Source organism: Anolis carolinensis, chromosome 1, assembly GCF_035594765.1.
Source record: "Anolis carolinensis isolate JA03-04 chromosome 1, rAnoCar3.1.pri, whole genome shotgun sequence".
Taxonomy (NCBI): domain Eukaryota; kingdom Metazoa; phylum Chordata; class Lepidosauria; order Squamata; family Dactyloidae; genus Anolis; species Anolis carolinensis.
The window spans coordinates 224,639,962-224,712,050 of record NC_085841.1 but is presented as its reverse complement, the minus strand read 5'-3'; the positions used below and the strand labels follow the sequence as shown (position 1 = coordinate 224,712,050).

At 40.5% G+C, this 72,089-nt stretch overlaps 1 protein-coding gene across 1 annotated transcript; it reads right to left on the bottom strand.

Annotated features, from left to right (window-relative positions):
- Nucleotides 1-27,420: 27,420 nt before the first annotated feature.
- Nucleotides 27,421-60,784, bottom strand: rnd3 (Rho family GTPase 3). Its single transcript, XM_062966224.1, has 5 exons — nucleotides 60,425-60,784; nucleotides 57,789-57,876; nucleotides 40,311-40,420; nucleotides 35,505-35,639; nucleotides 27,421-29,413 (listed from the first exon to the last, which is right to left on the bottom strand). The coding sequence occupies exons 1-5, from the start codon at nucleotides 60,716-60,718 to the stop codon at nucleotides 29,162-29,164; spliced, it is 879 nt and encodes a 292-aa protein (XP_062822294.1). The 5' UTR covers nucleotides 60,719-60,784; the 3' UTR covers nucleotides 27,421-29,161.
- Between the last annotated feature and the right edge of the window lie 11,305 nt (nucleotides 60,785-72,089).

The window sequence follows — 72,089 nt, the reverse complement described above, 5'->3', positions numbered from 1 at the left end:
GTAACTGTCATATCTTTCTTCGGTTATTCCCCTTGATATCTATCCTTTAGACTGTTCCACTATTTTATGTCCCTGTTCCCCGTGGTTTTATTCATATACCTTTCTCACCCGAGTTTTAACTTAGTGTTCATGTGGCCCGCCCTGGTTTTTATTGCTTTTTCTGAATTTTGGGTTGTAATGTATGTTATTATTTATTGTATTGTTAAATTGTGTTATGATGTGTTGTTTTATATTTTGTTATATTGTATGGTTCTGGGCATGGCCCCATGTAAGCCGCCCTGAGTCCCCGTTGGGGAGATGGTGGTGGGGTAAAAATAAAGTTTTATTATTATTATTATTATTTTCATCTCAAAAACAGATAAGCATCTCAAGCTTTGAGGATTACCTGGGAAGGAATCCCACTGGAGCATAGCAGCACACCAAAATACCATGGACCATGCTCTGACTTATAAGAAGCACTGCTTGAATATCAAGCAAAAAGTGGATGCTATAAATAACATCATACAAAAGCTCACTGGCACAACCTGGGGATCACAACCAGATACAGTGAAGACATCTGCCCTTGCGCTGTGCTACTCTGCTGCTGAATATGCATGTCCAGTGTGGAATACATCTCACCACGTTAAAACAGTGGATGTGGCTCTTAATGAGACATGCCTCATTATCACAGGATGTCTATGCTTTATACCACTAAAGCCTTCTTACAGACACCAGAGGCACTCCAAATGGCCAGCTTCTGGTCAAAGGACATTTAGTACTATACCACGTTTTTTATTTTGTTTGTGGTTTTTTATACATTATAACTGTATTCTCAATTCACTTCTGACACAATAAATAAATAAATACCATATTGAGGTCATAATCTGTGGGGCAGCAGGGAGGGGAACCGTTGCCCCACATCCCATATCTCCCGCTGCACCCCTCACCCAATCCCATAGGGGAAGCGTCACCGCCCGGCTTCCCCCGTTGTTGTCTATGAAATACAGGAAGCCTTTCCTATTCTGATGGAAGCACCCTAAAATGCTGAAAGGACGCTTCCTCCACGGAGCCCTGCCAGAAGTTGCCAGATGTTGGGTGATGACATCTGATGGGCCCTGAGGAAGAAGCATCCTGCAGCATGGTAGGATGCCAATCTCCTCTTGTGGTGAGGTTGCTTGAGGCATTCGTTAACCAAATGTGTGCCCAATAATGTATACAGTAAGTGAGAAAAAAAGCAATTTGTAAGGAATAACTGCTTGTAAAAACCCTTACATTGGACAAAATTACCAACAAAATTAGGAGAGGTGTGTGCAAAATACAAAATGTAGAAACTGACATAAACTGGATTTGACAGGTTTGCCAATTTCTACTTTTAAATATGCTTGAATAGTTCTAGTGCTAATTCAAGCATGACCCTCTTCTAAGGATCAGTGAAAACATATGTTATCATGTCATTTGATATCTACCCATTCAGACAGCACTTTGGTTATGCTGTGGTTGAAATAATGGTCTTGGAGAAAATAAAACTTAATCACACAAGAAAGCATGAACAATGTTGTCTGGTCTTATATCAATTACTCCCTTTTCAAGATCTATTCACATAACAGGGGATAAGCATAGTCCCTGTCCTGTGAAAGGCAATCTTTTTTGTTTCCTCCAGACCTTGAGCAATTCCTAGTGCCATACCAGCTTTTAATTCAAGTTCAAATTTCTCATCATCATACCATTTAATAAAGATTTACTTGAATGAACATTTGAATGATCAGAATATCTAATATTTAGGTTGCATCAATAATTTTAAGAGACCCGGCATGGTGTAATAGTCTGGGTTTGGGGCTAGGACTTTGGAGATCAGGGTTCAAATTACTGCTCCCTCACAGAAATCCACTAGAAGTCACACTTTTCCAACCTCAGAGGAAGGGAAACAAATCTTGTTAAGATAACCCTATAATAGAGTCATCTTGGGTCAAGGCATATGACAAGAAACAACAATAAATAACATTTAAACATACATGAAGCATGTCTAGTAATTCTACGCATTTGCTTCACCATGTCTTCTAGAGGCACTGACATCATATCATTGTTTCTAATACGGGGGGGGGGGGGGGTGTAGTCAAAATTTCTCCTTTTGAATTCTGTGCCACTAAAGAATATACAAGGTTCGGCAGTAAGATTATTTCCAAAACTTCTGCATGCCTCTGTATACTGATCTGGGTATATCATATGCCTCAGCAACACCTAGACTTCAAATCTTACTTTTACCAGCTTATAAGATTTATTGACAGGTCCTTATAAACCATACTGAAGTTGGTAGCAAAAATTCATAGAAACGATGATGTATTACCAGCATTGGCTACAGTCAGGATAAAATGAGGCATGCCAGATTTATATTTGTTGAAAATGGTTTTGGAATTCAGCTGTCAGTAGACTTTGCTATCTGACTCCCATTTCATATGAGTTTAAAGCAGCAAGGTTTCCTTTCATGGAAACCTTTCTCGATCTACTGAGAGAGGAATTACGAAGGTGCTCATATATCCTATCTTTAGCCAGATCATGGCAAGTATAATGTGTACAGGTCTTCACAAGCCATTTGGAGCAGAAAGAACTTCAAAAAGGTAAGTTTTTGCTTAGACGTGTAGTCTAAATTTTGATACATTGTCAACAAAGAGATTGAGGAAAGAGAGAAAAAGTAGAAACATGAATTTACCTGCAGTGGATTTTATATTAGAAATGTTATTAAAATGCCCAGGCTCAGATCATGACAATGTTGGATGAGACACACACATATTGTGTATTTCATTCTACAGAGCTGTGATGTCTCTGAATGAGAAACAGATTTTCCCTTGAGGTACGATGTGTTTTGAAACCATGTTCAGAGAGGCATGAAGTCTCTCTGTCTTTGCTTTTATGATGAAGAACATCCATCTTTTCATAAGATAAGTTTCTCAAAAATGGACACCCCCCCCCAAAAAAAATCACCCGACATGTCAACAAACTTTAATTGCATCCTGAATTATCTTAGTGTCTTCAAAATGGGAATCCTCTGAGCTAAAGCTGCTTACTGTTTTGTGATATTTTCAGCAATCCACTCTGGAAAATGCTTAAACAATAAAATCACATGAATCATCACAGAAGAGTGAAAAATGAAGCCAAATATCCAGAGGTAGAAAAAAAAGTAATGCACTGCATTTATTCCCTGCTGTTCCATCTCTCTTCTGAACTCTTTGTTAGAGGAGAAATTGTTCCAAAGTACCTTTTTTAAAGTTTGTGAATGTACCAATTTCCCAATTTGCTTTCATTTTTGCTTCATTTACTTTGACTCCTAACCAATTATTGGAATAGACAGGGGGCTTCTATCTCCTGCTTAGACCTTTTTCTGCATTCCAGTGGGTTTTTAATAGCTCCTTTCTCTCTATCAAGTTGAAATAAATGTTAAATTCTAATTCAGGGGACTGTAGATCTACAGAAGATGTCAGGCATCAATTCACAGTAGACTTGTACTTATTAAATGGCTATCGGATGGGGGTGAGGAGTGGTTACTAATTTGGAATCCTGGGACTTCTAAGCCTCCGTCTGGGCTGGATAAGTTGAACAGAAAATTATCTGATGCTCCAGGAAATTTTAATAATAGCCAGCATTGCTTGAGGACATTCTAATAGATAAATGGATAGTTAGGACTATTGACCGACTAACTAGTAGAACAAAGAACTGTGTAGATCAATAGAAGTCGGAATAGTTTGTGTTTAACCATTGAAGAAAGATGGGATATGAATTAAAATTGTGGATAAATAGTAAAACAAATAAGCAAGATAATAGGAAATTAATAGCTTGGGGGAAAAAAACCTTTTGAAGTTTAAGTTTACTGAAACCGAATTTTGTAGTCTAGAATGTGTGTCTAGGTATTCCCCCTTCCACTGTATAACAAACTCCAGGAGAATATAATCACTCCCACCTAAGTATCCTACCATTTCTCCCTCATTCACTAGATCATCACCAATGGTTATGATCAGATTTAATATAACTGATCCTCTTGTTGTTTCTTCCACTTTCTGGACAATGAAATTTTGCGCACAAAAAAGTGAGGAATTTGTTGAATCTTATATTTTTGGCAGAGTCTGACTTCCAACGAATAGCAGGCTAGTCCCATTACCACTGCACGTTCCCTTTCTGAATGTGTGCTCATCGTTTTCAGGATGGCATCATTCAAACATTTAGTTTGACTTGGGGTTTTGTAGTAGAGCCCTGCAATATCCCTGTTGTTTCCCCCTTACTAGGCTTGAGCGATCCACGAAAAAATTGATTCTAAACTCGTTTCAAAAGTAGGGGGGTAGCGTTTCGTTTCTGATGTCATTTCCAAATTTTGCCCCCAAATTTTTTTGAAATTAACGAAAATTCGTTAGTTTCAAAAGTAATTCGTTAATGGTGGACGCGCATGCGCAGTGGCCCAAAACAGCCCAAGGGGGGGCTTTTATGGGGCTCTCCTGCACTCATTTTTTCAGCTATACTGATCAAATCTGGTACAGTGGGAGAACACAATCCACCCTGCTTGCTCGCCAAATTGCAGAGCGTTTGCCCTTTCCTAAGATTTATTGCGCAATTTCATAGTTCATATTAAAAAACTTTATTTAACAATTGCAAAAATCTGTTCCTGCTTTTGAATTGTTATTTCCTGTTCAATAGGGGTTCCTTCACTGTGAAAGTCCTTCTTCTACTTGTGTAACAAGAAATACACCCTCCTTTTTGCCCAAACCAAGTTGTATTGCAGAGGATGATGGGACTTGCAACCTTTGGCCAGACTTTGCTAGGGTTGATAGGAGAAAGAGATTTGCTGTGAGCCCAAATTGAGCAGCTCAGAGAAAAGAAAGAGGGAAAAAGAAATACACCCTCCCTTTTGCCCCAACCAAGTGGTATTGCGGAGGATGATGGGACTTGCAACCTTTTGCCAGACTTTGCTAGCATTGATAGGGAAAGAGAGTCACTGCTGCCAGCCCTATGAGCAGCTCAGAGAAAGGAAAGAGGGAAAAACAAATACACCCTCCCTTTTGCCCAAACCAAGTGGTATTGCGGAGGATTATGGGACTTGCAACCTTTTGCCAGACTTTGCTAGCGTTGATAGGGAAAGAGAGTCACTGCTGCCAGCCCTATGAGCAGCTCAGAGAAGAAAGGAAAGAGGGGAAAACAAATACACCCTCCCTTTTTCCCAAACCAAGTGGTATTGCGGAGGATAATGGGACTTGCAACCTTTTGCCAGACTTTGCTAGTGTTGATAGGAGAAAGAGATTTGCAGTGCACTGAAAGGAAAGAGGGAAAAACAATACACCCTCCCTTTTGCCCAAACCAAGTGGTATTGTGGAGGATTATGGGACTTGCAACCTTTTGCCAGACTTTGCTAGTGTTGATAGGGAAAGAGAGTCACTGCTGCCAGCCCTATGAGCAGCTTAGAGAAGAAAGGAAAGAGGGGAAAACAAATACACCCTCCCTTTTTCCCAAACCCAGTGGTATTGCGGAGGATAATGGGACTTGCAACCTTTTGCCAGACTTTGCTAGCGTTGATAGGAGAAAGAGATTTGCAGCGCACTGAAAGGAAAGAGGGAAAAACAATACACCCTCCCTTTTCCCCAAGTTGTTTTTCGGTGGATTATGGGGAGTTTTGCCAGACTTTGCAAAATGAAAATTGGTAAATTTGATTTCTTCTATTTGCAACTCACTTTAATGCCTATGCAAAGAAAAGTTTCCTAATCAAACGCCCAAAAAGCTGCTGAACTCCTCTTTGTCCGAAAGGAAAAAGCCCACCCCGCACCAGGCAATATGGCGCAGCAGAAAAGTTGCAGGGCTGCAGTGCTGGGCAAATGGCAAACGCCAAGCTTGTGGGGGAAAAAGCCCACAGGCCCTTTGGAAAAACACCCTGCACAAACACCCAACAGTTTCCCCCCTCACCCACCCACCCTTTTCTCCCAGTCTTCTAATCTTTAGCTCAGCCAAGGAAGCTGTGACGCAGCAATCTTGCCTGCCTGCCTAGAATCTCACTTCCACCCTCTCCAGGACGTACAAGCCCCTCCCCTGAGTTAAACGTACTCTCTGATTGGCCACAAGGTAGAAACAACACGCTAGGTTGCCCCAGTGCACTGAAACAAGTTTGGGTGATTTGCAAAAGCTTATTTTCCTAACGAAAAAAACGACGACATTAGAAAAAGGGCCTATCGCGGTTCGAAACCGCGGGATCCACACGAGTGGACAATCTAGGTCGAATATTGCTTCACAAGTTACAAAACTAACGAATTACTAACGACAAATGGGGAAATCGAATTATTTGAGCAAGCCTGCCCTTTACTTTCAAACTGGCTTCTAGGATTTAAAACATGAATCTCTTCACAAGTTTATTCTTGACATATAATGTCATTCTTCATCTTTTTCTGATTGGTCTATTTTCCTGAAATAGGTGATACCTCTCTATGAATACATTCCAGTCATGACACTTATCCCACCCAGTATTAGTTATGCCATTATATCATATTTACTCTTTTGTGTTAAGAGTTTCAAGCTTATCCCGAACCACTTGTTTATTTACCATGCTCCATGCATTGATGTGGAGAGATCTACGACCATGGGGCATTTCCCATAGCTGATTTAAGGTTTCTTTTCTCCCATTATTGGAATCTTGTACTATTTACCCAGCTCTCTTTGTAACAGTGGGCTATTGGCTTTGTTCTCTGTCATGCCATCTTCCCTTATTTTATTTTATTAGGATCTTCTTTTGCCTTTTGGGAGGGTTCCTAGAGTTTACACTGCCATCTTTATTACTTTATTGTTTTGAATTCTTGTATAAGAGACAGTGATGTGTGTGTGTGTGTGTGTGTATGCATACATATATATACAAAAATACATACACACACACACACACACACACACTTATTTTAAAATAAATTAAACTAAAAACACGCTGTATGAGAGGTGAATATAAACTTGGTGGTCACCTTCACTTGTAGAAAGCCCTGTGTCTCTGAGAAGCTTACTTCCAAATAAAATGCTAAGAGAAAAGAAACCTCTAAGGATGCATTGACACTATAGAATTAATGCCATAAGCTCAATGCTATGTAATCATGTAGTTTTACAAAGTCTTTCTCTTTCTCTGCCAAAGAATATTGATGTCTCCTCACTAAATAACAAATACCAGGATTCCATAGTACTGAGCCAGGGCAGTTAAACTGGTGCCAAACCATTTAATTCTACAGTGTAGATGCATTGTAGAAATCAGAGTCTAGTGATGCGTCCTAGAAAGTGGACATGTTTGATCATCATGCTCAGAATTGGCATGACTGAAATATTTTAGGTAGGCTGATATGCACTCCCGTACATCTTTGCTCCCATACATAGTTCAGTTTGAAACACACTTGTCAGTATTGTTAAAGGACATATCATTTCTAAAGTAAGGCATTGCCATCACAATATTCTCTGATTCTGTATTTGCCATTCTGAACTGAATGATACTGTTGTACTTTCCACTCCCTCTCTTTACCCCAATTTAATATGAAGTAGAACATAGCCCATCACCTTTTTATATTCTTTTTTGAGCTCATGATGTTTTTATGCAATTGTCACATCCTAAAGCAGACTTCGCCATTTGGGCATCTAGAGGTCTGTTGGCTAGGCTTTTCCTAAAATCCTCATATTTAGTCAATTGACTATGGAAGCTAAGGATCATAGGAGATAGCTGACTTCTCATTTCATCACCTGCCTTAGCACTTCAGTCCTTGGCACATATCCTCTGGGGCACATCAGTGGTTTCCGGTACTCCTTACTGGGCCATTAGTCTTAGTTTGAGAGATTTGATGCCATATTGCATCAAAAGCAAATGCTTGACCTCTGCTTTTAAAAAATCATCAAGACATTTTAGTAGTTACCAGTAAGCAAACGGAATGTCTTCCCCACCTTTCCTTGAAGAGGTTCCAGAAAAGGCATCAAAAGGTCCAGATATTGTTGATGTGTTTCAAATCTGTTATTCCGACAAAGTATTTCCAAGCTATTATTCATTAATGTAAGTGATTTCTAGCCAGAGAAAGTACAGTGGAGTAGCTCTTATATGGTGCATAAATACAAAACAATGTATAAGGTTGCAGCCCTGAGCCAATGCAAGTTGCACTATGGAAGAAAGTCAATTTGACACTTGCTGAGTAGCTTGGCTGGCAGAGTTTAACTATGAAATACAATTCCGCATACTCAGATTTGCATCTCGCCTACAAGCCTCTTCTCTTGTGACATTTTCTATGAGACTGCGCTCAAGGCTTTTCTGAGGCTCTGCAATTTGCCAGCACTGTGTCATATTCAGTACCCATGGTGAGTAGTTCCTGGCATGTGGAGCTGAAAAGACATGACACTGCCGAAGCCTAGGAAAGCGATTTTGGAAATGAGGCTCCTTGTATTCAACATGGCTTAGTTCAAAAGAAGCACACACTGGATGACAGTGTTAGAATACGTTAACTCACAGACACCTTAACCACGTTTATTTTTACTATTATGCAACCTCTACATTGCCACTATAGAATTAATGCAGTTTGACACCGCTTTCAGTGCCATGGCTCAATACTGTGGAATCTTGGGAGTTGTAGTTTTGTTTATCGTGTCAGAAACAAACCGAGGGTACAAGCTGTAATGTGTTTAAAACACAAGGTTAAAAACTTGACATTATACTAAATGTCCTTTGACCAGAATCTGGCCACGTGGAGTGCCTCAGGTGTTGTTATAAGAAGATCCTCCATTGTGCATGTGGCAGGGCTCAGACTGCATTGTAATCGGTGGTCTGTGGTTTGTTTAGTTTGGTGAAGGACCAGCACTCTTTTGCAGTCAAGGCTAAAGACCTTGTAAAACTATAGCTCCCTTTATTCCATAGCATTGAGCCATGGTAGTGTCAAATTAATCAGATTCTCTAGAGCAGTGGTTCTCAAACTGGGGTCCCCAGATGTTTTTGGCCTTCAACTCCCAGAAATCCTAACAGTTGGTAAACTGGCTGGGATTTCTGGGAGTTGTAACCCAAAAACATCAGGGGACCCCAAGATGAGAACCACTGCTCTAGATGTACCCTATAATAGGTATGAAGGACCGTATATCCTCTTCTAAACGTTATTGCTGTCATTTTTATTTGTAGTCTTATTTATATTCTAGTAAATATCATACAACAGTTTACATTAAATCAAAACAATAAAATAATCAATCATTTTTTACAGAAACTCTCCAGCAATCAATAAAAATGAGGCAGTCGTAGTCATTATTGACTAAGGCCAGCATTTATAAACATGTCAATACATTTTGAAAAGGTTTCAAATTCTCAAAACATGCCAATCCTTATTATCCTTTTAGAAACAAAGCATTTGAAGCAAACAGTATGCATGCTGGCAAGGCCAGTTGTGGTTAGAAAGGAGATGCAGTTCAGTAATGATACTAAGTCAATAGGTTGTTAGATCTAGTCCTATACTTTTTCTAACCGGATGATTCCAGGGAACTCTAGGTAACAATTGTATTATGGGTTTGTAGTGTAATTGGGGTGGAAATCTAGTTCATGGGGAAATAATTTCAAAATAATAATATAGGACAATAACAAAGGTTTGCTGTTGTGTGTGCCTTCAAGGGCAAGATGGATGGATGTTATCCTTGAAGTGACTGGCTTGACCTTGAAGGAGCTGGGAATGGTGGCCAACAGGGAGCTCTGGCGTGGGCTGGTCCATGAGGACACAAAGAGTCGGAAGCGACTGAACAAGTGCCTTCAAGATATTCCCAATTTATGGCAACCCTACAATGAACTGACCATGGAGGTTTGTTGGCAAAATTTGATAAGAGGTTTGCCCTTGCCTCCTTTAGAGAGGAAGTGATTTACCCAAGGTCACCCAGTGAGGTTTCATGGCTGCATAGGGATTCAAACCTTTGTCTCCCAGTATTCTAGTCCAATATGTATTAAACTGCTACATTGCACTTGCTGTAAAAAGTAATATGCCAGTAACCAAACATGCCCAAGGGCAAAAAGTAACAACTTCCATTCCATTCACTGTAAATTCATAATCTGTTCCAGAAGCTAACGTTTGAAAGAATGAGTTAATCAATGACAATTTAATAAATAATTATTTGAATTATTTGTTCTATGACAATGTATTAACACTTCCCGGGTATCTTAACACTCAATAATTTTCGCTTCTAACATTCTAAGCTCTGAATGTGGGGATGGGGAGATATCAAAGGGAAGGGCACCAACATTTTCTTGAAATAATATTGTATCATTTCAAAATAGAGGAAAACTTTTTTAGCAGTCAAGCATAAAATATTTTAGGGGCATTCAGCCTTCAGTTAGGACCCCCGGTGGCTCAATGGGTTAAACCCTTGTGCCGGTAGGACTGCTGACCAACAGGTTGGAGGTTCAAATCTGGGGAGAGCAGGTGAGCTCCCTCTGTCAGCTCCAGCTCCCCATGCGAGGACATGAGAGAAGCCTTCCACAAGGATGGTAAAACATCAAACATCTGGGCATCCCATGGGTAACGTCCTTGCAGATGGCCAATTCTCTCACACCAGATGCAACTTCTAGTTTCTCAAGTTGCTCCTGACACGAAAAAAGCCTTCTGTTCTGAATCCAATTTATTATTATATCAAAGTGTTTTCTTCTTTTGACATGCAATAGTTATTTCATACCATTTGCATCATTATTACAAAAGAACTACTGAAATGTCTGCTTCTTCAATTTGAACACAATGGCTTTTAAAAAATATGCTATATAATTGAGAGAAGAGCTTTATATAAAAGCTGCTCTTTGTATAGCTTTCTAAATGACACTGAGTTTATAATTGTGGGCTCTCATGCTATGTGAATGCCAGAGAATCAGCCTTTTCTAATGGGAACACTCTTTTTAATTACAGGAGTGGCCATGTTGACCATTAAATAAAATTTGTATTTTAATGTGCATGGAGGAAATGGCGAATGTAAACACTGAATGCCACAATTGGAACTGGGGAGGGGGTTAAAAAGCTATTCCAAATTTTATACAAGGACTATTTCATTGACCTGCCTTCCTGCTAAAGAACAGAATAAGCTTGTATATTTTCTAGTGCAAATTGTTCTTCCTTTATTATAGTGTACCAGAGATAGAGCATTTCTAATGTATCTGATGACCTACAATTTTGATGAGATGTTAATAAAAGCCATTATTAAATTTTCTATTACACTTCTATTAGGTTACAGAGTGGCTCCATTCCTGGTGCATAATATTTAATCAGTCTATTCCTTCATAGCAGTCTGGCCCATTTATCTGTAATTCATGCATACAGGCAATGCATTCATCATTTTAGGTTGGTAAGGAGCCCCTGGTGGTGCAGTAGGTTAAACCCTTGTGCCGGCAGGACTGATGACTTGAAAGCTGGGTTGCTGACCTGAAGGTTGCCAGTTCAAATCCAACCCAGGGGGATCACGGATGAGCTCCCTCTATCAGCTCCAGCACCATGTGGGGACATGAGAGTATCCTCCCATAAGGATGGAAGAAACATCAAAACATTGAGGCATCCCCTGGGCAACGTCCTTGCAGATGGCCAATTCTCTCACACCAGAAGCAACTTGCAGTTTCTTAAGTTACTCCTGACACACACAAAAAATTAAATTGGCCTGAAACCACACAAGGTTTGGAACAGTTTTATCACCAGATCACTCCTACTTTTGTCTTATTTGTTTAAGTTATAAAAGTTTAGATTGGATAGTTAGCACCTTAAATGCCATATTTTAAAGATCCGTCACATATACTACACAATCATGTTGAGGTACATCAAGGTAGACAGTGCCTGTTGGCTTTCCCTGCTTCAAAAACCTGCTGACTGCACAGTTTAGATTCTATATGAGCAAGGCTTCATCCAACAGTCTTCTTAGAATATATCTGTTTTGTATATCGGTGGCAGCTGGCCCCTCACATCCCGTCATCTGCAGACTGCCCACGTCGCAGGGTTTTATTTTCATTGTGCAATTGCAGAATTTCAATGTTTTAAAAAGGCGGATAGATGTGTGATGAGGAATGAAGCACACGGTTTAAATAGAAATGGGCAGAGGTGCATTCTGTGTGATGGGGATGAGTAAATTCTCAGTTTTCTTTCAAGACAGAATATCACAGAATGCGATGATAAGAAGCGCTTTCTCCCCCTGGTGTGATGAGGTCCTTAGTTCCCTTTTTAAACAGGTTTTTAATTTATTTCTCCTGATGCTTTCTTTATTAACTTGCTTTTTATTTTATATTTCATCATTTTTAATTGTCTTATAGAGCATTTGTATAGGAAAAGCAGAAAAGACATTAAATCCATACAAATATGCACACATACATACAAACATGCATACATACCAGTAGCAATTGTTGCTCTGATGTCATTGGCACACTGCATCTGCTTTGGATTTTACTCCAAAAATTATAAAACTATGTAAGTTACTGAACTCTAGCCATTGAAGTGCTACTTTAGCATTCAGACGATGACTCACGTAAGCAACGGCCTCATCACTGAAACATTCCTTTAGTTTATTTTGGAAACTGGGAAGTGTCTCTTTATTTTTTCAGCATTCTTTAGCAGATAAAGAAGGACTTATCAGCTATGTTGATAATGCCTGATCCCCATTAAAACTCTATATTCTGTACCTTCTGTAGCATAGTACAGTGTAGCATAGTACAGTAATCCAAACAGGAGGCTGCCAATGATATTTTATCTACCTGTCATTTGAGTCATAGTTGGAATGCCAGCCCAAGATGAAAAAAGCCATTCAACATCAGAAAAATAAATGTGGTCCTCAATGGATCGTGATATCTCCAAGAGCATGCTCAAGCTATAAACTTGAGGTCATATAATCTGTTGGGAATTGCATTACAAGGAAGGAATGTATAGACGTAAACACTTACTTTAGTTTAGGCCTCACTTGAGCAAAATAAACATGCTTCTGAATAAACATGAAAAAGATTGACCTGTTCAAGCACTTAGGTTTTCCCTTTGTATTGTTGGGATAGTTATGCTCTGAAATATATATTTAGGCTGTGCGATTGATGAAAAAAAGTTTCAAAATGCATTACAAAATTAGGGGGTGCCGGCATTTCGTTTCCAATGAGTTTCTAAAGTGTCGTTGGTGAAATTTTTGTTACTATAACGAGAGTAATGAAATTTCGTTACTTTTTCATTATAATAATTGCACAAGTGGGAAAACTTCAGGGGGTTCTTTCTCCCTCAGTTTTACAGTTATTAGGGTGAAACCTGCTACAATGGTAAAACATATTTACCACTGTTAGCCCATCAAGCTTTGGAATGTTTCACTTATCCACCATGTTTTGGGGGAATTTCAAAGATTTTATAAACAACATTTTCAAAAAACAAAACCACAAGAGTATATCTCTTTGAATTTTCTATACAATAACTCAAGATAACAAGGGATCATTCCCCCCAACTTTCAGAAATATTCATGCATCTATTACATTTTGGGAATTTTGTAAAGTTTTGACAAAAATGTTTTTAAAATGCCACCACAGCTATTTCATTGACTGTCTCTTATATTAACCAGTAGAACTAATATTTAGTGATTTCTTTCCAGCTCAGCACAGAAATTTCCTTACTAGAAGTATCAGTCAATTCTCGTCTTTGCAGATTCAACAATTTATTCGAACTCTGGCTGGCTGCTGGTATGAAGGGAGAAATCTCTCCCCTATCCTCACTGGGGCTTTCTGATGCTGAGCAGAATTCTGGGAAATGTAGTTTAGCAAGGGGCCTTTTGAATTCTCTGGGATAGGGCTTCTCGCCTTCCCAAACTACATTTCCCAGAATTCAGTGCTTTCTCCCTCTTTTCCCCAATGAACTCTGTTTTCTCCCTGCTACTTCCCTCTCCTAGTGGTGAGAGGCCATTAATGTAAAGAGGAAAACTAGCCTTTTTGGCTTTGCTTTGCTTCCTTGCATTGAAAATGAAACTGACTTTTGGAGGCTTCTGAGATTTACAAAATGCAAATGAAAAAGTATTGGGTAAGTTTCAGTTCTTAAGTTTTTGGTGCAGGGCACGCTCATGTGTCGGATATCATATTGAAAGTGCAAATTTAACAAATTTGATATGAACTTACAAGAATGAATGAAAAAATTGCACACCCCTAATACACACACACACAAACATATACTTCCTTACAAATAACTTCTTTAAAATATCACTTTATCAGGTGTTCCTACTTCAAACTGAAATTAATTATCCACTTTGCAGAGTGGACGAAAGAAGGGATTCAATAATCCAGTACATCCACAGATAGTTAAGTCTTAAGCCAGAAGCTAGGACTCTCTCATACATCATTTCATCCTTTGAATATAATCATAAAATGCGTTTCATATCCTCTCTCCTCTCTCCAGTCATCCATTGGCTATTAATGGCTAAAAAGAAGGATGCATAACTAATGTAAGCCAGGGACTGTGGGAAACTGAATTGGGTGATAAATGAGGGGCACATCATGATTTCTAATATATCACACCTGAACTTGGTACATTATCTTTAAATGTAATCTGTTTTTCTTATAGTTGCTAAGCCTTAAAGTATTTATTATTACAATAACAAAAGGAACTGTTTACTTTCTCATATATTACTTGTATTTTTCAGTTACACTGAAAGTCTGGTTCAGGTTCATAAGCCACACCAAAAGCCAACATTTGAATGCTGAAATATCCACTAAAAGACTTATATCAACATTATTCATACATATTTAATAGTATAATTCAAAATGTTTCTTTTGTTACATGAATCAGCATGCAGCTTTCTACATATCTGTCTTGATGATTTCATTTACAATTTGTCAGTATAACCATGAGCTTTTTCAAAATTGGTTCAAAATGTACTTTTTAGAGCACAATAAATGCATAAATGAAATACAGAAATTAAAAATAAGACATCCAAAATTTGTTTCTGAGATGCTATAACTAAATGATGGATTGTGTCCAGAATCTTAGTAGAGACAGTCCCTGAGTTACAAACATTTGACTTACAAACAACTCATAGTTAAGAACAGGGGCGAGACAACCGAAGGTGAAAAAAATCTATTTTTCAGAAGGAAAATTCCCTCCTGGAAGAGTTATGGGGAAAACGTGTCTCCACTGAAGTTTATTACCAATCCTTGTTTGCATAACAAGTCAATTTTTTTCAAAATCCACTGATCACAGGGCAGAAACTGAGGTGAAATCTTCTGGACAGGAGCATAGACAGCAAAACGAACATCACGAGGGTATTCACCCTTCCCTATCCTAATCAAAACACGTGCATGCATACGTGTGCATGGATACACATATATGGCTGGAATTACACTTAAAAATGTACCTGTTCTGACTTATATACAAATTCACCTTAAGAACAAATCTACATAATTTATTTTATGACACAGCAAACAAGATAGATATGCTGCATTTCATATCACAAAATCACAAGTCGAACACTTCCCAAGTGTCTAGGATTGTATTTTCGGATGATGCACGCAAATCCCAGTAGGGTGGCCTTTTGCAGTTGGCAGATCATAATTTTGTCAATGTCGATTGTTTCCAAATGCCGGATGAGATCTTTTGGCACGGCACCCAGTGTGCCCATCACCACCGGGATCACCTGCACTGGTTTCTGCCAGAGTCTTTGAAGTTCGATCTTTAGGTCCTGATAGTGGCTGAGTTTTTCCTGTTGTTTTTCATCAGTGTGACTGTCACCTGGTATGGCGACATCAAAGATCCAAACCTTTTTCTTTTCCACAACTGTGATGTCTGGTGTGTTGTGTTCCAGAACTTTGTCAATCTGGATTCGGAAGTCCCACAGTATCTTTGCATACTCATTTTCCAATACTTTTGCAGGTTTGTGATCCCACCAGTTCTTTACTGCTGGGAGGTGGTACTTGAGGCATAAGTTCCAATGAATCATTTGGGCCACATAGTTGTGCCTCTGTTTGTAGTCTGCCTGTGCGATTTTCTTACAGCAGCTGAGGATATGATCAATGGTTTTGTCGGTTTCCTTGCACAGTCTGCAAGTTATTATTATTATTATTATTATTATTATTATTATTATTATTATTATTCCCTGCTTTATCTCCCCAAAGGATGCATATAAATTAGGAAGAAGAAGATCAATAGTGTATTATAATAAACATAGTATAAAAAGATAATAGAAGCTGAAGAATTTATTTTCCTGATTACATAAAATAATTTGTGCTGTATGTAAAGGTAAAGGTTTTCCCCTGACATTAAGTCTAGTCGTGTCCGACTCTGGGCGTTGGTGCTCATCTCCATTTCTAAGCCAAAGAATCGGTGTTGTCTGTAGACACCTTCAAGTTCATGTGGCCGCCATGACTGCATGGAGTGCTGTTACCTTCCTGCCAGAGTGGTACCTATTGGTCTACTCATATTTGCAGGTTTTCAAGCTGCTAGGTTGGCAGAAGCTAAGGCTAACAGTGGACACTCACTCTGCTCCTTGGATTCGAACTGTCGACCTTTTGGTCCACAAGTTCATCAGCTCAGCGCTTTAACACGCTACGCTACCAGGGGTTCCCCCTGTGTTGTATGATTCTCTGTAATAACTAAAAACCATATTTTCTGTCTTTATTTTTTCTGCTTTCCAGTTTTGTGCAAGCACTTGACTTACTGCCAAACATAAGCAGCAAATTGTTTTGTCTTGTAACAACAACCTAAGGCTTCCAGAAAAAAAATAATCAGTCAAGGTCATTATTGAGTTGTTTGATTAAGTTTTGTACTCTACCCTTAGTTCAAAATAAAAAGGGACACAAGGTGACTGACAATAATGAAGCACATATTTTAAAATAAGGGTTAATTTAAATATAACATCAACACAGAATTTAAACATATCAGTACAAAACACAGAAAGAACCCAACCACTTAAACTCTGTCAGCTGCAGATTGATTGCCAGTTTACAAGCAGAAAAAGCTACTAAAAGGTCTTTTCTGCCAGCAGGACAAGAGAAAAGGAATATCCTACCAGTTTCCATTGGCAGGGAATTACAGATTGATTCTAGGGCCAGCCACTGAGATGATCCACAAAGCAAGATTTACAAGACCACAGAGCAAGGAAAGCCCTCAAATGGGACTTCTAATGTCTGAGAGGCATCAACCATCACAATTCTCAGAAAGCAATGCTGCTTTGTGAAGAGGGATTTGGCCTGGAAACCTAAATGTTCCTGCCAAAAGACATAACAAATGAGAAGGCAGTGGACCACAACCCCTCAGGATCCAAAGCAAGAGCGATATAGCAGCACGAGAGAATTTGTTCTGCGGCAGCTGATGTATCAAAGCTAGTTTTTAATTTCCAGCCATGCCAAGCCACAAGGCATTATCTTGCCTTGTCTCATCCCTCACCCTTTCTACCTTCTAATCCCTAACTTTTTATAGCCAATCAGTTATGGGGAGAAACATGTTCTCTGCCTACTCAAGAGGGATTTAATTCTGTACTTTCTTCATATATCCCAGAGCTAAACACCAAAAATGGAAAATTGAATGGCAGCTGCTATTCCCCTGTCAGTGGAGTGGTGAATTTACTTTGGGTTTTACCCTGTAGAGTAGTCTTGCTTATCCAACCTTCACGCATCCAGTGTTCTGTATTATCCAACAGAGTCTGCCTCCCGCCTGGATCCACAGCTGTTTCTCTAGGCAGGTAAAGATCACAGTTTTTAAAAAAAATCTTCACAGGACTTAACTTCTTACAGATTTAACTTCCGACAATGTTGTTGCTGTAAATTCATTTTATGCAATGCTATCTTTATTTGTAGTCAATTTTTAGTAATCAATGTTTAGTAGTCAATGTTTACAATACATTGCGATGTTTTGGTGGTAAATTCATAAATATAGTAATTATTACATAACGTTACTGTTTATTGAACTGCTTTTTCTGTAGATTTGTTGTAAAGCATGATGTTTTGAAGGCTGCCACGTTCGAATCCAACCCGGGGAGAGTGCGGATGAGCTCCCTCTATCAGCTCCAGCTCCATGCAGGGACATGAGAGAAGCCTCCCACAAGCATGGTAAAAACATCAAAAACATCCGGGTGTCCCCTGGGCAACGTCCTTGCAGACGAACAATTCTCTCACACCAGAAGCGACTTGCAGTTTCTCAAGTCTCTCCTGACATGGGAAAAAAAATGATGTTTTGGTGCTTAATTGGTAAAATCATAATGTAAGTTGACGTTTAATAGGCTTTGCCTTATTCCCTCCTTATTATACAACATTGTTGCTTACCCAATGTTTTGGATAAGCGAGACTCTATGGACTTTAAAGGCACTCGCCGTATCAGTTTGGAACCTTGGCTAACTCTCTTAATGTGCAGATAAACACTCGGAATTTCTCACCAACACCGAAGCTACCAAGTGCCACTAATTTCTAGTGAAGCCATGATGTTTCATCTATACATTTGAATCAAGGTGCATCTACAATGCAATTTGACATTACTATAAATGTCATGGCCCAATGCTATGGGATTTTAGGAATTGTAATTTACCTTATACTGGCTGCCGGAGTGGCGGTATCCATCAGGAGGCATGGGGAACCTGCAATTTCTTATCCTGATCTAGACACTGCCAGCCCTAGCCACCAGTCCTGTCTCTTGTTTCTGACTTGGCAATTGGAGGAGCTGCTAGTGAGGAGGTTATATTATGACCTGGGTGACTCCTATTGTCCTGATTAAAAGATGAGACACTAGAAAAAACATCAAGGAAAGGCTGTCTCCATATGAAGGGGCAACATGTTGTTCTTGTGTTCTTTTCCATTTTTAAACACCACTGCCTTTCCCACCCCTGTAGTAATTTAGCAACCCAATGGCAAAAGATAGTAACTGGTGGAACTGGTTATGCGCTGAGCTGCTGAACTTGCGGAACAAAAGGTGCCAGGTTCAAATCCCAGGAGCGGAATGAGCACCCTCTGTTAGCCCCAGCTCCTGCCAACCTAGCAGTTCGAAAACATGCAAATGTGAGTAGATCAATAGGTCTCTGGCGGGAAGGCAACGGTGCTCCATGCAGTCATGCCGACCACATGACCTTGGAGGTGTCTACGGACAACACTGGCTCTTTGGTTTAGAAATGGAGATGAACACCAGCCCCCCAAAGTCAGAAATGACTGGACTTAATGTCAGGGAAAAACCTTAACCTTAACCTTTTACTGTCTTTTAAAATAAGGCACATCTGGCACATGCATCTTGTTTTCAATTTTAGTAGTGCTGCAAGAAGCACCAGAGGCTTGTGGTGGAAAACAAAACAATTTTCCCTTTTTGTGTGTGTTTTGGCGGGGGGGGGGGGCACATGGGAAGAAAATACATAGTTTCAAGCTGAATGAAAAACATATATCAGTTTCAAAACCATGCATAAACAATCTCCCTTTCTTGCTTCAAAGGAAAATTGTTCTCACGACTGCCAAGAAAAATAGTGCTCATTGGGGGATATATCTGATGGATCTGTAGGCTAAAGCTGTCTCATTCTGATCTACATTGTGTGATATTTGTGATTCTTCCTGATGACATCTGCTCCATGCTCAGCAAAGAGATGGACTACATGTACTTTCTGCTTGAGCCAGAAAAACAAGAAGAGATGGGTGAGTGGCCAGTAAGGATGATGTGTTCTTAACGGATTGTCTTCCTTAGCACTGGGAAACCAAGTAGAAAAACAGAACCTTTAACAAATCCTCCAAAACCTGCAAAATTCAAGATTGCAGGGGGAATTCTGTATAACCAAACAATGTTCCAAGTTTTTGCAAATCCAGGAACTGAACTGTTTATTTCCAAGATTGCACAAGAATCCTGGAAGCAGTAAAGGCTTTTAGAAAATAATCATGTTCTGCCAAGTGTTTCTTGTCTCCTCTTTTAAAAATAGATTTCTCTTTCAGAAATGAGCCCACCAATTCAGCTAGACAAAAATCCACTATTTTGGAATTTTACATAGAGGGAAACTCCTACTGTCAGCTTGTACTATAGCCTAGAATCAGAGGATCATATATAAGGTGGGTGGGTTTTAGGAATTTCCCTTTTTTATTATCCTTTGCAAACCAACATACATTCCCACAAAATAAAAATAAACAAATTATCTTTTGGATAAAAATCTCTCACCAGTGGGAGATTTGTGACATGTTTTTACAATAGATGTATATTAGGTAAGGATTCCATTAGCATTTGAATCTAAAACAAGTATTTGCTATGATGGTGGTTTTCAAACTTCAGAACAGATTTTGCTGTAAATCAGTTACAGAAACAAAAACCAACTTCTCCCACTCATACCTCCCCTTTGATATCCAACCAGCCTCCATTTTTCAGCATCCTCCTGTTAATTTTGTTTTGTCCTGTTTTTCAAAAACTCCTTTGGCTTAGAGAGAATATCACTGCTTAATGCACATTAATTTTTACCATATGGCTATTTTCTTGCTTTAGGAAGCAGACCTACTCCCTTATATTAGCTTTCGACACCTGGTGCCATTCAGATGTGCCAGACTAAAAGCCATGTTGACGTTTGGAAAAATTACATTTTTTTTACTATATCTACTAGATTTCCCACAAAGAGAGACCTCTTCCTCCATCATGCCTGGGAATATAATGTGAGCTGCAGTCAAATACAAACTTGGACCAGGTTGGGAAAGTCAACCTTACCAAGAAAACAAGCAGGTTTTTCAGGAGGGTTGGTGTCATTAGTTGAGGTTTTGTGTAGTAATATATAACTCTACTCCTAACACATTTTTCCCCTGATGAGTTTACACCACTATCAGGTTTTGAACAACAAAAAAGGTCCTATGTTATAGCAATGACAGTCTATCCCATCTTGCTTCAAATAATCGGACAGGTTCATGCTTCTGAGCCCAGTACCTCCCTTCTGGAACAGTGCCATTGTAAAACTTCAACACACCTGCAAATACCTTTGTGCTGAATCAGAAGGCTCTGGTGCCAGGTGGGGATGGGTGCCCAGGTTTTATTGCCTCTTCAGATACAAAAATGAAACTTCCTTTTCCTCCTTTGCTCATTCTGAGGTTTGTTTTTTCATGCCGAGAAACTTATCAATTCTTGAAACTTTGGTTGTTGCCTCAAGACCTGGCAACCCCATACAGTTGCCTTCTGCATCCACAGATTCTGTATCCACTAATTTAATAACCCATGGTTTGAAAATATTTTTAAATATCTAAAAACCAAACCTTTTGCCATTTTATATAAAGGACACCATCTTACTATGCCATTGTGTATAATAGGACTTGAGATCCACATATTTTTATATTCATTGGAGGTTCTGGAACTAAATCCTAGTAGATACCAAGAGCCCACTGTATACCTATGTTTCAGGAGACACTTTTTAGGTGGTATGTGGCATGAATCTATTCTTAGGTGCCTGGGTTTTATCCTTATTAGATGGGTTTAGAGCTGTAGCCTGACCCATCTGTGAAAGCTTTATGTTGGCAAGAGTGCTTTGGCTAACAACTGGGAGGTGGCCATGTTTGGCTCCAAGCCCAAACTGGAATTTGAGAACATTTTCCCTGAAATGCTTCCCACCGTCTGCTCAGGAGACAATGGTAGCAGTGATGTGTTCTGTGTGAACTTAGTGAGAATCATCCTATGATTAGGAGGTGAAGTAATGTCTGACCATCTGAGATTACCTGTCAGCTGCAATCTCATTATAAATGGTTACTATTAATTGGGCACAATGCAGCTGCTCCACCTGAGCTTGCTTCGAGAAAGAAAAGCTGCTGCCGATGTTGTAATGCCAACTCAACAATACCATATTGGCATGATATCTTGGCTAAACACTTTGTTATTTTAGGCTTGTGTTTGTTACAGTAGCCAGACAAATTAGGCTCGAATGTCCTGATGCCAATGTCAACAGTTGGAAACAAATTCTACCAACATTCGTTAATTTTACACACGCTTCCATTAATTTGAAACCACCGTATTTGAAGTTACAAACTGCAGAGTATTCCATGTAGCCAACCCTCCTCATCAGTGATTCATTTTTAAAGATTTCCAACCATATCTATACATTCAATTTAGAATTGGCAAAGTTTAGTATGCATCCAAAGACAGACATGTGAACCTGTGGACTGCATTTGGGCACTCAATCTGTTTCACAGACCCCAAGAAACCTTCCCAAAGCCCTCAACCTCCCAAAATGTAAAACTTTTCAGTCACTTTTTCTTTACAAAATAACAAAGTAGGTATCTAAACTGCCAGATAAACATGATGGTCTGTATTCCCCTGTCCTTTGCTATCTCCCAAAGCACATCACAAATGGAGGAAAACTGCCATTCTGTGATCAAAACCAAAAGATTGTAAGTAATGTATCATGTCTGGTTGGGCTCGTAGCGGTTCTGCAGCTCACAGGCCTCTCAGAATTATCAGCTCAATTTCTGTAGTACTTGAATTACCCTTCTCATTCTGTATTAAGTAAATAGTTGCTAGTCATTTATCATTGAGCAATCCTTTCCTTTCTAACACTATTGCATGGAGATGATCAAGGGTCCATTGCAGGTCATAATATATGGAGAAATTAACATTACTCACTACTCTGGAAAAGACAGTTTTGATGAAATGAACCATTGGTTGACTAACTTTTTCCAAAACAAACAAGCATGGGAGGTCTCCCGTCCAGAGGGAACGTGAAGCGGGAGGCACAAGATTATGAAACAAACCAAAACCCTTCCATCTTTACACTGGGATTCCAATCTGGATCATTTCTTTCCCAACAATATAATTTTTGAAAGTCAGTTTAGTCCTCAAGAGGCAGAGCTCAACATCATCCTTTCAACTAGCCAGCTAACACTCAGTGCAGTATGACACTTGGATCTGTGGGATTGGTACATGCAGTTTCCTAGGACTTTCAGTGTGATTCTGTGACATGTTGTTGTCAGAAGTTGAACACAGACTTACACTGGAGGACCTAGAAATTGTAGAGAGATATTCTTTCTAAGCAGTGGTTCTCAATCTGTGTGTCCCCAGGTGTTTTGACCTACAACTCCCAGAAATTCCAGCCAGTTTACCAGCTGTTAAGATTTCTGGGAGTTGAAGGCCAAAATATCTGGGGACTCACAGGTTGAGAACCACTCCTTTTGACATTGTCTAGGTCTTCCAGTATGATTCTATGGCATTCTTCCACTGGAAAGGTTCATTTCAATGAGGTTCTTTATTACCATAAGAACCTAAATATTTGGGTCTGTACTGTATTTTCCAAACTGGTGTGGTTAGAACTTGGAAGAATTGTTTTATAATACCAGTATTCCCAGAATTATAATCCACAATGGTAGCCTTTGCAAACTCTGGATATGACTTCCTCAAGTCTCAAAGAGACCAAACTTCCCTAGTTAGCTACTGGAAGGGAACAAGATTCAAAGAACAAGCAGCTGTCTGAACCCCTATGTCCCTTTATGCAGTTGGAGGTGGGTCATGGTTCAAACAATCTGGTTGAAAATAACTCCCAGGTTCAGGCTAGGAGTGGGACTTTTGCAGACCTCCAAACATTGTTGAAACACAGCTCCCATCAGTCCTACCCAGTGGTTAATGGTGATGAATGCTGGGAGGTGTGGCCCAACACTACCTGGGGGGCTGTACTTAGCTCATCCATTATAAAGAGTGAGCCAGGCTATTGGTTTCTCTAAGTGTTGAGTTCTATTACTCTATGTCAGCCCATTTACCACCATAGGCCACATAAGCCAACCCACACAACTCAGTTGAACTTCAGTTGCCTTTTGTAAATTACTGTGAATGTTTATTTAGATTTTATGTCGCTATATAATTCTTGTCTAATTCTGTCTGACTATATTGGTTTAGGTTATTGTTTACTCAATTCACTGATACAGTATTAGGTTTAATTTGGTGTTAGGTTTTTAATGGTGCATTCATATGTGGGGTCTTGTTGGGATTTTATGCCAATATTTATCTGTTTTTGAAGGCATTGAATATATGCCGTTGTTTGTTGGAATCCGCCCCGAGATAAGGTGGAACAGAAATAAAGTTTTTTTATTATTATTATTATTATTATTATTATTATTATTATTATTATTATTATTGACACAACAACATAGTATGACACAGCAAACAAGATAGATATGCTGGATTTCGTATCACAAAATCACAAGTTGAACACTTCCCAAGCGTTTAGGACTGTGTGATGTATTTTCGGATGATGCGCGCAGATCCCAGTAGGCAGTTGGCAGATCGTAATTTTGTCAATGTCTATTGTTTCCAAATGCTGGCTGAGATCTTTTGGCACGGCATCCAATGTGCCGATCACCAACGGGACCACCTGTACTGGTTTCTGCCAGAGACTTTGCAGTTCGATCTTGAGGTCCTTATAGTGGCTGAGTTTTTCCTGTTGTTTGTCATCAATTTGACTGTCACCTGGGATGGAAATCAATAATCCAAACCTTTTTCTTTTCCGCAACTGTGATGTCTGGTGTGTTGTGTTCCAGAACTTTGTCAGTCTGGATTCGAAAGTCCCACAGTATCCTTGCGTGTTCATTTTCCATTACTTTTGCAGGTTTGTGATCCCACCAGTTCTTTACTGCTGGGAGGTGGTACTTGAGGCATAAGTTCCAATGAATCATTTGGGCCACATAGTTGTGCCTCTGCTTGTAGTCAGTCTGTGCGATTTTCTTACAGCAGCTGAGGATTTGATCAATGGTTTTGTTAGCTTCCTTTCTTCTTCTTCTTCTTCTTCTTCTTCTTCTTATTATTATTATTATTATTATTATTATTATTATTATTATTATTAATTACCATTGCCTCCAAGCCTCACTATAGTCAAAAGGCTTTTTCACCATGGGGGCATTTGATGGAAGAAACAGCATTTTTCCGCACTTGCTGCTGCTCTCTTGCCGTTTAGTGACGTGATAGCTTAAAAAGAATGGGACTAGCATCTTCCATCTTCTTTTATCTGTTTGTTTTTCCTTTTATCTGTTTACTATCCCCAAAACATTGAGCAGATAACATTGTCTGGTTCAGTCATGTTTAACGAAGACCCTTCTGTTGTAAACGGCAAAGAACTAGCTTAGACGAAGCCCCTCCGGTACTCTGCCCGTTTGCTCTTTGATAAAGGAGAACATGCAGCAACATGTTCCCTCCCACATTTTTTTCTTTTTTAGATTAAATTAGAAAGGATCAGATTATTACTATCCAAGAATGTATTTCCTTAAATACTCCAGTTGAGGATTCTGAACTGATTTTTCCACCTGCAACATGACTCTTTCAAGTACACTATCCTAAAATGGAAACTTCCACTGGGACCGGAGTAAAGATTCTAACAGGCTTTTAATTCCAATAATAATCTCTCACAATCGTTCTTTAATGTATTTCACACTAGTCAGTCTCCCCACATTTGTGGATTTGGCATTTTCAGATTCATGGGTTTGCTGTCACTAACACCCCTTCCACTTTGACATCTGCAATTAGCTCATGCACGTTCATACCATAGTCTTGGACTTTGGGAGTGGGCAGACCAACAATAACCACAGCTGTTGCCAACCACTTTCTGGGATGTGAATGTGTGCACCACGGCATTAGGGCTCATGTGGACATGCACCAGAAATCTCCCTTGCCAACCTCTCCTGGAAACCAACATAGCAGCAGGCATATGGAGGGACTTGGCATTTCATTGCTGTTACTCTGCCTCTCCAGGTCTTCAGAGCATAGCAACTATGATGTCCCTTGCCAACAACCTCCAGAAGCCTGCTCGTGCATAGCCATCACTGCTGCTTAGCCCTTGCTATCACTTTAAGAAGTCAGGGCCCCAGTGATCTCAGTTGACAACCACAACTCTCAAACTTGTGAGTTCATAGGCTTTGGGAGGGGGAGCGACTGAGATAACTGCTTTTCCATTGTCCCTACAGCTTTGGGGATCATCAGGTTTCAGGGGAATTTGTAGGAAGTGGGTGGAGCAGCATTAGTTCATTCCCGTTGTTGTAAGTACAGACCCAAACTTTGGGAGGATGGACAATAGTTGTAATCACTTGTTCCCCCCTTCTTCTTTGGGCTTGGGTCTTTATGTGAATGTGTACACAGGAGCATCCTCTCCACCTGCTGACCTGGCTATGACGCCTTACTCCACCCTCACAGATATTCACGTAGTTTCCACTTATGTGGGGTTTCTATGCCCTGCAAACGTGGAGGACTGAATAAGTAAGGAAATAACTAAGTAAGGAAAGGAAAGAATATATATCAGATATATACAGATATATATTCTTTCCTTTCCTTACTTAGTTTATCCATACCTCACAACCTCTGAGGATGCCTGCCATAGATGTGGACGAAACGTCAGGAGAGAATACTTCTGGAACATGGCCACACAGCCCGAAAAACATATAACAACCCAATGTTCTGGTTTCTTTTTTACACAAGAATAGACTCTTAACATTCACTCACAACCAGTTTTGACTCACAGGAGCCTTCATCAGGTAGTTGGGTCTGTAAATATTACATGTTATCAATACACATGTACAATTTCTAGGCATAAAGATTACTGCAGATGCAGACTGCAGCTAGGAAATTAGAAGACGTTTACTTCTTTACTTCTTGGGAGGAGAGCAATGAACAAACTCAATAAAATAGTGAAGAGTTGAGACATCACACTAGCAATGAAGGTCTGAATAGTTAAAGCAATGGTATTCCCCGTAGTAACCTATGGATGTGAGAGCTGGACCATAATGCTGAGCGAAGGAAGCTAGACGCTTGTGAATTGTGGTGTTGGAGGAAAATTCTGAGAGTGCTTTGGACCGCAAGATGATCCAACCAGTTCATACTCCAGGAAATAAAGTCCGACTGCTCACTGGAGGGAAGGATATTGGAAGCAAAGATGAAGTACTTTGGCCACATAATGAGAAGACAGGAAAGTTTGGAGAAGAGAATGATGCTGGGGAAGATGGAAGGAAAAAGGAAGAGGGGTCGGCCAAGGACAAGGTGGATAGATAGTATCCTTGAAGTGACTGGCTTGAACATCTAGCTGTTGACCTTGAAGGAGCTGGGGGAGCTCTGGCGTGGACTGATCCAGAAGGTCACAAAGAGTCGGAAGCGACTGAACGAATAAACAACCAAACAATTTGTCAACTAGAAACAACAGGCTTGTGTATACACACACACACACACAACTTACATATGTAAAGAAACCAGAACATCTACAGGCATCTGTAGTAAAGACACAAGAACTATTACTATACACGTGAAGAAGAATTTTCTCATCTTTTGAGAAAAAACAAATTATTTTTAATGTGAATGTAACAATCCTATGTTTTGCTGACATCATTTCTATTTGTATGTATGCATTGAACTTCTATGTGTTTTTAAATACTTTTGCATCACTGCAATTAGTGCACACTGGTCTTTCTAGATCTAAGGGAAGCCTTTTTCTTTTTCTGTGTTAAAGGGCCCCAGGTTAGTCTGTGCAGAACTGCAGCCAAAGAAGCACAATCAATCAGTGCAGAACAGGACACAACGAGAAGTGTGAACGACTAAACAATTTTTTTATTAAAAAGAAAAGAAATAAATACTGCAGAAACAATAACCAAACATACAAAGAGACTGACATTTGTTAAAACATGGTGGTTGTTGTGTTGAAACAGTTAACTTATTTTTCTTTTTACAAATACTTAAATACAAGAAAGCACTTGCCAGCTAATTTTTTTCCTCTTTTTAATACTGCCATAAGCATATCATTGCATCAATCAGAAGCGTATTATGGTGGCAATATATCTGGAATTTCTGTGGAAATAAATACTTCAAAAATGAAGCGCTGGAGAAGGAAAATGCTTGCATCCAACAAGCCTTAGGGACACTTTCTCTCAGCAGAGTTTTGGTGTGTCCTCTGAAACATAACAACATCTGCAAACTATTTTCAAGATTGGCTTAGTGGTTGTAACAATAGTCACTAGTCAGTGAAAAGGAATTCAACAGAATGTGGGTCACACAAGTCATTTTTAATATGATCACTGTCTGGATATGCTTGTATTAGACCTTCAGGATTCATGCAATATCCAGTTTCCACTGGGGACCGCTTAAAAGCTCTGCCGTTCCTGCTGGCTCCTCCTCGTTTCCTTAGAGTGCTCATTACAAGTAAACAAAAAAATGTGTAATAAGAGACGGTCATCCATATGCAGCCATTTTAAGAGATGCATTGTAATGAAGATAATTGGGTAGGTTGGCTCATGTGCTAGCTTTCAACAACAACAACAACGACAACACCCAGTATAGAAGTGTAGAAAATTTGTATAGCAGAACAGCACTTATTCCCCTAACACAGTGCTGAGGCTGTTTCCCTTCATACCGAAGGAGGCAATTAGGAGGGAAGTAAGACTAACATTCCTTTCTAATTAAGGAGCTTTTTAAATACCTAAAACTTAGCACCATTCATCTGTTAGGGCGTTGAGATTTAACCCAAGATATCCCAATAGCCTACAATTTCCTTATGAAAAAGGCCTCAAAACAACTTGGCTCTTAGACCATTATTGGATTTTTCATGACAGTCACAATGGCGAAGAGGAAGATTCTGCACTTGAAAATTACCCTTAAATAGATAACGTATATATACTTTAAAATCCCCCCTCTTCCCATTCTCTTCTGGGCTTTTACAATTTGACATTTCTAAATGCGCTTTGAATCTGACTTGCTTAATTTCTTTCAATCTCCAGCCATCTCATTAAGAAATTACATTTCAAAGCCTCTTAACACAGCTTTTTCCTCTGGATGACCACTCTTTCCGATTTTGAGGATAAACATAAAGGAAAAGCAATCGTATCCTTTGGGTGGGGGGGAAATCAAACTGTCTCGTGGGGAAAGCTTTGCAACAAAGAGAGTAGGAATATTGCAAATTTATTTTTAAAAGCAATATTTTTGCACGGTAATCAAAAATCAACATCGGTATTCAAAAATAGATCTAAAAATAAGCATCCTCCAGGACATCGCTTCTTCTGGTGCTACCGATCCTTTCATTTCTCTCGCACATTCAAAAAGAGCTCCCTTCATATTTGGTATTTATCCAAGTAACATTGACATCCCTTCAGAAATCCACTTCTTCTACACAATGGCTCTCCCAGTACAGTTTCTTGCCCAATGTGGGTGAGCCATGGGCTTGAAGCATTGACTGCCCATAACAATAGACCATTTTCCTTGGGCACTTCTTGTCAAGTCTTCACCTCTCCCACACAAACACACTGTCCTTGCCATCTTCGTTCAAGTGACAGAGCCATTCACATCACTGTACAACTCTTAGCTTTGTCCTTTCGCAGGTCTGTAGTAACTGTTGAGAGTTCCGGCCGGCCAGGCATGTGCGAAATCCGCTGTTTTGCTCTCTGTGACTTGTTTCGCTTGACGTTTTTATTCGTTTTGTTCACACAGGCCAGCGTAGCCACATGGAAAATGTCTCTGACACTGTTTTCAGACTGCAAGGCTGAGCATTCAATATAAGTGGCTGCTCCAATCTGCTTGGCCATGTTTGCTCCCTGGGAAAGGGTGGAGAAAGGAGAAAAAAGAGTGGTTTAATTTATTTGGTTTGTACTCTGTTTTTCTTTACTTGTCCAATGAGAGTAAAGCTGATACTGAGAGCAGCCACCAACACAAGACCATATAAAGTTACCATAAGCTGCACAATCAGAAAATGATAACTGAAAATAATGTGAAGACACACAATTCTCCCTAGTTAGCAACTATTTTTATTGTGTCAGAAGCGACTTGAGAGCGTACTGCATTGGCCTTCTACAGAGATATTGCCCAGGGTACGACTGGATGTGTTACCATCCTGTGGGAGGCTTCTATCATGTCCCCACAAGCTAGAGCTGACAGACGGGATCTTACCTCGTCTCACGGATTCGAACTGGCAACCTTCAGGTCAGTAACTCAACCTTCAGGATAACAGTCCAGCTGGCACAAGGGTTGAACCCATTACGCCACTGTGGCTCCTAACTGTAATCTAATTAATAATAATATAATAATAAAAAATCTAGAACTCAGTTTACAGTCTACGTAAACACTCCATTTGTTTAGATGCCAACTTCAAGAAAATGTGTTTTTGCAAATATGAGCAGCTTGTTTCTATACATACATACATAAAGTAGAGTCTCGCTTATCCAACCTTCACTTATCCAATATTCTGTATTTTCCAATGCAGTTGGCCTTTTAGTAGTCAATGTTTTTGTAGTCAATGTTTTCAATACATTGCGATGTTTTGGTGCTAAATCTGTAAATGCAATAATTACTACATAATGCTACCATGTATTGAACTGCTTTTTTTTTTTGGATTTGTTGTAAAACATGATGTTTTGGTGGTTAATTAATACAATCATAATGTAATTTGATGTGATGTTTAATAGGCTTTTCCTTAATGCCTCCTTAATATCCAACATTTTTGCTAATCCAACGTTCCGCCAGCCCGTTTATGTTGGATAAGTGAGACTCTACTGCACACATGGCTAGCCCATCTTCGTATTCTATGTGCTCTCCTTTTTTATTTCTGTTTTACTTTGTATTTTTTAATAAAATCAATAGAAATAGAAATAAACCCACTGAGAAAGCTGTAACAGGGGGATTTGAAGACTACAATCATAACTGGGTTGGCAGTGGTGGCAAATGACCTACTTATTTGTGTGCTTTTGGCCTGACAAGCTTCAGGGTCAGTCAGAGTAGAGTAATGTAGGGTTCTATCTTTCACAGTTCATTACTTTATGTCAATGGTCCAAAGTTCTGACACAACTAAAAGTTGTTATGAAATCTCCTAGGATGGCATGCCCACTAGACATTTGCATTAACCAGAGCTCATGAGAGCTCTTATACCTCTTAGTCACTGCAAGAAAGAAAATTCAGTGTCAACATTTTCTAGAGCCCTTATGTTTGACATAAAGTTCAATGTTGAGCTGTGACTAGATTGGAAATTCACAATATCTTGGCAAATGTATTTTATTTGCCAAGGAAAACATTTTGCTTTTATGCCTACGGTACAAACTAATGTTTGTGCAGATGCTTGAGTGGACTTCCAGGTCTGGGAGGTATGTTATTTTTTCTTAACACAGGTCAAGAAGTTGAATGTGTTTTATTGTGACATTCTGATATTGACTTTAAAAATCTAACATGTTTCAGGGGACAATAAATCTAGTTAAACTGGGTCAGGCAAATCCATTCCTCAGTTTTCCTCCCTAAGTTAGCCTTTCCCAATCAGGGGCCTTTCTAATGTTTTGGTTTGGCCAGCTGATAGGAGAGCTTGCCAACAATTTGATAAGGTAGGAATTATAATTCAAAATATTTGGAAGATGACTGGAATTTTTTTTAAAGTGATAGAATAAGGCTCTCCAAAAAGTATGAGATTAGGAGTGTTTTAGAAATCAGATGGAATATGTGCCAATTTTAATGTAAGCTATGGGGAAGCTAAAAGAGCCAGGTGGCAAAGTGTGTTAAAGCACAGAGCTGCTGAACTTGCAGACCGAAAGGTCCCAGGTTCAAATCCTGGGAGTGGCGTGAGCAGCCACTGTTAGCTCCAGCTTCTGCCAACCTAGCAGTTCGAAAACATGCCAATGTGAGTAGATCAATGGGTACCACTCTGGCAGGAAGGTAACAGCGCTCCATGCAGTCATGCCGGCCACATGACCTGGAGATGTCTATGGACAACGCCGGCTCTTCGGCTTAGAAATCGAGATAAGCACCAACCCCCAGAGTCGGTCACGACTGGACTTAACGTCAGGGGAAACCTTTACCTATAGGAAAGCTAGAGAGAAACCAACACACACTGGTGCAGGCGACATCCGTGTTTTGGAGGGGCTGAATCTGCTTTCACCTTTAGTCCAAATTCTAAATGTCCCATTCAAGGTGCTAAACTTGATCTGGTTCATTATCTGGATGTTTCGATTCAAGTGTAGACTAAAATCCAGAGCTGTTTTGCTCACCCATTAACATGGAAGCCACCAGCGGCCACTACAAACAAGCACACAGATGCACACAAGCAAGCCTTGAAATCAATAGGATTTGCTCTGATAAGCAGGGCTAGAATTAAACTGTATGACTAAAAGACAGGAGAAACAGCGAGAAGAAAAGTTATTTCAGATCTCTAAGTCTTTCCCTAAATCAATAGGATTAATCTTAAAGAAGGGCTGCTTGTCACTGAGCCATTGACAGCTGCTCAAAACAACTAAGGGGTTTATAGAAGTATAGATAAAGGATGCCTGCAGTGATTCTGTACAGAAGGCTCATAAGCTGGAACAAAATAAATAGCTATCCAGTTTTCCTGTCACAAGTTCTGCAACATATTTGCTCTGAATTAGGGTTGTGGAAGTTGGAGAGGATGCAGACTGTAGATAACTGCCAGACACAGTTCTATAACTAGAAAAATAAATTTTGCCACCAACATTAGGAAACACCTCACATACTTTATCAGTATCTGGTCTAACTGCAACTATCTGATAGGCATCCAGAAACCATTAAATTGCTGAACACGAAGATAAGCACATTCAGAAATTTGGGCTGCTTTGCTGAAGCAACTAAACTTTGTGCAAACTTAGCATTTGGAGGAGAAAGAAGAAATCCCTTCAGCCAGTATGTGTGAAGAAAGTTCATCTCTTAACATGCTCAAGTGGCAAACAGATGGCTTTGGATTTGGGTAGTTGATCAATCTCCCACAAGAGAACTTAAACAAAGAAACAGGACACTGGTAACCTCTCAGAAGAAAAATAGTGGGGTAGACCAACTTTATATGTTATTATAGAAAGCTTTGATCTGGTATCCACAGAAATGCAGCCCACAAAGCAACATACCCTAAAGCCTTGGGAAAAAGCCAAACCATATGACTTAGAAGCCACTACCAAAAACAATACAGCTCTAGGGGTTTTCTAATCCCTATAGGTTTCCCTGCAATGTTTCTGTATGAACCAGGGGACAGGCAGAAATTATATGGTAGTAGCTATTATGCAGGGCCACAGACAGTCAACTTGGAAACAATGCAGTGGTTTATGGCTAAGATGAACTTTTTGGGAAGGAAGGGTGGCAGAGGCAGGACAAGCAATTGAATTTTCTTTCTTATCACAGTGCTATTTTGAAGATGTGCAGGCTGAGATTTGGTTCCAGAGTATACCTCACTCAACGCTATGTTTTGTTATGAGTTTTAAAATTTAGTAGGGCTTTTAAAAATACATTTTAGCCTCTACTCTGGATATTAGAATCACTTTCACAAGAACTGGAACTGAACAGGAAAGGATTCAACGAAGACGGGGATCATGTGAGATTCAGGAGCTCCCAGGAAAAATGTTGTTGGTAAAGTTAAAAACAGAAGGTTCTCTGCTGTTCCTACAACTATTCTGTGATACTTCATCTTCCCTATTTTTCCTCCCACCCCAGAATTTCTGCCACAAGGAAATAAATAATGGAGATGCATTGCCTTGTGGCTATTGGATATGTGTTCAAACTCCTGACAAATTCTATTTCCCAGGCTTTTTTTTTTTTTTGCAAAATGTGTCCAGACATTGTATCTATTAATTCTATATTCCAAGGGTAGACAACTTCCAAAATGGTTTAGACTACAATTCCCACAAGCCAAGTTACAAGCGTTAGGGTAGGTGTCCACAGAAATGTCAATAAAATAGATATATGGAACTGTAGTCCAAAAATATTTGACATTAAATTTCGATTAGATCCAGGGAACTCAGTGACACTTACATCTGAGTAGCCACTCTGGACTGCACTACTAAATCTAAGTGACCGAAACAAAAACAGAGTTAATTCTGCATTTTTGCTTGAGAAGGATAGTTCATCAATGACTAAGCAAAACCTTCATGAATGTCAAAATATTTTGCGCACATGCAATTCAAGCAGGACAAGTTTCTTGAATGCCAGTCATTAAGCAACCAACTGACAAAACTTTGCCTGGAAAAAGAAGAGCAACATTTCCTGCATAAACTGACTTCAGTCCTGTCTTTATTTATTTATTTATTTATTTATTTATTTATTTATTTATTTACAGTATTTATATTCCGCCCTTCTCACCCCGAAGGGGACTCAGGGCGGATCACATTATATCAAGTTGCTTGCTAAGTTCCAACAGATACAAAACATGGAAAATCAAAGGGCTCATCATTGTCTAGTCCTTGTGATGCCAAAATGAAAAACCAGCACTATAGAACTAACAACTCTATTTTAAAAATATGACTGTGTGATGAAGACATTGATCACTAATGCTCAATAGAAATTGTAAAACTTGCGTAGAGTAGCCAAGTGTATTACATTACATTTTTTCTCAGTTAACTATGCATGTGAGTGTCTTAGCAGTGACTGTTGCCCATATACTGGATTTATGTTTTTAAATCTCTCTCTCTCATATGCAGTCCTCACATTACAATGCCATGGGGGAAAGAGGAGTTAGCTTCATGTACCTCACTTCTTAGATAATTTAGAGAATCCCCCTCCCCCACACACAGTTTATTTAAAATAAAAATAGCCGTTTCTATTTTATGGTATAGCAGTAAAACAAAAGGATCTTGGTCTCTCCTTTTCCCCAAAACACAGCCTATGGTGGTTAAGGCTAATGAAAGGTGTAGTTAAACATCATCTAGCAGGCAGGACTACAGTACAGAGCATAAACCAAATGATATGCTATGGTACTGTGCATCAGACTCTCAATTACCTACTGAGGAGCATTTTAGTCTATAATGGGGATTTCACAGAATGGACAATCATTTGTACTATCTTCTTCCACCATACAGGTGTCATTTGCATGAGTTATTTCTGCCCATTCACATGCTTCATTTGCAGAATCCTGCCACCATATAGAGCTTCAAGCCATTCCATATAATACCATTAACATTCCTCAGTCAAGAATGTATACATCATTGTATAGCATCCAACCTTTCTACCATAGTTAATGGCCTAAAATGGGAATTGTGGTATTAAATCTTTGGAACATGGGAAGTAAAGGTAAAGGTTTTCCTCTGACATTAAGTCGTGTCCAACTCTGTGGGTTGGTGCTCATCTCTATTTCTAAGCCAAAGAGCTGGCATTATCAGTAGACACCTCCAAGGTCATGTGGCCGGCATAACTGCATTGAGTGCCGTTACCTTTCTGCTGGAGCAGTAGCTATTGATCACATTTGCATGTTTTTGAACTGCTAGGTTGACAGAAGCTGGGGCTAACAGAAGCTGGGGCTCACCCCGCTCCCTGGATTCGAACCTCTGATGTTTCAGTCAGCAAGTTCAGCAACTCAGCAATTTAATTTGTTGCGCCACCAGGGATTCCTGGAACATGGGAATCTGCCTTATTTGAATTGATTTTCAGCCGTGCTCCAGGGTTACAAACTTTCCTAATTCAACTTGGGGGCACTAGAGATGAAACCTATTAAAATCCATAGACAGCACAAGTATTGTACTTAGTTTCCATCTCAAAGTACTACGTGTCAGCAGCCTTGATGTGTCATAAAAGCATAGAATCAGTTGGCTGACTTCTAGCAATGATAAAGTGATCAAAATCAGTTTGATATACCTAGCACTTCTTGAATTACTGTATCCTCACAACCCACTGAATAAAATGAAGTCATTAACAAGCAAAATGTCATGTTGTACTTACTTGATCATATGATACTGGTGTTTGCCTGTGATTGGACAGCTCCACTAACGTACTAACATCTGTGCGAAGGTCAGACTTGCAGCCCACAAGCAGCATTTTGGTGTTGGGACAAAACTCCTGGATTTCACCTTTCCACTGCAAAAATATTATTTTGTTAGTCTCCTGCTGCCACAGAAATAATGAGATGAATCTCTTTGTGCACTTAAATCTTTTAAAGAGCTGTTCCTTCATAGTCATTAGTATCATCATTTAAATACATGTACATTATACTGAAACTGTGGAATTAAACATTTGTCATTTCCCAACCTGTTGAACACCTCCAGATAGCAGAAACAGTGATCAATTTCTAGGCATGAAGGAGAGCATTAAAATGTTACTTCTCTGGGCTAATATCTTCCAGAATTCCATATCCTAACTGAGGGATTCTGGGCACTGTAGTTTAAAAAGGAACTTTCTCCACATTCTGACATATAGATGTGCAAGTCCAATTTCCACAAGAACTTCAACACAAAGGAAAGTGGATGTCACAAAGATCCCACCATGCAAAAATGATCAGATATGGAAGAAAACAATGCTTTGCGTAATTTATAACCTTTTTAAAAAAAATCTATATTCTACAATTTACTTTTCATATGAGACACTCTGAAAGTGACTAGGAAAATCTTTATTAGAAAGAAAGCTGTTTGCTTGTCAGAAGATGTCATACATTTCTATACTGCAACTACTTTGACTCAAGGCATGAAGACTTTACTATCCTCAGGAGATTTGCTTGGAGAAAGAGTACAGACATGAAATATGAGGCTTGGCATTCCCTACAGATAGGCCAGCTGCCATGGAATAGGTTACTCCCTCCCTATGACTCAACTGATGGAAAATATATAATCAAGGGAGTTTCTTAAAGCAAGTTTAAACAATTCCCCAAATTATTAACTGAAGTATATAATTAGATAAAATATGTTCTTAACTTATGTCACACATGTGACATAATCTGTGTGATGCACAACTTAACTTGCATTGTAGCCCTGAATACAAAGTATCTGCATACACAGGCATAAAAACATCCAATCTGTGAAAGGATTATATCAGCAGCATTTCTAGAATTGGGTATGTTACAGAATATATAGAAATAGGGTATAAAATGGATCCATACCACCACAGGTAATGTTGACCCATACTAACTACCATTAAACCAATGGAATTAAAGGATGCACAAGCCCTTCAGATACTATTTCAATGCATAGTTGAGATCACATAGGGCAGTGGTTCTCAACCTGTGGGTCCCCAGGTGTTTTAGCCTACAACTCCCAGAAATCCCAGCCAGTTTACCAGCTGTTAGGATTTCTGGGAGTTGAAGGCCAAAACATCTGGGGACTCACAGGTTGAGAACCACTGACATTGAGAGACCCACAATTACACCCTCTAGGTTTAAATTTTCTATGGAGCAGGGTTGATACCTTGCAGCTTTCCATATGCTTTTAGATTTCAATTTCTAGAAGTCTCAAGAGTGAGGAAGAATGGTTGCTGTAGTTCAATATAAGTGTCAAAGGTTCCCCACCTCTAGTAGCAAACCTGGGCACATATGACTTGCATGTACATGGGACTTTGTGCAATCAATCACTTTCCACTATTCCTGATTGTATAAGGAAAAAACACATCCACAGGACCACTTAAGTCCCACTGGATTTACAACTCATTTTTGCTTGATTACACACACTGAATACTTCACTGTTTTCAGCTGATGTGCTGTAACTCACAACATGAAGAGTCTGCCATGAAATTCTTTGGGGAAATGATGAGAAAGACAGCTGTAACAAGGGTGTAAGGATGAAAGTCGTGTGTGTATGCACCTTTTAGTTAATTGTCAATTTATGGCAAACCATATGAATTTCATGGGGTTTACTTATACAAAGAATATTCAGTAGTTTTGCCAGTTTCTTCCTCTGAAATATTGCTCATATCACCTGTCATGCACTGGTTATCTCCCATCCAAGTTCAAATCAGGACTGACTCTACTTCAATTCTAAGATCAGACCTTTAGGATAGCTAAATACCCAAATTTCATTGTGTGCTCATGCACTTCTAAATGAGGTTATTCTTATTCATCTACACTGCTAAATTCATAAGATTTTACAGTAGTGCCAGATAATTATACGGCCTTGTAGTCCAATTGGTTAGTCCATGCTAATATCCACTGAACAAACTAGTTAATGTTGAGTCAACTCAACTAAACTACTAAAAGGGTACAGGCCATCTTTCTTTTGCCCTCCTTCATTTCCCATTAGTTTCTCTTGTCTTCTTTTGTTAACACAGAAAATCAATCATGGGAGAAATGAAGATGCAATGATTAAAGTAAAATAAAGGTTTTTTCCCCTGGCAATAAGTCTAGTCATGTCCGACTCCGGGGGGTGGCGCTCATCAACATTTCTAAGCCGAAGAACCAGTGTTGTCCGTAGATGCCTCCAAGATCATGTGGCTGGCATGACAGCATGAAGCATTGTTACCTTCCTGCCGGAGCGGAATCTATTGATCTACTCACATTTGCATGTTTTTTAACTACTATATTGCCAGAAGCTGGGACTAACAGCGGCAGCTTACCCTGCTCCCCAGAGCGGAAATGCTGACCTTCCGGTCAGCAAGTTCAGCAGCTCAACAGTTCAATCCACTGCACCACTGGGGGCTTCACATGCAATAATTACACGATACCTTTTAATTGGGAGTAGTAAGGGGCAGGGGGTTCTGCATTAAGATTAGAAAAAAATTGTGGAACATGGATGAAGGAAATTAATTCCTCCCCATTTTAAATCAAGAGCAGTGCTATCATGTTTTTTGTGTTGTAATGCAAGCAATGGTGGGCGTGGTAGGCAGAAATTCAAGCTGAGAGAAGGCAGTTGTCACAAGATGTGCCCCAAGTCAGAATGTTGAGATGAACTCTCCCTGCTCTTCCGGGTTGACACTCTCTGTACGTCAGATTATGTTTTCAGCACACAGAAAAACTTGATTCCAAATTGGTGTTGATGTTAGCAGTGATAGCAATTTTGAAAGCATGAGAATTGTTTGTTTTAGTATCACTGAACTGGGTAGCAGGAAATGAAGGTGAAAAGGGGAGTAGCCGTTGGCTCAGCTAAGTGATTTCTCTTGGAGGAGAGAAATACTGCACCCTTTCCCATAATCTGCCAAGGCAAAGAGAGGGCTGTAAGTGATCCCATAGGCTTGGCCACACATAAACACAGCAGCAGGACTGGGGCATCTTCAGCCTCCCAATGTTTTGGGCTGCAATTTCCATAACTCTTCGCTACTGGCCATGTTGGTTCAGGCTAAAGTTTCCTTACTCCAGAATATAGATTGAACCATCTTAAAAACAAAGGTTCCCCATTCTTTTATGGCTTCCAGAAATCACATGAAACAGTGAGTGTTCAACAGCATTAGAGCTGCCAAGAATCCCAAGAAACATTTTCCTGAAAATCTCTTGGACTTAACACTCCATCTGTATACAACACCTTTTCTCAGATATCTACCTTTCCTCCCATGAAGCTGTGGGGAGAATCCAACTATCATCTAGAAGGCCAAAGGGAGCTCTCTATTTGTAACTACCACTTATGTTGTTGTTTATTCATTCAGTCGCTTCCGATTCTTCGTGACCTCATGGATGAGCCCACGCCAGAGCTCCCTGTCGGTTGTTGCCAACCCCAGCTCCTTCAAGGTCAAGCCAGTCACTTCAAGGATACCATCCATCCATCTTGCTTTTGATCGACCCCTCTTCCTTTTTCCTTCCATTTTCCCCAGCATCGTTATCTTCTCCAAGCTTTCCTGTCTTCTCATTATGTGGTCAAAGTACTTCATCTTTGCCTCTAATATTTTTCCCTTCAGTGAGCAGTCGGGCATTACTTCCTTGAGTATGGACTGGTTGGATCTTCTTGCGGTCCAAGGCACTCTCAGAATTTTCCTCCAACTACCACGTATATTCATGTATATAAGTTGAGGACAGATTTTACTATGACTTGTGAGTAAGTTGGGGATGAAACCTAGGAGCCCACTTAGAGAAGGTAAAATTTAGGGCACACGCAACACCAAGAGGCACACAAGCAGGAATGCATATGTGAAAGGTGCAGGAGTCCTTATGGTAAACCTGGCCAAGATTGCTGTTTACGTGCCTATGACTATCTCTGGTAAGCAATATCTGTGAAAAATAAAGGTAGCCCTCTCTCCTTCCTAACTTTTTTTTGGTCTGAGCAACATTCAGTAACATAGTGAGGAGTCGAAAGAATATGGTGTGCCTGGCAGCCAGAGCTTGCCATCATCTCCACTGCTGCAGGGCCTATACAGCAAGCCCCTATAAAAATAGCCAATACCACTCTATTCCACCTCCAGTATTGACCCAGGTTTTTGGGGTTGATTTTTATCAATTTTTCAAACTTATACACAAGCATATACGGTATGCCCAGCAGAGGCAGACTAATCTAACCATTTACTGCCTGTATCCATTTTGATTATAACCATTAATCTCATCTTATTCTTACAGTAATCTATTGGGTTGTTTTTAAAGATCACCCTAAACCAGAACTCATTAAAGTTATTATGAATGTCAATGACCAGGATCCCCAAACCAACATAGCCCTGTCTAAGGGCTTTGGAACGTTGTTGTCTGAACAGTAACTCTTCCAAGCTCTTAATTTATAAACAGAAATATACTTTCTCTGTGAACAAACATTACTAAAAATATTTTACCTAAGTGTAGATATATACAGTTGGAAGCAGTGACATTTCATAGCTTTGCACACATATCTGCAGTTATTTCTGAATGCTTACCTTTTTTAATACGCTGTCAAGTGTTTCTGGACGGCTAATGTCAAAACAAATTAAGACGGCATCAGAATCTGGATAGGAAAGTGGGCGGACATTATCATAGTAAGGAGACCCTGTTAAATGAAATGAAATCTGTTAGAATTGTGTAAGTGAAAAAGAAACATTAAGTGCATGCTGTTAAATGATGTGCCATAAGAGATTATGTTACAGAGTATGTATCAATGCTGGATCTTCAAGTCCTACCAGTTCAAGGTATCATTCCAAATCAGAATCAGAAGAGGACCACATCAACTGTTATCTATATTTATATACATCACCTTCAAATGGAACTGTCACCATCCCCATCACAGTGACACTGTGAGCTTCTATTTTACTTTGACTGGTATGCTGGGGTCATCTTATGGGTCAACCCACAGCCCTGTTGAATGTCTCCACATTTCTGCAAAGCATTCCTGTGAGCAAACATGTACCAATAGCTGATGCATATGGGGAGACAGTATGCAGACTAGCTCTCACAGGCACACAGTTTTCAGCTCCCATTCAAAGTAAAAAAGTATTTGAAAGCCTTCTGGTCAATCCAAATGACTAAAGCTACTTCTAAAGTCTCCAAGCATTGAAATTAAACTTGGTTTACATAGCAGCTGCAGCAACAGCAACAAAAAACCCCTAAAAACCAACCTGGCTTTTATTTCTAACAGGGTCTGGAAGGTCTGTGGTCTTCTAGAGATTCCCATTAGGTCCATTTAGCACAGCCAAGGGTGAGCAATGATGGAGGTGCAGTCCAATATAATCTGGTGTATTAATTTCCCTCTCCTTTATTTAGAATGACCATGCCATTAGATTAGATGATTGTGTTTGTAAAACTGGTTAAATTTGTGTACTAACAATTGTAGTAATGTGTACCAGTCATTTGTAAGCTGTAAATCAGGGTAGAGAAAGTGCAAGCCATGGCCCATGAGCATCCCAACCCATACTTTGCTTCCTTCAGTCCCTAGGACAATGGTTCTCAACCTGTGGGTCCCCAGATGTTTTGGCCTAAAACTTCCAGAAATCCCAGCCAGTTTACCAGCTGTTGGGATTTCTTGGAGTTGAAGACCAAAACATCTGGGGACCCACAGGTTGAGAACCACTACCTTGGAAGACCTCAAATCTACTGGATCCACAGTGGTTGGGCGGGGATTTGCTCCTGACTCAAAATGGTCAATATCCAACCAAAACTGAATTCAATGAGTTGTCACATCACTTCTGAATTGGGGCAACAGGATTGTATTTTCCATTGGGAAGGAGGCAATTGGTGTTGGCCCTGGAGCATTTGTTCAGTCCTGCTGTAGGTTATCAAGATCTTTTTGTCCTGCTCCACACAGACACTTACTGCTGCTTCAGCAAATCCATAGATACTCAGTCTGGTGGGAAAAGCTATGTCATCCTCCTCTGAAATATTTAAAAAAAATCCCATGGATGCATGGCAAGGTTGCATAACTTGTGAGACAACAAGCCAAATTGCCAACTATGCATAGCAGTACACCAAAAACTTCCTCCTGGAGATGGTGTCCTAGAACCGGAAAAACTTGGCAGGTCACAATAAAAGAGACTCTTTAATCAGTGCAATGGACCACCCAGGCCAGCATCCCGATCTCCACAGTAACCAACCAAATGCCTCTAAAAAGCCATGCTGCCTGGGAAATTATCATACCTAATTTCTCCAAGGATTGCATACATGTACAGTATATGCAACTGTGAAAATACAGTATCACTGGCATATTTATATCATATATCAACAGTATAAATCTTTTCAAGTATACACAACTTAATAAACCACTAGATGATATAGAAATTCCTTATAAGGAATTTCTCTTTTGCAGCGAAGTTTTGGTCTTGCCTCTAGCCATTCTGGCTAGTTCAACCGAAAATAAAAAGCTTGCTGAAACAGGCCAGCTGTTATAGAACTCAATGACTTAAACACTTTGAAATGGTTAAAATGCCTCCACCAAGAATCTGGACTTTAAAGGCATAATTACTACTCAACACTGAGAAGTGGGATCTGCAACAAGATGTTGAGTGCTTATTTTCAGTCTCAGTCAGCTAAATCCTCTTTTAAGATACTCCATTCCCTTCTTCACTGTTCTGTTTTCTATTCTTGGCCACACTTTGCTGACCACCAAGCATACTCAGTCCTCACTGGGCTGGTTTAACGGAAGGGGACTTCTTTTCATTTTCTTCCACCTAAAATTATTATAACTCTGCAAACCTTGAGACCGCCCTGAACCTGTCCATGGTGTGTGGTATTGTGCTGTTTTCCTTACAAAAATATCTGCCCTTAGAAAATAAGCCCAACATTGGCATAGAATAATACAATCACGCAGTTGGAAGAAACCTCATGGGCCATCCAGTCCAACCCCCACCAAGAAGCAGGAAATCACATTCAAAGCACCCCCGACAGATGGCCATCCAGTCTCATGATAGGATCGCTACATCCCGTATTAAAACATATGGTATTTATGAATCCCCATAACCATTGGGGACATGTTCTAAGACCTCCCTTGTGAATATCTGAAACCATGGACAATAATGACTCTATATTTTGACTATACTTGGACCAGAAGCATACCACAGAACTGCATTTGAGGACCTAGAGAGGCCCAGAAGCACTTTTGGGAGGGGAGGGATTTTTTGGGAGCACAAATAAGTGAAACCATAGATCCTGAATCTGTGGATAAGCATATCATACTATACAGAATCAAAAAGTATTAGATCAGCTAATCACTCATTAGTCTAGTTGCCATTTAAATAATAAGGATTAATGAAAACAGGATTCCTAAGGCTTTCATAGAAAGTACAAATTAATTGCATTAGAAACACTTTTTGCATAACAACACCTCCCCTCCAACATCTTGCAAAATAGCTCCTGCTGCTTTAGGACAGCAGTGAGGTAAACAATGAAAAGAATTCATCTGAAAGCAGTCCAGCTGGACTGCAAAGGATCACCAGGAAAGAATTTGAGGAATGTTGCTTTTGAAGAAAACAGGAACATATGGACTGAAGCCTTGGTTAGGACAAGTTAGACTGCTATTTTCCTGCAAGTTTTCCACTGCTCCAATTGTGTACTCACATATTGCTTCAGAAAAGCAACTTCTGTGCATAAGTTAACATTATGCTCATCTTTCAGCAAAAGAGTAAAATGTGCAACAAGCTATTTTTAACCTCTTCAGGAAGGAGATGTTTCCTTCCTAGCACAGTATCTGATTTATTAGTCCTGGTTCCAGGAATTAAAAACAGTATGTATAAGCCTATGTTATAAAACACATCACTGGTCTGGGACTGAAATTTGCATTGTGAAGGAGGATTTTGAGAACCCGTATTACTACAAGCATGTCCTTGCGATATTTTGTATATTGTGTGTATGCATTTGTAACATCAAGGCTAATCCCCTTCTGGAAATAATAGGCTTGGGTCAAGGGTAGTTGCACTGGATTCTGATGGGAACTAACATCAGTGCCAAGTAGGGAATCATGCAAACAAAGGTACAAAAGTCATGTGCCTATATTTCTTATATTAGACACTAGTGTAGATTTTCATTCTGCAGAGGCAGTTGAGTAGTTAATAGCCAACACAGCAGACAATACCAATAAGGACATCACACTGCCTTTTAACCCACAAGACCAGTGGTTCTCAACCAGGTGTTTTGGCCTACAACTCCCAGAAATCCCAGTCAGTTTACCAGCTGCTAGGATTTCTGGGAGTTGAAGACCAAAACATCTGGGGACCCTAGGTTGAGAACCACTGCACAAGACTATTTGTCTAGCTAGCCCAAGTGTGAACACCTGTAGAGTTGAGGTTGCGCTGTACCTCGTTGGAACCCCCAACAGCTGTACCTCTCCCCCACATCCCCCCAAATATTTGGAAGTCACTTTTTTTTTATTTGGGTCCTAAAATGATCAAAAGACACCTCTTTGTCTCTTGGCACATTATCAGCAACTTCACTATAATTCATGGTTTTTAGAACACCTTAGTCATTCTAAATGAGTTTCACAGCTCTGTGAGGATTTGACCAAGGATCTCCAAAATCTTATTCCAACCAGTATACTACACAAAAAAGACTTGTGGTACAGGGAGCTGCTGATAACAATTTTGAGCTTGTTCAGAAAAGCCAACCCAAAATGGTCAACCTCTGCTTGGTCTGACCTAAAGCCAAACAGATCTAAATGGAGAAAATGTTATTTGTTTGTACCATACTGTTGCAGTATTTAGACAGTATTCAATATACAGATGTTGGACTGTACCTGTATCTTTCATCACCACACTGTCTACAGCTGTGTTTCTTAATCGGGGGATCATGAGGGGGGTACCAAAGAGTCACCAAAGACCAGTATTTTCTGTTGGTCATGGGGGTTCTGTGTGGGAAGTTTGGCCCAATTCTATCATTAGTGGGGTTCAAGGCGTTGTTTGATTGTAGGTGAACTATAAATCCCAGCAACTACAACTCCCAAATGCCAAGGTCTATTTTCCCTGAACTCCACCAGTGTTCACATTTGGGCATATTGAGTATATGTGCTATGTTTGGACCAGATCCATCATTAAGTCCACAGTGCTCTCTGGATGTACAACTCCAAAACTCAAGGTCAATGCCCACCAAATCCTTCAATATTTTCTGTTGGTCATGGGAGTTCTGTGTACAACTCTCAAATGTACAACTCCCAAATGGATGTACAACTCCAAAACTCAAGGTCAATGCTCACCAAATCCTTCCAATATTTTCTGTTGGTCATGGGAGTTCTGTGTACAACTCCCAAATGACAAAATTATTACCCCCACCAATGTTCAAATGTGGGTGTATCCGGTATTTGTGTCAAATTTGGTCCAGTGAATGAAAATACATCCTGCATATCAGATATTTACATTCCGGTTCATAACAGTAACAAACTCACAGTTATAAAGGAGCAACAAAAATAATTTTATGGTTGGGGGACACCACAACATGAGGAACTATATTAAGGGGTTGTAGCATTAGGAAGATTGAGAATCACTGGTTTAAAGCCAAATTTTACCGGCTGTTAGGAATGGTGGGAGTTGAAGTCCAAAACACCTGGAGGGCTCAGGTTTGCCCACACCTGCTACAGACTGATATGTACTAAATTCCAGAGCACGGCAGGTGCATCTTCTCTTGCAGTTTCCACCTACAACTATCATGCAGCTTTAGGCGTGGGTGCCACTTTCCCTTCTCATCAGGAGATTCTTCAAGGCAGGTATAGGCAGGATAAGATCTTTGTTTTGAAGGATCATTAACATTTGCACAGAGACATTGCTTGCTCAAGAGAAGAGAATTTTAAAAAAAATAATTCCTTCAACACATACCTAACTACTTAGTCACCACTTCACAGGAGATCTAGCTCACCATATATGTACATGCCTATATGTATGGTGTGCACAGATTTCCAAGTCAGGTCTGTGATTACATTTGCAGAGCCAAAGATTTGAAGGGGAAAATTCATGCTATTAACAATGCTGCATGCTGAGACAAGCAGATGCAGTTTTCACATAAATAAGACAAGCTGGCATTCTTCTCTGGGAAAGAATGTGAGGCCATGAATGAGCAGCTTTAAGTGCATCCTTTAAGAGGACACTGAAATTGCATGCTTTAGATGCAATACGTTTTCTGGTTTCTTTCAGGCAGCAATACTGGCATCCTTTATTGCTCCCCAAAGAAAGAGGAGCTTGGAACAAAAAGCTGCTGGGATAGAATTCAATAGGGCATTTCATCATTCCAATCTCCTTACCAGATGAAAATCCTCAGAGCCTGAGGAATCTTGGGAATGCGCATCAAGTCTAAACAGATCCTTTTCAATGAAGCTCAATAGCGCTCTGTTCCAGCTTTTTCCACAAGATGGTTTAAGAAAATTTGAAACCAGGCCCAAAGGAGAGAGAATGCACAGACTGAATGCACAGATTGATACAATCACTGTTACGCCAACACAGCTTCAGATCCAGATTTTGTCTGTTTTTATCTCTCTCACACACATATACAAACTTCAAAGAAACTATGAATGCATATTCAGCAGTGATACAGTTTTGACTCCAGTGAGTATGTCAGGCAACTTCATTCTATAGTAAGCCTATTCCTTTTATACATTTATACTGTTGGACAGGACTGAAATATCAGCCCTTCTGTATCCCCGAGATGGGACATGGAGCTGGAATGAGCTCTGAAACTGAGCAGGAAGGAAAACAGACAACAACCATTCACTTTGGGCAAAGAATCTACCAGTACTGCTTTCAGTCCAACTTATTCACAGCACTGGTCAAGATAATGTTTATTTCAAACATCAGGATTTTATAGAACTTCAAAGTTACACAAACAATGACAAAGTGCCCATGAGGAATATCTAATGCATACATGATAATCCTTATCTGTGGTCCATGTGACCGGCACACCATGTAGCCAGAGCTTGTTTGCTGTTTAAGAGGATGTTCTCAGGGTCTGGCACTGAACATAACCATAACTTCTAGCTATTGGCCCTAGACACATAATATTGTAGTTCCAGCATTTCTAGCAAAATCAGGCTGATTAACTTGAACTCTGAGCTTTACAGTAATATATGTGGGTGTTTTCAGTTCCACTTTTGGCCTTGCCTGCCACTGGAATTTGTGTGAACAAGGTTCTTTACCCTTGGCCTCTACTGTAGAATGGATAGTATTGCAAGCTAGCAGTAATTATTAGTAATATTTAATAACAAAGCTCAGCAAAAAAAAAATACAGGTCATCGGGAGATCTCAGCTATTGTCAAGATGGAGTTGATCAGGCTCACCAAAACAGAAGAGAAAAAGTCAAATCTTTGGGTTGCTGTGGGTTTTTCAGGCTGTATGGCCATGTTCAGGGCCATTGCCAGAAAAAAATTTCGGGAGGGGTTTTGAAAATTTCGGGGGGGGGGGGGGTTAACCCCTAGCACACACCCCTCCCCGCTACAAACCTGTCAATATCTGCTTGAGATAGTGCTTGGAGGGACTCTTAATGTTTTGTGTCTCATAGACTTAGCATGGGGATTTGGTTAACCAGTTAAAATTCATGAGTAAACCAGGTTTTTTTTATAACCTGAAAAATTTCGGGGGGGGGGGGGGGGTTGAACCCCTAAAACCGCCCCCTCGCTACAGGCCTGGCCATGTTCCAGTAGCATTATCTCCTGACATTTTGCCTGCATCTATGGCAGGCATTCTCAGAGATTGTGAAATTATTGCACAGATATATAAACATCACTGTCTCATTTTCAATAGACCTCACAACTTCTGAAGATGCCTGCCATAGAAGCAAGTGAAACGTCAGGAGAGAATACCTCTGGAATATGGCCATACAGCCCGAAAAACTCACAGCAACCCAATGATTCTGACCATGAAAGCCTTTGACAACACAGTTGAATCTTTAATTCTTATTGTATGCCAACAATATCAGTCTGATTCAGTATAGCTCAACTAAATGCTCATGGGACACAACAGACATGTGGCTTACTATGGAAAGTGCTGGGGACATATATAGCTGGATTTTAATGGAAGTCATTATGTTGCCTCTGTGTGCAGTCAGACCAGTTTCTTCCACTTCCTTTAGTCACTGATTCTAGCGGAATTTTCCACTACTTGCAATCAATAGAGGATGTTTCCTCCTCCCTTCCAGACCTTTCAGAATAGGGTTTTCTCAGCAGCAATGAGTGGGGTTTGCTGTTCAGACCATCACTTTTGACTGTCTTTCTCTACCTCCCCCTCTTTCGCCGGACTTTAACCCTCCCTGTTTTCTATGTCAGCAACAAGGCACTTTTACACAAAACCAGTAGACAATGGAACATTTAAAAAAAAATGTCAGTAAAGCATTCAATGAAATCAAAGAATTAAATTACAGAAGAGGCAAAAGGAAGTATTGCCAAAAAGGGAATAACTAGGCAATGGCAACAGGAAAAGGTACTGTAAGTAATAAAGCCACTTTTTCAGCTAGTATTCAAGGTAAAGGTATATCTGTAGTTATGTAACCAAATTCCAAATGGGGAAAGGGCAGGATAGTGATGGAAGATAACAAGGAACGCCCATGGTAGTCATGTCACCAGTAACATTGGTGAAGCTGTCCATAAACTTTAAAGAATGTGCTGTGACAATACATGGAAATCTTTTCCTGACCTGTCCTAGAAAACGGAAGGGTGTGGGGCTGTGAAAGCCCTTGAAATGGATGGCAATAAAAAGGGTGGAGTTACTACCAAGAAACACACCAAGATAAGGGAAATGTTAGACCTCAGAAACAATCACCATAGTTAAAGTAACCAGAAACACGATGTACCAACAAAACACCCCAGTGGGTCTGTCCAATGTTTAAAGTGAACAATAGATGGTTCTCACTGGAACTGCCAAAACAAATCCAAGGTCTCTAAAGGGACTACAGAGTCTTTTGTCCAGCTGGAACTTCTGATCCACTCTTACAGATCTGGAGCCGATCTTGGGTGGTGACTCAGCAATGTCTTATATTCAGGAGCATGTGCCAAGTGGTTCAACTACTAACAGACTCATGCATTTTCTTTTCATAAAGAGACTTGCCAGCCCAAGGAAGCCTGTGACGCTCATTTTATGAGGAGCCCTAAGAATCTTCTCAGAATTTGCCAACTACAATTTTCAGGATTCTTGGAAGCAAAAGAGAAACTATGGGCCTTAAACAGTTATGTAGAGAGGGGGGGAAACCCAGAGAATGAGGAACATTGGCATGGTCTTTTGCAAACACAAAATATCTATGTGAGTGAGGAATATGTGGCAGCCCCTGATGTTGTTAGACTCAAACCACCACCACCACCACCCATTATGTAGAGTAGACCTGATCCTGATGGGATTTGCAGGCCAACATCCCTGAGAAGGTCACTTTCCTTCCATAATTTTCTACAACAGTCCAGGAGGGAAATTCCTCCTTCCCTATCCTACACCCCAGTTTTGGCTTCTTCCCTGACATACTATGAATCAGTGCCACAGAAAATGCGATTGTTTCTATTTCTTATAGAGCAGTGTCAAAAAGTACTGCAATGACAGAGTAATAACCCGTGGCCACTCCTTGGTTCAGATATCTGGCTGTGACCTTAGGGCTAAAGGCTGACTCCTTCATTCCCATTACCAATTCCCTAAGCTGGTCTGTTATCAGTTTACATGTTCATCTCCAAGGCTCTGCTGGGCAAAGTACCCCTTAAAATCCAATTAAGCTTTGGTGGCCAGCTTTTAAATCAGTGATCTGGGCAGGCATAAAGTCAATTACATTGATCACTGTAAAGGAAGCAGGCAACTTTTCCATTTTCAGGATATAAGAAGAGTTACAAGGTTTCATTTCATTCAGGATGATAGACTGCTCTCCAAATCAGTAAGCAAGAACTGTAAATAAATAAATAGGCTGCCTGTTAGGCAAGTGAAGCTTCTGACATCTAGTACCTGATACACAACTTTTTAAAGACTGATTATCCTCATTTTTTTTTCAGCTGAAGGGTTCAGGGAAATAAGTGATCAATTGCCAAGGGAAAAAAGAGAATGCATGTAAGGTACAGCCATAAAATCTAACTTCATTCAATAATTAGCATCAATTTAATATCACGCCAACATTTTGGGACTTCTGCAAAATGCTTCAGGGAGTAACATAGCTTCTCTGATCTATAATCCATTCTACATAGAACGAAAGCCAGAGTGAGCAGTACTATCGTAGCCAAATCAATTTGCTCGGAAGTTATGAAATCCTCCAGGTTTTAATTACATGCCGTCTCCAAGCCATGCCACCATGAGTATCCTTGGTGAGAATATTCCACCCAAGTCTTCATGTTAGCCTTCCTCAATTTTCTACTGTTTACAAAGCATAAAGAATATCATTAAGCTCACAGATGGTGTCTTTGGCTACACAGGTTTACTGGGTAACTGTGAAATTGGAATGCTTTTTATTAAAAAGTCCATTTTAATGAGAGAATATAAAACATGTGCTTCAGCTCTGATAGGATATTCAGCAGAAGCTGGAAGCAGGTCAATGGTCTTTATGGATTCCATTAGATAAAACTTCAAGGTGCTTTGAGTTCCAAATGATATATTACTCTGAAACGATCTTGCTAAAAATGAGCTCGTTTACTGCCATAGCACAGCATATAAGTATGTCCATGGAATTATATATCATTTACTGAAAATTATTCTTCAGCTACTATGATGGGGGGGAGGGGGAATGAAATACATGATTTCCCCAAATGTGTTAAAACTCAGTTCTTTCTGTGACTAAAATTATAGTAATATCACCAAACTGCCCTTTTGAGCACAGATGCATCTAACCATATGGCACAAGATGAAAACATTCTGTATACTCAGGCAACATTAGGTTGCTCTACATTGTAAATAATCAATCCATGGCACAGTTTTCAAAAAGCATAGACATGGGTATTTGGGGCATATCTGAGCAGGAGACATTTGATCTAGGATTATCTATAGCATTGAAACAGGGCCACACGCAAGCTTTGATTTCGTTATCTGAAACAATATCCTCCTCCCCTGAACATATTAGAAGGAAGTTACATTATACAAAATCACATATGTATTCTAGGATGCACTATAGCAGCATTCTCAGGTCCTATGTCACCTCTATTAAAAGGTCTGGCCACCATTACTCTTAAACAGGAGTAGGAAACCATTAGCTTTCCAAAGATGTTAAACTAACTTCCACAATCCCACTGAGACCCATTAGGGCGAAAGCTGGGGTGCAAACCCAATCAATAAACCAACAGTCACTGATTATGGTGGATGGATCTGATTGGAGCTGAAAAACCAAAAGTTCTCCATATTACATCATTTAATGGTGTTTCAGGAAATGGGTCAATGTATTTTTCTAGACCAGCAACAGAATGATGTGCGATCTTCCACAGGAAAGACTTCAAAACTCAGTCTATGAATGATCCTTTAACAATTTTCAATGAAGTCAGGTCTGGACAGAGATGCAAAAATGTCACCCTGTGCTTTTTCTTTTGTGGACCCTCAGTTACAACAGGAGCAGAATCATATCCATAAATACGTATAAATGTAAAAGTCAAACTGCCATTGACTTCAATTAATTGAGGACATGGCTCATTTGGACATTTTCACTGATAATTTAAAGGAAACACAGTCATTTAGTGGGAACATTGGAGACTAATAAAGTCATATCCTAATGTCTTGGGAGTATCACTATCAAATTCAGCCAGAATGTTAAAAAAGGGAAAGTTATCTCCCAAGTGGTATCATTAAATGTAGGCCATTATTTCTTGTATGCCTTGCCAATATAGAGCAGGGGAAATGTGCTCCAATAATATAATATTGCATGTTCCTATCATTGTAGTTGCATATTCTAAACAGTGCAATGCTGATGTCAAAACAAAGTTTGCATCCTTCCAGTCAAAATGAAGAAACTCTTGCTGAATTCAGGAATTTCCAGTTGGCAAATAAGAAGAGTTTTTGACTTTGCTACAATTTGCTGTTCCAATATGGCTGGCCCCAAATAACAGGAAAATACTGAAAATGCTTAAGGCTGTCCTTAATATTCATTGCCATTCAGCTACTATCCTACTACCTTGTACAGTTGTGATGTAGTTAACTACTGACACCTCACTGCAAAATGTGTGCCGTCAACCCAGATTTAGGTCCCTTCTATACTGCTGAACAAATTCCCACATTATCTGCTTTGAATTGGGTTATATGGCAGCATGGACTCAGATAACCTAGTTCAAAGCAGATATTGTGGCATTTCCTGCCTTGATATTCTGGGTTATATGGCTATGTGGAAGGGCCCATAGACTAACAGAGTCAAGTTGCAAATCTACACACACACACACACACACACACACACACACACACACACTTAGGGCCCTTCCACACAGCCATATAACCCAGAATATCAAGGTAGAAAATCCCACAATATCTGCTTTGAACTGGGTTATCTGAGTCCACACTGCCATATATTCCAGTTCAAAGCAAAACATGTGGGATTTTATTCAGCCGTATGGAGGGAGTCTTAGAAGTAGGTCCATTTGTTAATGGATTTTATATCTGAACAGATAAGTGAAATTATTCAGTCTACCTCAGAAATATATGGATTTGATACCGATTGGTTATCTGGTGTCAAAACCTGTGATCTTTATTATTTCTTTGATTCCAAACACAAGAATGAGGTAAGGTTACAAATGGGCCCTGATGCAGGATTGTGACTAAATCAATGGTATTAGCAATAGTAGATGGGTCTCATCTGCATCTTGAACCAAAATAAAAATTGTGGCAATATAGCAATCTGAAACTGAGGCTTAGAAATACTATTACGATGGGACTCTGGTGGTTGAACAAAGTAATTTTCCAAGTTCTGTCTGACATTCAGATAGCCAACAGGTACTAAAATCCATACTTGGGGCAACAAGGTGGAATTATAGAACAGTGTTTCAAGGTTTTGAGTCAAAGTTCTGCTTGAAATCATTTTCATTTTCAACAGATATGGGAGTATACACTGTTCCAGGTCGAGAACAATAAGGAACAGCACCTATATTCTTGGAAAAATCCACCACTGAATCCCAGAAACCAATTTCTACAACAGTTGAGTAGTGAATAGCACGTGTCAGTTGAAGCCTAACCTAAAACATATCTATTCTGAATAACCCCCCACTGAATTCTGGACATGAATGAAATTTAAAAGACATAAAGCTTTCATATCCTACCCTGAAAATGGGCTGTACTCTATGGGCCCTTCCACACTACCATATAACCCAGAATATCAAGGCAGAAAATCCCACAATATCTGCTTTGAACTGGGCTATCCGAGTCCACACTGCCATATATTCCAGTTCAAAACAGATAATGTGGGATTTTATTCAGCTGTGTGTTGTTCTTTACTTACTGTCCTGATTTTATTCCATGGCCTTCTTTATTCCATGGCATTGGGGTATATCAGGTAAAGTAGAGTTCGAAGCAGATAATGTGGGATTTTATTCAGCTGTCTGGAAGGGGCCTATGAAAGTTGTAACTTGTTGGAAGAAAAAATTAAAAAGCAAGCCTTTGATTAACACTGGTTCCCTCACCGCATTAATGTATTTCTTGCACCTCTCCGCTTCAAGTGAATGCTCCTGCTATGGCAATGGGGCAGGAATGGAGTGCTAAGTTTTAAGTGCAATGGAGCAACAAAGGCAGAAAACATTCTTCTCTGGCAGGAGGTGGGATGAAAAGAAAGAGAACCAGAAAAGCCATCCTTCCCAGCTGTCATCCACATCTGGAAGTACGCACATTCCAAGGATGCCAACAGCAGTAATGTGCTGTTAAGACCGCCAAGGCAGAAAGCACTTAATTGTGGTTTCTTCAAAAGAGCTGTACAAGGGCTGCCGGATTTACGAGACAAGCCCAGACTTGCCACTCTCATCCTTTTCTGCTGCCTTGAACTTCCCTTTCCTGTAGGGCAGCCTTAGGTGATACCAACAGATTTCGTGCTTGTTGGCTGCCAGGACAATAAAGAAGTATAAATCCTGTTGGTGCAGTCCTTCTTGATGTTTCTGCAACGCCCCAGAATAATTCAACTGGACTTTTTGTTTCTATCATAAAGATCATTCCTTCTGTTTCTCTGCCCTTAGGTGCATGCCTACCGCACTGGGTGGTCTCCCCCCATTACTGCATTTGTCCAGCCTGTAAGTAATGAGAGCCAGTGCATTCCCTTGTTGCTTGTGCTCACTGCCCCGGACATTCCTTTGTCTCCATCTCCTTGGGAGCCCCTCGAACTCCTCCAGGATCCTTTAATCTGCCATAAAATGCCACCAGATGGAGCAAAATTTTTAAAAACTCCTCTGCTTGAGCATATAATAGTACAGTCCTTTCATCAGTCAATTGATGGAGCCCCCAGTGGTGCAGTGGGTTAAACCCTTGTGCCGGCAGGACTGATGACTTGAAGGTTGGGTTGTTGATCTGTTTCGAATCCAACCCAGGGAGAGCATGGATGAGCTCCCTTTATTCAGCTCCAACTCCATGTGGGGACACGAGAGAAGCCTCCCACAAGGATGGTAAAACATCAAAACATCCCTTGGGCAACGTCCTTGCAGACGGCCAATTCTCTCACACAAGACGCGACTTGCAGTTTTTCAAGTCACTCCTGACATGAAAAAAAGTCAATGTTTTTCTTTGCAAAACCTTTAAAACAAAAACCTTTAAGCTTCATCAGCACTCATTCTCAGATATATGGTAGATCTCTCACAGCCAATAGAGAATGGCACGTTTGTCTTGGGCTTTTTAGAAGGGGTTTCTTAGGTTGACTGATATACCAGGGACATGAATTGTATGGTCCTTCAGATATTGAATTTCAGCACTCATTGGCATTAGCTGTGCTGGCTAGGACTGATGAAAGTTGGAGTCCAACAATATCTGGAGGTTCACATGATTTGCATTCCTGTAAGTACCCCTCCTGATTTAGTTGTTATGAGCCAAGTGAAGCCATATGGTCTTATCCAGATGTATTTGACCACAACTATTTGTCAGGATGAGTTATAGCCATGGAGATGTCAAAGCAGGTGCCTAATCTGGTTTTCATACTTTCTCTGCTCACACCTCATGGTCACCATTTCAGGTGACCACATTTCCACGAAAAGCCCAGCACAAACCAGAAGCAGCATGTGGCATAGACTCCAAAGTCCAACTTTAACTAGAGTTTTAATGGCCTTACTTAAACAGATGCTCATGCTGTATGTACTAAATACATACATACATAAATGCAGGCACTCCTCGGAGCCTTGGTGACGCAATGGGTCCTGCCTTGTGCTGGCAGGACTGCTGACCAAAAGGTCAGCAGTTCAAATCTGGAGAGTGGGGTGAGCTCCCATCTGTCAGCTCCAGCTTCCCATGCGGGAACATGAGAGAAGCCTCCCACATGATGGTAAAACATCAAACATTCAGGCGTCCCCTAGGCACCGTCCCTGCAGACGGCCAATTCTCTCATACCAGAAACGACTTGAACTTTCTCAAGTCACTTCTGACACGAAAAAAATGTACTCAATTCCACCGATTAATGCCATAGTCCCTTTTGAGTCACAAATTCTGCTCCTTCAGATGTTTTGGACTTCATCTCCCAGAATTCTTGACTCAATGTTGGCTGAGGCTTCTGGGAGCTGAAGTCCCATATCCTTGGAGGACCTATATTTGGGAACCACCAAGAGAGTCCATCTAATATTGTCCTTAACTACTTCTGCTATGTCAATACTATGAAAATTGGGACACTTGTATTAAAGAGCTGTAGTCACGGCAGTGGCTCCAGAGAATACAACTTGTGGCTATCTTTCGTTAGAATATCTATTCCTCACACACACACTTTTAAAACTGTCTTTTTCGCTGATCCCAGTTGTGCTTCTCTTTTGGTTTTTCTCACCATCCTACTGCCATTGCCTTAGAACAGAGCACAAGGAAATGACAGGAGTTTAACATTACACCACAGCACCTCCTGCAGCAAAGGCACAAAAAAGTAAGTGATACATGGGATAGGCAGTCATTCTGGGAAAGTTGCTTGACAAGTTACTAGAGGAAGGACGAACAACAGTAATTTCCTGTGCCATAATTTAATAAGACAGGCTATATTGATCATTACCACCAATCTATGTTTTGTACACATAAACCGCTAGATCAGTAGTTCTCTACCTAGGGTCCCCAGATGTTTTTGGTCTCCAACTCCCAGAAATCCCAGCCAGTTTACCAGCTGTTAGGATTTCTGGGAGTTGAAAGCCAAAAACATATGGGGACCCCAGGTTGAGAACCACTGCCCTAGGTCCAGTCTTCAGTCTTTGTATCCATATCTACACATCCTGTGACTATTTGAAAACTGACCAATTACTTCTCAAAGAGGGACATGCAATTTGTAGCCTACCATACATTGAAGGACTACTGTTCCCATTATTCTTGGTTATGTCTAAAGTAGATGGGCATTGCAGTCCAACAGCATACAACAGGTCCATATATTCATAGTATTCTACACAAGTACAGGCACTCCTCAAATTTGGGAGGCATTTATTTGCTTATAAACCAAGCATGGGCAAACTTCAGTCCTCCAGGTGTTTTGGACTTCAATTCCCATAATCCTTAAGGGATCGTGGGAGCTGAAGTCCAAAACACCTGGAGGGCCAAAGTTTGCCCATGTCTGTTATAAATCTTATCTTTATCCCAATATGGGGCCTCACTAAGACACCAAGGCCTGCCAGTCAGCACCAGGTTCAAAATAGTGGCTTAGAAAGAAGTCTGCTGATGCACCTCAAAAGCCCTCTACTGATTAAGACAGTGGTTCTCAATCTGGGGATTCCCAGATGTTTTTGGCTTCAACTCCTAGAAATCCGTGTTGAGTCTCCTTTGGGGAGATAAAATGGGGTATAAATTATTATTATTATTATTATTATTATTATTATTATTATTATTATTATTGCTGGTAAGCTAGCTGGGATTTCTGGGAGTTGTAGGCCAAAAACATCTGGGGACCCCAGGTTGAAAACCACTGGATTAAGAGAACTTCAAATCCATGTTGAAAATTAAAGCAGATCATACATTTAATGCATATTCTGGGAAATATATTTTTTGTAATTACAGATCCAAAGCCAGTATGTCCATGCAATTTTTGAGCTTTGTCTTTGCCTAATTGAAGGTCTTGTGTTTGTTTATTGCTGCTCCTGTTTCAACAATCCAAAGTCGAAATTGCAATGCATTCAGTGATTACTAGTAAATCCAGAGTTACCTGTTGCCCACCTCTGTTAATGGCACCTAATTATACATGTCACTGTATATAATGTATTACAACTATTATAGAGCTCTCCCACTTCTTAAGCTTTCCTTACTATTTGGTCATGGTTAGTTTTAAAAGTGCTGGTTTCCACCCATAACTTCATTTACCTGCCTAGGCCCACTAGAATATATAACACTCAGTGCAAACATTTGGGGGGGGGGATATTTGTGGAGATGGGGAGAGAAACAAAAAAAGTTGGGAAGGGCTGGAGGGATGAGTGAGAAAAATGACACCCAGGCACTGGTGTAATTGCTAATCTTCTTGTTTCTGTATAATCATTTATTACCAAAAGGAGAACACATGCTGCTTTTCACAGCAGTGGTGACAAATATTCAAATGAAAGGCTTGCGACAGGCCCTAATAACCCTCTCCCATCTGTTTGGCTAATTATCCCAAGAACCTTTCAAGAGGGCAAAGTCAGGTAAACGTAACCGCAATCACCAGACGGCAGAAAGAGTGTAAAAGGAAAGCGAGGAAAGGAAGGCTGCGGGAAAGAAGTGACCAAGATTGATCACAACCTCTGTGGGAGGAGAGAGAAAAAAAAGAAAAAGTGCGCAAGAAGGCAAATAATCCATTCATCCGCAGGGTGTTAACAGAGGTTTTTGCCACGGTTTATAATTATTGCACAAACCCAGTATGAGTCAACTGAATGGCATGGAAACGGAAGAGGCATTCTGGTTCTGTAGCAGATCCCTTACCAGAAGTATCCCAGAGACTGAGCTCTATCCTTTGTGTGTCAATTTCAAAACTGGCTGTGTAATTCTCAAACACTGTGGGCACATAGTTCTGGGCAAGAAAGAAAAGAGAGAAGCACAACATTAGCATCTTAGAACAATTAACACTGTAATCAATTACATCATCATCAGACCGGGTGAATGAAGGCACATCTACACTGTAGAATGAATGCAGTTTAGCACTGCTTTAACTGCCCTGGCTTCAATGCTATGCAATCTTGGAATTTGTAGTTTGGTGAAGCACCAGCACTCTTTGGCAAAGAAGATTAAAGACTCTGTAAAACTACAGTGCCCAGGATTGCATTGCATTGAGACACAGCAATTTAAGCGGTGTCAAACTGCATTAATTCTACAGTGGAGATGCACTCTGAAGAGCTAACAAGGACAAATAGGAATAAAAGAGATCCCCTCTCCAAAAAATCTGACCTCTTATGTCTCCAAATATTATCATATTTGGGTTGCTGTGAGTATTCAGGGCTATATGGCTATGTTCCAGAAGCATTTTCTCCTGACATTTTGCCCACATCTATGGCAGGCATCCTCAGAGGCGTGAGGTCTGTTGGAAACTAGGCAAGTGGGGTTTATATATCTGTGGAAAGTCCAGGTTGGGAGAAAGCCATTGAAATACACAGAGAAGCCATTGAAAGCATATTGACAGGCATGTGGCCAATTTTAACAGAAAGGAGGAAACCATGAAAATGAACAAATTCTGGCTACCAGTATTTAAAAAAACTCTAAAATCAGGACAGTAAATAAACTACAACACTCTGAAAACAGGGAAATTCCAGACAGGAATCAATCAGGGCCAGTTAACACCCCCCAACAAAGGATTCCCCCAGGGAGGAAGCAGCCAGGCTTTGAAGCTGCAAGGCTATTCAATGCTAATCAAAATGGCCAGCTGCAACATTCAGACTTGCTTCCAACAGACAAGAGTTTTTTCTCCCACCCTGGATGTTCCACAGATATGTAAATCCCACCTGCCTAGTTTCCAACAGACCCTACAACCTCTGATGATGCCTGCAAGAGTATGGGTGAAACGTCATGGAGCATGGTCATACAGCCCAGAAAACTCACAGCAACCGAGTGATTCTGGCCATGGAAGCCTTCAACAACACATTATCATATTTATTTCTATCTTGCGTTTTCCTCAGTTTGGGACTCATTGCAACAAATCCAAAAACCATTTCATCAAAATCTTAAAATGAGATTAAGCAATCAAAAATTAAAACCAGATTACAAACAGATATAATTCAAACACATTCCAGTACATCAAGGAGCAAGATCCAGCAGATTATCCGGTGGGACAGGCCTTCTATAGTTAATCATTAAAGCAGAATGATCTTTACTTCTTTGTGAAAATAAAATGTAGGGAGGGCACCAGTCTAACTTCTCAGAAGGAACTACCAGGGCCTACAGGCAGCTGCTGAGGGCCCTTCCAGACAGGCCCTATATCCCAGGAACTGATCCCAGTTTTTCTACTTTCAACTAGGTTATATGAGTCCACACTGCCAGATAATCTGGAATAAACAGAAAACCTGGGATCAGATCCGTAGATATAGGGCCTGTCTGAAGGGCCCTGAGAAGGCCCTCTATTTTTCCACCAGATCTATCTGTTGAGGGTGTCTACTTTCACAGCTGGCACTCTGTTTCCAGACAGAAAACAATCTGGGCCATCTAACAAAAAAAAAAAAAACAACCTTTAAAATCAGGACAGTAAATAAACTACAACACTCTGAAAACAGGGGAATTCCAGACAGGAATCAATCAGGGCCAGTTAACACCCCCCCCCCACACACACACACACACACAAAGGATTCCCCCAGGCAGGAAGCTGCCAGTCCTTGAAGCTGCAAGGCTATTCAATGCTAATCAAGCCGGCCAATTGCAACATTCACACTTGCCTCAAACAGATCAAGAGTTTTTTTCTCCCACCCTGAACTTTCCACAGATATATAAACCCCACTTGCCTAGTTTTCAACAGATCTCACAACCTCAGAGGATGCCTGCCGTAGATGCAGGCAAAACGTCAGGAGAGAATGCTTCTGGAACATGGCCACACAGCCTAGCAAACTCCCAGCAACCCAAGGAGGCTGTAGTTTGACAACACCAAAGGACAACTCCTGATTCCATAGCATTGAGCCACTGGATTCATTCAACAATGTTGATCAGGCATGGGCAAACTTGGGCCCTCCAGGGGTTTTGGACTACAACTCCCACAATTCCTAACAGCCGGTAGGCTGTTAGGAATTGTGGGAGTTGTAGTCCAAAACCCCTGGAAGGCGCAAGTTTGCCCATGCCTGCTATATTCCCTACTAAAACTGCTGTCCAGGAACTGCAAGAACACGATCTAGTCAAAAGTAACTTCCCCTGGAGTTCTAGGAAGCCGGTTCCGATGTATATGGAAACTTCAGCCTTGGCTGTAGTGAAGTGAATGCAGTTTGAAGCCCGTCGCCGGCTCAATGCTACGGAATCAGGCACCAGCCCTCTCTGAAGCACTCCACTCCCAGGGCTGCATATACTGTCGCATGGAGCCAGGGCTGGTGTCTATTCCAACTACATTCATTCCACCCAGGATCTGCTACTTAGTTTCCCGGACATACCTCGGGGAAGCAGTCCTTGGCGAAGACGTGGAGCAGCGCCGTCTTCCCGCACTGGGTGTCCCCCACCACCACGATCTTGCACTTCACGTTCTGGTTCGGGTCCATCATGGCTTTGCTGGAGAGTTTCTGGCTGGCTCTTCTTTCCTTCATTGAGGTCGGCTCGAATAAACCCAAAGCCCAGGTGACGGCGAGGAAACGCTCTCGGTCCGCTTCCCTGCTTCTTTCCCTCTTCGCCCGTCCAAGCTGACTCTTCTTCTCCCGCTCGCTTTGTTTCCCTCCGCCTTGTGGCCGCATTTATACGCCCCGCCGCCGACCAATCCGCACGCAGCGCCCCGCCTCCTCTTCGCTCTTCTAAGGAGAGCGCGCAAAGCCCACTGTCGGACGGGCAGCGCTTTCGGACGGCCGAGGGGCGCCCCCTGGAGGAGGGAAAAGGAGAAGGGAATTAAAAGGAGGGAGAGGAGAAGAAGATGGGGAGGAGGAGGAACAAGAAGGAAAGGAGGAGAGGAGAGAGGAAGAAAGGAGGAGGGGGAACAAGAAGGAAAGAGAGAGAGAGGAAGAATGAAGAGAAGGAGCAAAAAGAGAAGGAGATGGGAATTAAAAGGAGGGAGAGGAGAAGAAGATGGGGAGGAGGAGGAACAAGAAGGAAAGGAGGAGAGGAGAGAGGAAGAAAGGAGGAGGGGGAACAAGAAGGAAAGAGAGAGAGAGGAAGAATGAAGAGAAGGAGCAAAAAGAGAAGGAGATGGGAATTAAAAGGAGGGAGAGGAGAAGAAGAAGATGGAGAGGAGGAGGAACAAGAAGGAAAGAAAGAGAGAGAGAGGAAGAAAGAAGAGGTGGGGGAACAAGAAGGAAAGAAAGAGAGAGGAAGAAAGAAGAAGAGGAGGAACAAGAAGGAAAAAGAGAGAGGAAGAAGGAGCAAAACGAGAAGGGGAAGGGAATAAATAGGAGGGAGAGGAGGAGAAGAAGATGGAGAGGAGGAGGAACAAGAAGGAAAGAAAGAGAGAGAGAGGAAGAAAGAAGAGGTGGGGGAACAAGAAGGAAAGAAAGAGAGAGGAAGAAAGAAGAAGAGGAGGAACAAGAAGGAAAAAGAGAGAGGAAGAAGGAGCAAAACGAGAAGGGGAAGGGAATAAATAGGAGGGAGAGGAGGAGAAGAAGATGGAGAGGAGGAGGAACAAGAAGGAAAGAAAGAGAGAGAGAGGAAGAAAGAAGAGGTGGGGGAACAAGAAGGAAAGAAAGAGAGAGGAAGAAAGAAGAAGAGGAGGAACAAGAAGGAAAAAGAGAGAGGAAGAAGGGGCAAAACGAGAAGGGGAAGGGAATAAATAGGAGGGAGAGGAGGAGAAGAAGATGGAGAGGAGGAGGAACAAGAAGGAAAGAAAGAGAGAGAGAGGAAGAAAGAAGAGGTGGGGGAACAAGAAGGAAAGAAAGAGAGAGGAAGAAAGAAGAAGAGGAGGAACAAGAAGGAAAAAGAGAGAGGAAGAAGGAGCAAAACGAGAAGGGGAAGGGAATAAATAGGAGGGAGAGGAGGAGAAGAAGATGGAGAGGAGGAGGAACAAGAAGGAAAGAAAGAGAGAGAGAGGAAGAAAGAAGAGGTGGGGGAACAAGAAGGAAAGAAAGAGAGAGGAAGAAAGAAGAAGAGGAGGAACAAGAAGGAAAAAGAGAGAGGAAGAAGGAGCAAAACGAGAAGGGGAAGGGAATAAATAGGAGGGAGAGGAGGAGAAGAAGATGGAGAGGAGGAGGAACAAGAAGGAAAGAAAGAGAGGGAGAGAGGAAGAAAGGAGGAGGAGGAACAAAAGGAAAGAAAGAGAAAGGAAGAATGAAGAGAAGGAGCAAAAAGAGAAGGAGATGGGAATTAAAAGGAGGGAGAGGAGAAGAAGAAGAAGATGGGGGAGGAGGAACAAGAAGGAAAGAGAGAGAGGAAGAAAGAAGGAGCAAAAAGAGAAGGAGAAGGAGAAGGGAATAAATAGGAGGGAGAGGAGAAGAAGAAGATAGGGGAGGAGGAACAAGAAGGAAAGAAAGCGAGAGGAAGAATGAAGAGAGGAGCAAAAAGAGAAGGAGATGGGAATTAAAAGGAGGGAGAGGAGGAGAAGAAGATGGGGAGGAGGAACAAGAAGGAAAGAAAGAGAGGGAGAGGAAGGAAGTAGAGGAAGAGGGGAAACAAGAAGGAAAAAAGAGAGAGAGGAAGAAATAAGGAGCAAAAAAAGAAGGAGAAGGGAATAAATAGGAGGGAGAGAAGGAGGAGAAGATGGAGAGGAGGAGGAACAAAAAGGAAAGAAAGAGAGGGAGAGAAGGAGCAAAAAGAAAAGGAGATGGGAATTAAAAGGAGGGAGAGGAGAAGAAGATGGGGAGGAGGAGGAACAAGAAGGAAAGGAGGAGAGGAGAGAGGAAGAAAGGAGGAGGGGGAACAAGAAGGAAAGAGAGAGAGAGGAAGAATGAAGAGAAGGAGCAAAAAGAGAAGGAGATGGGAATTAAAAGGACGGAGAGGAGAAGAAGAAGATGGAGAGGAGGAGGAACAAGAAGGAAAGAAAGAGAGAGAAAGGAAGAAAGAAGAGGAGGTGGGGGAACAAGAAGGAAAGAAAGAGAGAGGAAGAAAGAAGAAGAGGAGGAACAGGAAGGAAAAAGAGAGAGGAAGAAGGAGCAAAACGAGAAGGAGAAGGGAATAAATAGAAGGGAGAGGAGGAGGAGAAGATGGAGAGGAGGAGGAACAAGAAGGAAAGAAAGAGAGGGAGAGAGGAAGAAAGGAGGAGGAGGAACAAAAGGAAAGAAAGAGAAAGGAAGAATGAAGAGAAGGAGCAAAAAGAGAAGGAGATGGGAATTAAAAGGAGGGAGAGGAGAAGAAGAAGAAGATGGGGAGGAGGAGGAACAAGAAGGAAAGAGAGAGAGGAAGAAAGAAGGAGCAAAAAGAGAAGGAGAAGGGAATAAATAGGAGGGAGAGGAGAAGAAGAAGATAGGGGGAGGAGGAACAAGAAGGAAAGAAAGCGAGAGGAAGAATGAAGAGAGGAGCAAAAAGAGAAGGAGATGGGAATTAAAAGGAGGGAGAGGAGGAGGAGAAGATGGGGAGGAGGAACAAGAAGGAAAGAAAGAGAGGGAGAGGAAGGAAGTAGAGGAAGAGGGGAAACAAGAAGGAAAAAAGAGAGAGAGGAAGAAATAAGGAGCAAAAAAGAAGGAGAAGGGAATAAATAGGAGGGAGAGAAGGAGGAGAAGATGGAGAGGAGGAGGAACAAGAAGGAAAGAAAGAGAGGGAGAGAAGGAGCAAAAAGAGAAGGAGATGGGAATTAAAAGGAGGGAGAGGAGGAGGAGAAGATGGGGAGGAGGAACAAGAAGGAAAGAAAGAGAGGGAGAGGAAGGAAGTAGAGGAAGAGGGGAAACAAGAAGGAAAAAAGAGAGAGAGGAAGAAATAAGGAGCAAAAAAGAAGGAGAAGGGAATAAATAGGAGGGAGAGAAGGAGGAGAAGATGGAGAGGAGGAGGAACAAGAAGGAAAGAAAGAGAGGGAGAGAAGGAGCAAAAAGAGAAGGAGATGGGAATTAAAAGGAGGGAGAGGAGGAGGAGAAGATGGGGAGGAGGAACAAGAAGGAAAGAAAGAGAGGGAGAGGAAGGAAGTAGAGGAAGAGGGGAAACAAGAAGGAAAAAAGAGAGAGAGGAAGAAATAAGGAGCAAAAAAGAAGGAGAAGGGAATAAATAGGAGGGAGAGAAGGAGGAGAAGATGGAGAGGAGGAGGAACAAGAAGGAAAGAAAGAGAGGGAGAGAAGGAGCAAAAAGAGAAGGAGATGGGAATTAAAAGGAGGGAGAGGAGAAGAAGATGGGGAGGAGGAGGAACAAGAAGGAAAGGAGGAGAGGAGAGAGGAAGAAAGGAGGAGGGGGAACAAGAAGGAAAGAGAGAGAGAGGAAGAATGAAGAGAAGGAGCAAAAAGAGAAGGAGATGGGAATTAAAAGGAGGGAGAGGAGAAGAAGATGGGGAGGAGGAGGAACAAGAAGGAAAGGAGGAGAGGGAGAGAGGAAGAAAGGAGAAGGAGGAACAAGAAGGAAAAAAGAGAGAGGAAGAAGGAGCAAAAAGAGAAGGAGAAGGAGAAGGGAATAAATAGGAGGGAGAGGAGGAGAAGAAGATGGAGAGGAGGAGGAACAAGAAGGAAAGAAAGAGAGGGAGAGAGGAAGAAAGGAGAAGGAGGAGAGGGAACAAGAAGGAAAGAAAGAGGGAGGAAGAAAGGAGAAGGAGGAGAGGGAACAAGAAGGAAAGAAAGAGAGGGAGAGAGGAAGAAAGAAGAGGAGGAGGAACAAGAAGGAAAGAAAGAGAGGAAGAAAGAAGAAGAGAAGGAACAAGAAGGAAAGAAAGAGAGGGAGAGAGGAAGAAAGAAGAAGAGGAGGAGCAAGAAGGAAAGAAAAAGATGAAGAAAGAAGAGAAGGAGCAAAAAGAGAAGGAGATGGAAAAGGAGAAGGGAATAAAAAGGAAGGAGAGAAGAAGAAGATGGGGAGGAGGAGGAACAAGAAGGAAAGAAAGAGAGGGATAGGGGAAGAAAAAAGAGGAGGAGGAACAAGAAGGAAAGAAAGAGAGAGGAAGAAAGAAGGATCAAAAAGGGAATGAGAAGGAGAAGGGAATAAATAGGAGGAAGAGGAGAAGAAGAAGATGGAGAGGAGGAGGAAAGAAAGAGAGGGAGAGAGGAAGAAAGGAGGAGGAGAAACAAGAAGGAAAGAAAGAGAGGAAGAATGAAGAGAAGGAGCAAAAAGAGAAGGAGATGGGAATTAAAAGGAGGGAGAGGAGGAGAAGAAGATGGGGAGGAGGAGGAACAAGAAGGAAAGAGAGAGAGGAAGAAAGAAGGAGCAAAAAGAGAAGGAGAAGGAGAAGGGAATAAATAGGAGGGAGAGGAGAAGAAGAAGATAGGGGGAGGAGGAACAAGAAGGAAAGAAAGCGAGAGGAAGAATGAAGAGAGGAGCAAAAAGAGAAGGAGATGGGAATTAAAAGGAGGGAGAGGAGGAGAAGAAGATGGGGAGGAGGAACAAGAAGGAAAGAAAGAGAGGGAGAGGAAGGAAGTAGAGGAAGAGGGGAAACAAGAAGGAAAAAAGAGAGAGAGGAAGAAATAAGGAGCAAAAAAGAAGGAGAAGGGAATAAATAGGAGGGAGAGAAGGAGGAGAAGATGGAGAGGAGGAGGAACAAGAAGGAAAGAAAGAGAGGGAGAGAGGAAGAAAGGAGGAGGAGGAACAAGAAGGAAAGAAAGAGAATGGAAGAAAGAAGGAGCAAAAAGAGAAGGAGAAGGGAATAAATAGGAGGGAGAGGAGGAGGAGGAGAAGATGGAGAGGAGGAGGAACAAGAAGGAAAGAAAGCGAGAGGAAGAATGAAGAGAAGGCGCAAAAAGAGAAGGAGATGGAAAATGAGAAGGGAATAAAAAGGAAGGAGAGAAGAAGATGGGGAGGAGGAGGAACAAGAAGGAAAGGAGGAAAGGGAGAGAGGGAGAAAGAGGAGATGGAGCAAAAAGATAATGAAGAGAAGGAGAAGGGAATTAAAAGGAGGAAGAGGAGAAGATGGGGAGGAGGAGGAATAAGACAGAAAAGAGGAGAGGAAGAGTGGAAGAAAGAACAGAAGGAGCAAAAAGGGAATTAGAAGGAGAAGGGAATTAAAAGGAGGGTGAGGAGGAGAAGATGGGAAGAGGAGGAACAAGAAGGGTAATAAGAGAGGGAGAGGGGGAGAAAGAAGAGAAGAAGCAAAAAAAAAAAAAAAAGAATGAGGAAGAGTGTTATTTTTTGGGAAATGGCATTTATAACCTTTGGGGAAAACACCTTTTGGAGATCAATACTTTTTAGAATAAATAATAATAAATAAAACTTTCTTTATATACCGCCCTATCTCCTCAAAGGATTCGGGGCGATTTCCAGCAACAGAAAATATACAAGTTAAAACCATACAACAACTACAACATCATACAAAATGACGTCAAAGGAGAAAGATCTCCAAGATTAAGGAAATCAGAAATTGCTGCTTTACACATAACTGGAATCTGCACAATTTAAAAAAAGGAAGGAAGGAAAGAAGGAAGGAAGGAATCTTTATTTATATACCACTTCATCTCCTCAAGAGGACTTAGGGCTGTTTCCAACATGAACGTAAAAAAAATCAGTTGTCAAAAAACACCATACAACAAAGTTAAACATAGTAAACATAATAAACAACATCATAAGACAGAACCAAAACAATTCTATTAAAAATGGACACAAAATCACAATCCAATGTTTTCCTTTGTTGTATTTGTATTGAAGCAACAGGCTTTTGCTTTGAACTATTACACTTCCTCAGAAGGAGAAACAATGTTGTGAGAGTTCTGCCTCATAAAGATGAATTACTTACTAACCACAGCAGCAGATGCAGCAGAGGAGCCATATCTAATGAATCAATAACAGTATGTAACAAATTTTGAAACAAATAATCTGTTTCTGGTTTCAAAGTGATATTTCTTGTTTAATTTTGTGGTGCTACTTTGAAAGTAGAAGCCCCCGGTGGTGCAGTGTATTAAAGTACTGAGCTGCTGAACTTGCAGACCAAAAGGTCGCAGGTTCGAATCCAGGAGCGGAGTTAGCACCTGCCGTTAGCTCCAGCTTCTGCCAACCTAGCAGTTCGAAAACATGCAAATGTGAGTAGATCAATAGGTACCGCTCTGGCGGGAAGGTAACAGCACTCCATGCAGTCATGCCGGCCAGATGACCTTGGAGGTGTCTATGGACAACACTGGCTCTTCAGCTTAGAAATGGAGATGAGCACCAACCCCCGGAGTCAGACACGACTGGACTTAATGTCAGGAGAAACCTTTACCTTTACCTTACTTTGAAAGTAGTTGTTATACCCCAGAACCTTTGTTTTGTGTTCATGTTTTATGGTTTATAGTTTTTAATGGTCCAATTTATAGTCATATGTAATTGCTTTTAGATGTGTAATATATTGTTTTTCTTGCTTGTGAGGCATTGAATGTTGCCATTTATTTGATGTGAATTGCTTTGAGTCCCCCCAGGGGTGAAAAAGGCAGTATATAAATATAATAAATAAAAAAGTGGCTGCCTTTTTTAACCTTTCAATGTGCCGTTTTCAACATTTCATATCCCATTTTTAACCTTTTGTGCAGACCACAAAAACAAACTTTTTGCAGTTGAATGCACTTTCCCTATGTTTTTATGATAGAACCAATTAGGAAATGACATTTATAACCCAGGAACAAAAATCGGATTACATAGTGGAATCTGTCATTTAAAAATCCGATAAGATTAGATTCCTCAGAACTCCGTATTTCACGCCAAAAAGGTAGTCAACAGGCAAACACATTTACTGTGCAGACATCAGTATGTTTTTTAATGTCATGAAAGTGGTAATTTGGGACTTGGAGGCTACATTACTGCGCAGATTTAGAAAAAAATTAAAAGGTCTCAGAGTGACATTGGAAGTCTCCCAAATGGTTTAGGAGGAGCTAGTCTTTCATAGTGTGATGAGACAAAGCACAGCATTTTCTGAAGGTAAGAATCATAGTATTTGGGTGTGATGGAGTCAGTATGCATCCCATCTACATTCAGTATGTCAGGAAAAAAAATCAGGATGTATATTGATAGAAATTGAGTATTTCCCAATGTGATGAGGTCCAAAGTGATGTCAAATTGCATTAATTCTACTGGGTAGATGTCTCTAGAGTCAGGGATGGGAGGAGGTTACTGACATTATGGGAAAAGTGATTACATATTCATTCATTAATTTTAAACATTGCTTTTCTTCTGACATAAGACCCAAAATGGTTTAATTTTAAAAAAAAAACATTCAGCTAAATTTTTATTTTACAGGAATTCTAGCAATGCCCACCCAGGACATGCTGGTGCTCAAGACAGATTAGTTTATGATACTGCCCTTCACTCATCCCAAGACAATCAAGTTACTTCCAGATGGCATAGTGGACTAAGGGACTTGAAGGTTGGGTTGCTGACCTGAAAGCTGCCAGGTTCGAATCCCACCCGGGGAGAGTGCAGATGAGCTCCCTCTATCAGCTCCAGCTCCATGCAGGGACATGAGAAAAGCCCCCCACAAGGATGGTAAAAACATCAAAACATCGGGCATCCGCTGGGCAACGTCCTTGCAGATGGCCAATCCTCTCACTCCAGACACGACTCATTGCTCCTGACACGAAAAAAAAATCAAGTTACTTTGGAGCATAAGGGAAAAAAATCCACTAGCAATCCTTCTCATCCAGTAAACTATATATCAATATATTTGATAATTGTATGTTGTGCTACCTTTTTCAGGTATCCCGTAACTGAGGCAGGCTCCTTACTCTCTGCTTAATGGTAGAGCTGGTGCTTAATAAAGGTGGGTGGGTGAATTTAGCAGGATGGCTGTGAAGAAACAATAATAATAATAATAATAATAATAATAATAATAATAATAATAATAATAATAATACTTTATTTATATAACGCCCTATCTCCTGGATGGGACTCAGGGCGGTTTACAGTCATAAAAGCAAACACAAACATTACATTACAAAGCTATTGCTAGAATGGGTGGTCTTGGGAAGCTAATGTCAAAGGCAAGAGTCAAGGAAGTATTTTTTTTTCTCCTTAGAGTTGCCTTTGATTGCAAGGAAAAACTATTCTTTTTTTCAATCAAAGCAATCACTTGGGGAGAAAAACCTCACCACAACTTGTCACATAACTTGGAAAAATGTAGGGACTCAGCAACAATAAACGTGACTCTGTTGGCATGACAGTATGTATATTGTTTTTCCAGAATAAATGAGAGCTTTCCCTACTTAAGGAGAAATGCTGGATTGTCCCCACCTAATCTAGGAAGTGGCTTTTGTGACTGGGTTGTCATTGCTAATTATTTTAAATCTTATCCAAACTCCAGGATGCATTTAAGAGCCTCGATTATCCAACATAGACGGGCCGGCAGAACGTTGAATAAGCAAAAATGTTGGATAATAAGGAGGGATTAAGGAAAAGCCTATTAAAAGTCAAATTATGTTATGATTTTACAAATTAAGCATCAAAACATATTTTACAACAAATCAACAGAAAAAGCAGTTCAATACATGGTAACATTATGTAGTAATTGCTGTATTTACAAATTTAGTACCAAAATGTTGCAATGTATTGAAAACATTGACTACAAAAACATTGACTACTAAAAGGCAGACTACATTGGATAATACAGAACATTGGATAAGCGAAACTCTACTATATCTTTATTAGGCACATACAATTTACTACCTGCTTCATTGGACAAAGCTGGCACAGAGTTCATGCAGTTGAAAGAGATGTGATGTTATTGAAATGTACACTTTATACAGGTTAAACATCCTTTATCCAGAATATCAAAATTCTCCCAAATCCAAATTTTTTTATGTGGGTGACACCTTTTGCTTCCTGATGGTTCAGTGTACACACACTTTTTGTATACAATTTTTAAAAACTGTTATGTATATAAGGTATATATGAAACATAAATGAATTTCGTGTTAAAGTTAAGTCCCATCTCTACCACACTTCATTATGCATGCATGTCCAAATACAGGTGTTCCAAAACCTGAAACAAATCCAAAATTTAAAGCACATCTGTTCCCAAGCATTTTTTAATAACACTCAGTCTGTACTGTCTTCAATTGATAAAGACATTGGTAAACTTCAAACGCTAGCTTGTTTCCAGTATTTGGTTAGCCTGATAAAGGTATCACAAATGCATATTTGGGAGTTTCAACTTTGTGTAATGACCCATTTTAATCTTCCTGAGACACACGGGTCTCTTTCACATACCCACTGAGTACATCATATGAAGTGAAATTATGGTTTTGTAATGTTTTATTTACAATGTTTGGACATTTATTTATTTATTGCATTTATATCATTATTTCCCTCTAGGTAGCGTACTGTGGTATCCATACTTTGTTCTCATCCTTTCAACTTTATTGTTGCAGCAACCCTGTCACAGCAACTCTATTGTCTCCACAGCAACAAAAATGACTATCAGTTATAACATAAAACAATGAAAAAAGAAAAATTAATAAAAATCTACAAGGCCTTTTTTTCTTTTTTAAAATAAAAGAAATCGAAATCCATTTTCAAATTACTCCCAGAATAAAGAAGTTTTCACTAGATGCAAGAAGATAGAAAGAAGGGTGCCACTCTAGCCTCTTTGTTAAGGGTGTTCAAGAGCTTGACAAAGAGAAAGTCATTTTTTGTTCCCAACAGGTGTACTTATAAGAGTAACAGGGACAGTGGTGGCATTCTTCCAGGCAAGGAGAAAGCAGAAGCTTTTGTGAAGATCCAGTTTCTACCTCTGATAGGTTGCCAAGGCATTTGTTTTTGCCTTGAGGGCCAGAGGAGATAAGGGTCAGGAAAAAAAATACCTATTGCAGTGTAGCAGCTGTGTGGCAACAGATATAGTGAAGACATCTGCCCTTGAGCTTTGCTACTCTGCTCTGAGTATGCATGCCCAGTGTGGAACATATGTCACCACGTCAAAACAGTAGATGTGGCCCTTAATGAGACATGCCACATTATCACAGGATTTCTACACCCCACACCGCTGGATAAATTATACTGTTTAGCTGGTATTGCACCACCTGACATCTGCTGAGAAGTAGAGGACCAAGACAGTGACATCTCTGGCCCATCCTCTGTTCAGATATCAGCCAGCATGCCAACGTCTTAAATCAAGAAATAGTTTTCTAAGATCTACAGAAATACTCACAAGAACATCTCAGCAAGTGAGAGTCCAAAAGTGGCAGGCTAAAACCCAGAAACTCAAGCCATGGCTGATACTGATGGAGAGACTACCTCCTGGGCACACAGAAGACTGGGTGACTTGGAAGGCGCTGAACAGACTGCATTCTGGCACCACGAGAAGCGAGTCAATCTTAAGAAATGGGGCCACAAAGTGGAGTCTCTCTCAGCATTGCTAGGTCCTCCAGCATGATTCTATGGCCCCTTCCACTCAGCTCAATGAAATCCCACATTTTCTGCATTGAACTGAACTATATGGCAGTGTGGACTCAGATAATTTTATTTATTTATTTATTTATTTCCAATATTTCTATCCCGTCCTTCTCACCTGAAGGGACTCAGGGCGGCGTACAATTGGCAACAATTCAATGCCGACACATCATTAAAACAAACAGCATATAAAATCTATTACAAATAGTTAAATACAGTATAAAATATAAAACATATGCTTAAAATCCATTCATCTAATATCCTTGTGCTTTATCCATACCCAGCTCAAAGCATAACCCAGCATTTATTCTGAGTCATATGACTGTGTGGAAGGGCTCTATATCACCTTCTGTCAGAAGCTGATCATGGAACTGCACTGGAGGGCTTGGTAATGCTTAGAAAATTGTTCTCTCTAGGCATTACTAGGTCCTTCAGCACAATTCTAAGTCACCCTCTGCCAGAAGTAGCTCACAGTATTGTGATGGAGGGTCTAGAGCAGGGGTCCCCAAACTTTTTAAACAGAGGGCCGGTCCACAATCCCTCAGACTGTTGAGGGGCCGAATTATCATTTAAAAAAAAATACAAACAAATTCCTATGCATACTGCACATGTCTTATTTGTAGTGCAACAACAACGACAACGAAAGAATACAATATTTAAAAATGAAAACAATTTTAACCAACATAAACCTATTGGAAAGTGTGGGCCTGCTACTGGCCAA

What these genes read in the sequence shown, in the direction of transcription:
- rnd3 (XM_062966224.1), bottom strand. Translation starts at nt 60,718, where the DNA reads ATGCGGCCACAAGGCGGAGGGAAACAAAGCGAGCGGGAGAAGAAGAGT. An exon ending in CCAAGGACTGCTTCCCCGAG is followed by an intron (nt 57,877 to 60,424) that starts GTATGTCCGGGA and finishes TTTCTTGCCCAG; the next exon opens with AACTATGTGCCCACAGTGTT. An exon ending in TTGACAGCGTATTAAAAAAG is followed by an intron (nt 35,640 to 40,310) that starts GTAAGCATTCAG and finishes ATATTTTTGCAG; the next exon opens with TGGAAAGGTGAAATCCAGGA.